General features: G+C 38.9%; 2 protein-coding genes, 1 non-coding gene and 2 pseudogenes across 4 annotated transcripts; 2 read left to right on the top strand and 3 right to left on the bottom strand.

Moving 5' to 3' along the window:
* Positions 1-7838: 7838 nt before the first annotated feature.
* On the top strand, positions 7839-18859 carry EIF4G2 (eukaryotic translation initiation factor 4 gamma 2). 2 transcript variants are annotated; one of them, XM_036220921.1, is made up of 22 exons: positions 7839-8083; positions 9474-9600; positions 9684-9749; positions 10379-10519; positions 11061-11163; positions 11812-11943; positions 12028-12094; positions 12182-12333; positions 12681-12791; positions 12972-13055; positions 13148-13246; positions 13495-13636; positions 13731-13891; positions 14246-14359; positions 14966-15091; positions 15223-15327; positions 15424-15639; positions 15726-15984; positions 16268-16472; positions 16614-16825; positions 16913-17034; positions 18027-18859. In XM_036220921.1, the coding sequence occupies exons 8-22, from the start codon at positions 12250-12252 to the stop codon at positions 18090-18092; spliced, it is 2106 nt and encodes a 701-aa protein (XP_036076814.1). In that variant the 5' UTR covers positions 7839-8083; positions 9474-9600; positions 9684-9749; positions 10379-10519; positions 11061-11163; positions 11812-11943; positions 12028-12094; positions 12182-12249; the 3' UTR covers positions 18093-18859. The 2 variants fall into 2 exon arrangements, with proteins under 2 accessions (XP_036076814.1, XP_036076815.1); XM_036220922.1 differs by lacking the exon at positions 14246-14359 and having other exon boundaries at positions 7852-8083.
* On the top strand, positions 14413-14555 carry LOC118603328. Its single transcript, XR_004951200.1, has one exon. It is a non-coding gene; the product is annotated as a small nucleolar RNA SNORD97 (small nucleolar RNA).
* Positions 18860-36399: 17540 nt separating the features above from the next.
* CTR9 (CTR9 homolog, Paf1/RNA polymerase II complex component) lies at positions 36400-62370 on the bottom strand. The gene is made up of 25 exons (XM_036221048.1): positions 62145-62370; positions 60845-60943; positions 58624-58863; positions 58026-58143; positions 57472-57561; positions 54622-54770; positions 53590-53697; positions 49699-49806; positions 49363-49599; positions 49048-49137; positions 48779-48907; positions 48487-48670; positions 47135-47223; positions 46448-46633; positions 46277-46364; positions 45953-46101; positions 44275-44391; positions 43972-44117; positions 42732-42803; positions 42083-42218; positions 41774-41920; positions 41199-41356; positions 40057-40153; positions 39707-39819; positions 36400-37479 (listed from the first exon to the last, which is right to left on the bottom strand). Exons 1-25 carry the CDS (start codon positions 62187-62189, stop codon positions 37053-37055), a joined length of 3522 nt encoding a protein of 1173 aa, XP_036076941.1. The 5' UTR covers positions 62190-62370; the 3' UTR covers positions 36400-37052.
* LOC118603725 lies at positions 52329-52447 on the bottom strand (annotated as a pseudogene).
* A 6111-nt stretch (positions 62371-68481) lies between the features above and the next one.
* On the bottom strand, positions 68482-69032 carry LOC107512130 (annotated as a pseudogene).
* Positions 69033-71912: the final 2880 nt, after the last annotated feature.

The raw sequence follows: 71912 nt of genomic DNA, 5'->3' as shown, positions 1-71912 counted from the left end.
ATACCTTACCTCAATTCTGAACATTCTATATTCTATTAATAAATGAAGTAGAAAGTAGAAAAAAAAAACACTGGAATAAAAGTTTTAAAAAAACAGATACACACAAATCAGCTTCTCCAAACCTGTTTCCTCATCTGTGAAATGGAAATAAGAATATTACTCCTGCATACAAAAGCATTCTTTAAAGTGCAAACTTGAGGACTTTGCAAATTATTATTAATATATATGACCTATGCTCTAGACATGTGTACTTTTTGCCCTTAAAAACGTGATTACTTTGTTTATTGTGCTTAAGTATCTCTATTTCAGTTCAGTAATTTTGATTTTCAAGAACACCGATTCTTTAACTACATTGTTTTAGCACACTTTTTGATCACATTTGGTTGTAAAATATGTTGTAAATAAGTATTGTTACTAATAAAAATTATATAAATTACCAAAGTTTACAAATGATTTTATTTTAGAGTGGATGCAATATTATCCCTATAGTAATATTCTTTGTAATTTGCATTCATATGTGCTTTATTACTTTGGAAAGAAAGGAATACTAGGAATTGCGCATAATTCTGAGATGCTGTCATCTAAATTGCTGTCAGTAATCTTAATCATCTTTCAGGAGTGTTTGTTGCAGATGAACATCACCCATTCTCTAACTTTAGTTTTTTTTTTTAATTTTGAAATACAATGAACTGAAAGCATCAGTTGTTCTTCTCTACTTAAGACTTAAGTGCATCTGTAGCCTATATAGTAGAGAAAATTTTGCCCTGAAATGGGCCTCCCACTTCCAGCTTGCAAGTTAAAAATCCAAAGGTATAAGTGGTCTCCATATTGATGAAGTCCAACGAGATCACCTCGGTCATGCTACTGTCTAGCCATTTAAGAACTTTAAAAACTAAACACTATGTTTGATCTAAAAAAAAATAAAATGGCTAAGGGAAAAATACTTATTTATTTCAATCTAGTAGCCTACAAGATGCACCATAAATAATCATATGTCCTGGTTTGCCTGGTATAGTCCTGGTTTATACCTGTTGTTCTAATATAATTATTAATAGCACCCTCTCTCACCCAAAGCATAAAGTGCTTACAATTGTTTATCAATGTATACCCAACTTCTGTACACAGCGTGCATTAGGTACTCACTAAATATTTGTTAAATGAATGAATAGTGATCCAAATAAAGAGACTGGCCCATTAAATAGAGTTCTAAGAATTCAGTTCTGCACTAAGATCCTATGAGCACTGTAGTGAGCTGAATGATGGTTGCAAAAAAAGATATGTCCCTGTCCTAATCCCTGAAACCTGCGAATATTACCTTGTATGTCAAAAGATATAATTAAGGATCTTGAGAGGAGTTTGTCTGGAATTATCTGAGTGCAATCATGTGTATCCTCATAAGAGAGAGTCAGAGGGAGTTTTGTGACACACACACAGAGAAGGCAACGTCAAGACAGAGCAGAGAGAGATGCAGCTACAAGCCAAGAAATACCACCAGCCACCGAAAGCTGGAAGAGGCAAGGGATAGGTTCTTCTTTAGAGCCTCAGTAGGGAGTACATCCCTGCCAACACCTTGATTTTGAACTTTAGACGCCCCCATAACTGAGAAAATTAATTTTGTTTTAAGTTACTCACTTTGAGACTATTTGTTATGGCAGCTACATAAAACCAATGGAAGCACCTTACACACGGCATGCAAAAGTGATTTTAAAAGAAAAAAGGAATAGCCCCATATTGTTACTTATGTCGCCATAGGCGGAAGCTTGGCACGCTTGGAAAAGTATGAGATTCTGCCACACACTAACTGAATTACATTGGAAAAGCCACCTAAATTTCAATTTCCTTCTCTGTAAAATGGGGGAAATGACACTTCCCTACTTACCCCCAAATGATTTTTACTGAGACTCACATGAGTTCAATAAATATTTGTTGATGCATACTATATGCCAGGAACTATTCTAAGCACTATATCTTAGGGATATAACAGTGAACCTGGCAGATAAATTTTTTGCTATCACTGAGCGTACATTCTAATACGATAAGCAGACAACAGGCAAGAGAATGCAAAAAAAAAAAAATTATTTCAAATAGTGCTAAAGATTACGAAAAAAAAAAAATATGTGGAGTGATATAATAGAGTGCCCGGAAAAGGAGACATTACATAGGGTGATCATGGAATGTTTTTTAAAGAGATGACCATAATCTCATAAAGCTGAAGTCTCAATTATGAAAAAGAGACAGCTATGTAAAAAAACTGGAATAAGAACTTTTCAGGTAGTGGAACTTGAAAAAGTTCCTTTGTACATCTGAGGAATATAAAGCTTTGCTTGAACTTGATATGTTTGAAAAATAGAAAAAAAGGCAGTGGGACGAAAGTATAGAAGTCAAGGAAGAACGTGGTAGGAGATGAGGTCGAAGTAATATTTAAGAGCTGGAACATGTAAGGCCATGTAGGCTACAATAAGAAGTGTGGATTTTATTGTGGATATCATGTATATCCATGATCAAAGGGTTTTTAACATGGGAATGATGTTATCTGATTTACATTTTTAAAAGATGACTGGCTTCTGGGTAGAGAATGTATTGGAGAGCTAGAGATGAAGTTGAGAGACCAGTTAGGAAGCTATTGCAGTAATCCAAGCTAGAGATAATGCTACTTAGATTAAAGTGATATCAATGTAGATCAGGAGAAGTGGACCGACTCAAGATATATTTTGGAGATAGAGCCAATAGAACTTCTAATGGATTGGATATGGGAAATGAGAGACAGAGGGGAATTAAGAATGATTCATAAATTTTGGCCTTAGCAACTGGCTGATGGTGAATAATGGAGGAAAAACTATTCTGAACATGTTAAATTTGAAATGTCTATTACATATCGAAGGGGAAATTTCAGTAGGCAATTTGATATATATCTATAACTTGCAGGAGGGGAGGGATGAATCAGAAATGAAGAAAGGAATTTGAAAATTATCATTGTAAGTTTTTTTTTTTAAGTCATAGGACAGATGAATTACCTAGAAAGTATTCCGAAGAAAAAGAAGAAAATCTAGCATAAATCCTTGGGTATTTCAATATTTAAGGTCAACCACAGAAGGAGAAGCGAGCAAAGACAGCTGAATTGAGAAAGGAGCCAGTCAGGTTGGAGGAAATCATGAAAATGTAAAGTCATGAAAGCCAAGAAAAAAATGAATGAATAAATGTCAACGAGTAATATGCACAAATATTTTCTCAGCTCCTGCTATGTGCAAAGAACTCTACTAGAAACGCAAGAGAAGTGTTCCCAATCTTAAGGACCTCATGATTTTGGAAGGGAGATAAAAAATAAGCCCCCCAAAATAATACAGTACATAGCCTTCTAACTGATCTCCCTATCTCCAGGTTTTTCTTCCAATCCATTTGACACAAGCCAAAAGGTTAATTTTCCTAAAAATAATACACTGATCAATTAAAATTATCAGCTTTAAACTAAAATTCATCAGAATTCTGATCAGCTCAAGAACTTTCTCTGTCCTTAGAGTCAGGTGTCAGTCCCGAATCAGCATTCTGGCATTCAAGGAAGATCATAGCCTCATCTTCTACTATTCCCTTTCTGAAACCTTATAACATTTTCTTGATTGTTCAGTTTAGCATTGTTTCTATCCTTCCCTGCCCTTGTAATTGGGGTGTGTATCTTTTCTTTATCTAGATTGTGAGCACCTTAAAAACAGATTAAGCCCAAACTCCTTGTCTAACCATTAGTACATTAACTCATTAGCTTTGTTTCTGCCAAGTATCTGACAAAGACTACCAAATTTTAGTCATATGATATAGAACAATGATGTTATAATGGAGCAAATTTTGAGTACCATAGAGCTAGATTGTGGATAACCAGAAATGGAGGGTGGTACACTTAGGAACAGGGAAGTAGTCTGAAACCAGATTACTTACCTTACCTTAGTAAGGGTCTTACTAAGGAGATCAGTTGTTATTCTGTTAGGGAAGACCTACTAAGGTTTTTGAGCAGGACACTCATGTACTCTTATCTGTATTTCAGGAATAAATCGGTAGAGGGGATAAATAATGGCCTCAAAATTGCAGGCAATACAGCACTAGTGGGAGTGAATCCTTTGAGGCAGCAATACCAGCCTAACTGGCTCTAAGAGAAAAGATTGGGTGTCTGGGAGTGGTGAAAAATAAGACCAACAGAAGAGGTAGGATAGGGCCAGAGTATGAAGGGCTTGAAAACTAGGCAAAAGCATGTGAATAAGATCCCTGGGTTCTAAAGCCTATGTCCCTATTTGGGGAAAGTCTCTTATCTTTTCTAGAACCCAATTTCCTTTACCTAGGCTTTTCTTCAGCTGTAAATGTTATTTTGTCATTTTCTATAATATTCTGACCTGCTACAGATTTCTCAAACCTTGACTGCACATTAGAATCACTTAGAGAGCTTTAAAATTTGTTAATACTTAGATTCCACTCTGAGAGATTCGGATTTATCTGGACTTGGATGTAGCCTGGGCACTGAGAGTTTTAAAAAGTCCCAGGTGATTCCACTGCGCAGCCAAGGTTGAGATCAACTGATATAGAAAATGGTGAAGCACTAAGATTCTTTGGCTTGATATATATGTTATGGGGGAAAAGTGTTTTAAGGAAGACTAATATGAGTAACCAGAGTAGAGAAAAAAGGCTACAAGAGAAAACTGGAATTTTTCAATAATCCAGGAAAAAAATTTACTAAGGCCTAGGTTAGCATGCATGCTATGACATTGTAGGATAGAAAATGTAGGAAGATTATTTAGAGGGAAATAACATCAGGACTCAGTAACTGAGTGAATATTAAACCTGCTCAAAAGGAAAGAGATAACGAAGTGTCAGATTTCTAGTACAGAAGAGTGGGATCCTTAGCAAACTAAAGTGCTTGTGAAACAGTTGGTTAATTAATATTACTGACAATATGGTAACCGACATTATGTAATTACTGTCAGGGACTATGCTATGCGCTTTATATACATTATTTAATCTTTAGTGTTATTCCTATTTTACAAATCCAGGAAGAAGAGAGATCAGTTAAATAACTTGCCCAAAGTTATATAGTAAGTGGTAGAGGGGATATTTAAACTAATTGACTGATCCATTTTCTTATAATAGGAAGATGATCAGTTACATACTGAATGTGTTGAATTTGAATAACTCAAAAAAGCAATATGGCTATAGAGGTTGGACAGGAACACAAATGAGTGAATCAAGTCAGACAACTATGGTGAAATGACGAGAAAACATCTAGATGAGGCAATCACTCCTCAGCTATACTTCAATGTTGCCCTGTTGGAATTTCAGGCCCCATAGTGCCATTTTAAAAAATTTTTCATGATTCATGAAAACATGAAAATCTGCATTTGTAAAATTTCAATGTCAACAAATTCAAATGTTTAAAATTACTGTGTGGCCCAAACTAAATATGGCTTCAAGTTTTCATCTCTGATCAATAGGCTGTTAGAAATTCAGAATAAGTGAGATATCTAGGCTGGAAATGTATAATTAGGGAATCCTTAAGTGCTGAGGACTGCAGATGCTCCAGGAGTTACATATGTTAGAATAATAATCAGCATTTGACATAGTTAAAATAATGCAAAAATATATGAGTTAACAAGTCAGTCAGGCCTCTAAGAGGTTTTCAATCTTAGAGAAAACTGACATAAAATGGAAGTGTTAAAACTAGCAGATTGAAGTGGGTGTATTTAAAATTCAATTTTCTATAAACTAAAAGCTAAATTCCAGACGACGACTTGAATTTTCATATATCCATGATGTGATGGAAACATTTCAAAACTGTGACTATCTCTCCCACTGATTGAAAGGTAATTAAAAGACTATGTTTTATACATATTTTCACTTTTCTACCTTGAGTTACTTTATCCCAGCCCAGTTTATCACATACACTCAACTCCTCCAAAGCCCATAGCGGAGGCGTTCACAATTAGCAAAAAAAAATTTTTAAGTAAAATCTTTTTAAATTATTGAGTTTCAAGTTCTTCAATTTTAAAAGATCATCCAGGTTTTAGAGCTCAGTAAACATTCTCTTTGAAGTCTAGACTAGAAGTGTTTTTGAACACTATTTTTTTTTTCAGATTAATCTGTTATCAGTCATGAATAATATAAACCACTTATGTAAAAATAAAACATATAAGAAAGCATTTTTGCAAACTGTAAAGCCCTACAGATTATAAAGAAATAGTATTCTGGTGTTATTTTGAAGCTAGAAGGGTCCTGAAATTACGAAGTGAAACATTTGTATTTGAAACACAATTTGTACCTTTCCACTTTTCCCAAAAATGTTTCCTTTTTTTCACATGTAGCTAATTCCAAGAGTAAGAATCTTTTACAGTTGTGAACGATAAAGTTCAAGTGAAACTAACTTAACAGTAATAATTGTAGTAATGTAATAAGGGGGAATGATCAGCCTAATATATGGCAGAGATCTAAAGATGCTGCAATTGTGTTACAAACTTTCAGAGCCAGGCTTACACCCTTTCCATGATCAGGTTTAAATGTCCCAGGAAAAACTATGCAACTCTTGAAAATTGTATTAAGGACTAGGTGCTTTCAACACTAAGAGCTGTTTTGGCATGTCAACATAAGTTTGGGTCTTTGAAAATCCTGTCCTTTTTTGAACAAGATCTTTAAAAGTCATGTATGTTACACGCACACGCACACTTTTTTGCTTTTGATTACACATTGTTTCAAAAAACTACCTGTTCAAAATGAAGACGCAGAAATTAGTATTGGTTATTTAGTATATGGAAATATGACTCCATTTTTGGATAGCTAAAATGTCTCAAACAATGTAACACTTCATGTTGCGGTACTCTTTTAAAATACTACCGGAGAAATATAAAAGGTTCAACCTGCCGGCTTTGAAAAACCTAACCCTATTCGTTAGAGGACCTTAAATAAAATGGAAATACACAGCTGACAGTCTTCAACGTGCCTTTAAAAAAACCCAGAAAACAAAAAATCAAGAACTAAAAATTAAAATCCTCCAACGCTTGTGCTCCGCAAACACTGGGTATATATATTCTGGGTGTTCCTTCATGACCGGTGGCCGGACATTTCCTTGGGAAAAGCTGTTTTTGTGTGAGGTACTAAGCCCCAAACCCCTTCCTTTCTCATTCACTCTCTAAGGGGTGGAATAAATGGGGAGCTGAATGAAGCTTTCTTTACGCATTTGGGTGCACCGTCTTCTGAAACCTACTATTCGGGTTTCCCTACACTAAGGCGGCCGAAGCGGAGTACCTGGAGACCAACAGTGATTCCAGGCGCTGCACCCCGGGGGCGCCAGGCCTCAATCCTGCAGGCACGTCCCAGGGAAGCCCGGCCTGCGGGGGCAATCACCGCTTCATGAGGTCGCCAGGAAAATCAATGCTCTGACAGGCTACGGGCCAGAATCGGATAGCGTAAGGGAAGGGCAAGTTTTCTACGGCCACTCCCGGAGAGAAACCGAGGTAAAGGGGAAAGAGGGTTGTATAACTCCAGCATTGGGGTACGGACTTAGGGAACAAAGACAGGAGGAAGATGAGACAACCACACCAACGCAGACTCAGAAGGGCTCTCAGACTTTACGCAAGTGCCCTGCACCTCCACAGTGCTCAGTTCCCCTTACGCCACCAGCTCGGCCGGAGCGCCTTCGCGAATACGGCTTTGCGCACTGCGGCGGGGCTGCGCCGCAACCGAGCTTGGCCCTGTGGCTCCTCCCCGCCGCCCTGCGCGGATTGGTGGCGGGGAGCAGCCAGGCTGCTGATTGGGTGGTGAGGGATCCATTCGGGGCGGCTCTGGTGGGTTCGGCTGCCCCAGAGTGATAAGTTCGGCTTCTGACACGCCTTAGCGCTAGCAGCGAGTCGGAGCTCTATGGAGGTGGCGGCGAGTATCGGGTGGTGGCTGCAGCAGCGACTCCTCTGAACTGAGAGTTTCGAGCCGTTCCCGACTCCTTCCTCCCCCTTCCCTCCCCCTTTTTTGTTTTCCGTTCCCCTTCCCCTCCCTTCCCCGTCCCCGACGACCGGATCCTGAGGAGGCAGCTGCGGTGGCAGCTGCTGAGTTCTCGGTGAAGGTGAGTGGAGCCGCCGTCGCTGCCGTCGCCGCCAAGTAGAGCGCTCTAAAATGGCCGCCGTCCCCTGGCTGCCGCTTCGAGCGGCACAAAATGGCGGCTGCAGGCGGAGCCGGGCGGGGCGACCCTTTTTAGCGTTTCCTCCACGTTTCGGGCGCCTGGAAATTCTCCGCTTTTGTTCTTTCTCCTTGCCAATGGAGTAGAAGGAAACCGGCAGTTTTGGCGCACCCGGCCGTCATCGTGCTGTCGGTGGCCGTCCTTTGCGGAGCTGAGATCGGGGTGGGCCGAGGCTCGGGTGTGCTCGCACGGGGAGAGAGCGTGGCGAGGCCGCACGCGCCGCGGCGGGGAGGGACGCGGGCCGGCGGGAGGGCTCGGCCGTTGGCGCGGGACCAGCCGAGGCGCAGGAGTCCCGGAGACCGGCCTCCTGGCGGGGAGGAGGTGTGCGGAGCCTTGGTGTCGGCTGGGAGCGGCATGGCTGTTCTTCGGGGCGGGGAACGAGGGGCATCCCCGGCGGGCCCCTTCTTAGACGGGAGAGGGGAGAGGAAACGAGGACTGTGTCCTTTTGTCAGCTGGGAAGGGGACGGAGGGGTAGCTGTCAGTCCCTTGGGGATTTATGGGGTGGGAGGGGGCCCACTTGGAGGCGACGGGTGAGAAGGAGGCCGCCTTCCCGACTGGAGAACAAAGAGCCGGGAGCTAGGCCGGCGGGGGCGGCCTGCGCGCCTCCCCGCTTGCCCCCAGCGGCTTCGTGGTGAGGCTGTCGGGAGCACTTCCCTAACTCCAGCCTGGCTGGGAGGATTCCTCTGCTCTTTTGTTCCCAGGAAGGGAAATAATGGGGCGGAGGTTTTTTGCTGCCATGTTGTGGCCCTGGTCTTCCGCCTGCTTAGTGGACACCCTTGTCCCTTTCGGGCATCTTCCCGATACCCTCTGTGCAGAGGAGTTAAGAAAATAAGACAGTGAAGAAAACTGCTACACAGTCTGGTCATTCTTTATGTAGTCTGTCTAACTTGTCATTGAAGCATTAAACTACGAAGACATTTTCCACATAAGGTGCTCGTGTTGATAAGAGTTGGATTTTCTGTTATTGCTCTCTGTTCAGTTTTAAAGGATGTAAAATGTGAATTTTTCAAAGATTCGTTCTTAGCAGTTGAGATGTTATATTTCTGTGACGGCTCTTTGCATCCTTGAACACAAGGGAATTTTCAGGTGGCAAAACAAAACAATTTTATCGTTCATTTGTGTTTTGAGTACATCCTATTTTAGTCTTGAGAGATCTGCAATGCAGTCAAAGTTCAATCAACTGCCAAGCTACAATTGGAAATAGATTATAATTGAAGAAGGGCTTATAGATTTGTATGTTAGCAGTGTCTAATTTTGGTACTCTTTCTCATTCTAGGTTTTTCATTTCTCCCATCCCCTACCCTCCCCACCCCATCCATTAATATTATTCTTTTGAAGATTCTTCGTTGTCAAGCCGCCAAAGTGGAGAGTGCGATTGCAGAAGGGGGTGCTTCTCGTTTCAGGTATACATAGATTGATTTTTGGCAGTTTTTAGAAGAACCAATCACAAAACCAAAAAAAATCACTATGTTTTTCTTTTAATTAGTGCTTCTTCGGGCGGAGGAGGAAGTAGGGGTGCACCTCAGCACTATCCCAAGACTGCTGGCAACAGGTATTGTAAACATGTAAAAACTGAGTATCATAAGTAAAAGATTTATATGAGTAGTCTGTCATGTATAAGGGTATAGTTATGGCAGTAGACATTAGGAATCCTGACTTGGCATGGTTTCTGCTGCGTATCTAAATTTAGAATATCAGCTCTTGATTGTTCCTTAGCCAAGTCATCTATTGTGAGTCGAGGCTCCTGAACTGCTATTTTATTCTCTTTCTCATTGTGATATCTGAAATCAGTTGTTACTCATTAACTGGTAGCGTTGGAGCAGTATGGATGCAACACGGTCATGAGACATTAGAAAATGTTGGTTTCCAAGGTGGCTACCAGATCAGCAGCATTGGCATCACCTGAGAGTCTGTTAGAAATGTAAATCATTAAGCCCTACCCCCGACCCACTAAAGCAGAAACAGGGTGGCCCCAGCAATCTAAGAAGCCCTTCAGGTGATTCAGATACACACTGTTGTTTAAGAACCACTGGTTGTGAGTTTTTTAGTTGTAAGGAAAATTGAGAACCTTGACTTGTGAAATTTTTGTATTTAGAAGGATTTCTGATGAGCATGACATTCGATATGTGACTGGGTACTGCATTTTAAATTATATTAATCATAAATATTAATTTTTACTAGCGAGTTCCTGGGGAAAACCCCAGGGCAAAACGCTCAGAAATGGATTCCTGCACGAAGCACTAGACGAGATGACAACTCCGCAGCAAACAACTCCGCAAATGAAAAAGAACGACATGATGCAATCTTCAGGAAAGTAAGAGGGTAAGTACATAGGTCCGTTTCGTCCTTGTTTAACTAAAAAGAGGGGAGAAGAGTGGGTTGGCTGTATTTCTTGTATGTATGTGCTATATTACTCAGAAGGTAATGTTTATGCCCAAATTAATGTATTTAATGAAGCCAGTATTGACATTTTTAAACTGAAGAGCAGCACTTGAGTGTTTAGTGGCTTAGAGTTGCCTTCAGCCTCTTGTGCTGATGTTTCCATACGTAGTGCGTAACCCAGTGAAGCACAGAACATAATGGTCTCTACTTCTCTATCTATCCTTGAATAAGGAGGCTCTTGCTTTCTGGGTTTTGAAGATGTGTATAAGGTTTCTTTTCAGACAGCTAGGGACCCCCAGTTAGATATAGATTTAATCTATAAACAGACTTACTCAACGTCTCCTTTGGTTAGAAGGGTAAGAAGAAATGTCTTACTTTCAAAGGGAAATGGCGGAAGAAAAATTAATAGAATTTAAAAATTAATTTTTAACTTAATTCTTTGTGTGCTCGCTGACACAAAGTGTGATTTCTTTTTCCTCAGCATACTAAATAAGCTTACTCCTGAAAAGTTTGACAAGCTATGCCTTGAGCTCCTCAATGTGGGTGTAGAGTCTAAACTCATCCTTAAAGGGGTCATACTGCTGGTAAGTTCAATATTGGCTTAACTGGAAGGGAACGTAAAGTATTTAACACTTGCATATTTGGTATATTTATACTTACATTATAGCTTAAAACTCTGAGGTGTAAGGTAAATGTATTTTTGAATATCCACGGTGATATAAAGATCCACTAACTTTGGCATCAGATTTAAGAGCTGAATTTTAAATCATTCATCATATGTATGCTAGGGGAGTTAACAGGCTGATAAGCAGGCCCTTGAGTTTTGTTTTTCCTTCTATGGAAAACATTTTTGTCTTGGAAGTGAATTGTATGATAGTTGATAAAAGATTCCAGCATCTCCTTATAGTTTTGATTTTCGGCATATTTTCACCTCCTGAGGGGGGAGGGTGTAACTAATATGAGATCTTTATAACTGGATTTTTTTAGTGCTCTGTAATAGCTAACATGGAAAAGTACGTGTATTTTTCCAGGCTGTGTGCTAAGCACTACATTTTAGTTCACACAGTAGTAAACTTTACAAAAGAAGTTGTTTTTATTCCTAAATTATAGAAGAGACATAGAGAATTGGTCAGTAAGAAATTGAGATTTAAGATCAAGACTGCAAAGAAGGTATTAAGTTATAAAGGGGTCTTTAAATTGTCAGTTTAGTGTTCTTAACAACTTTTCTGTAGATTGTGGACAAAGCCCTAGAAGAGCCGAAGTATAGCTCACTGTATGCTCAACTATGTCTGCGATTGGCAGAAGATGCACCAAACTTTGATGGCCCAGCAGCAGAGGGTCAACCGGGACAGAAGCAAAGCACAGTAAGTGGTAGTGTTTGTTTTGCCTATTTTAAAGTTGATTTGAAATTTTTCATTAATAAAATTTGTCAAATTTGTTTCATATAGACATTCAGACGCCTCCTAATTTCCAAATTACAAGATGAATTTGAAAACCGAACCAGAAATGTTGATGGTAAGAATTTATATCTGATACTAAGTAGTACTGAGTATTTTCAACTTAATTCTGAATGCTGACTTTATTCTTTCATATTTTTTCCAGTCTATGATAAGCGTGAAAATCCCCTCCTCCCCGAGGAGGAGGAACAGAGAGCCATTGCTAAGATCAAGATGTTGGGGAACATCAAATTCATTGGAGAACTTGGAAAGCTTGATCTTATTCATGAATCTATCCTTCATAAGTGCATCAAAACAGTAAGTATGACTGGGAATTTAGGCTTAGATTAACCACTGGACACATTATTTGATGGAAATTAGTCAGTCATTGCTTTTACCATCTGAGAACGTTAGGCTAGGTATGTTAGGTGGCCAGCAAAACTTAAGTGTTCTGAGTGTAAGTCACTCAGTGTAGAAAGGTATCAGAGTAGGACTGATTACCTGCCTGTGTTAAGTTGCTTAATTTAGAGGGATTTCTTGAGCACAGAACAAATACAGAGTACCATGTTAGATACTATAACTATATGAGTCAATGCAAACATAAGGGAAAGTACTATATTTAAAGTAAGATATTGTCAACACCTGGCATTTATTTCTTTTGGTAGCTTTTGGAAAAGAAGAAGAGAGTCCAACTCAAAGATATGGGAGAGGATTTGGAGTGCCTCTGTCAGATAATGAGGACAGTGGGACCTAGATTAGACCATGAACGAGCCAAGGTATGTGTATTGCTGACAATGATAGGGTAGTTTGTCTTAATTTTATTCAAATCAGATGGTTTATTTTTGTGATACTGTAGGAGATTGCTGTATTTAGTTATTAACCTTGGTTATAATCTAGAAGCCTTAAATAGTATACATTTGCCATAGCACTTTTTATGTATTTTTCTCATTTATTAGTCCTTAATGGATCAGTACTTTGCCCGAATGTGTTCCTTGATGTTAAGTAAGGAATTGCCAGCCAGGATTCGTTTCCTGCTGCAGGTAAACTGGTTTCTTTAATTATGGTGGAGAGCTTACTTTTTCTGTTTAGAAATATTAAAATGAAACTTACTAAAACTTTTTTTAAATTAAAGGATACCGTAGAGTTGCGAGAACACCATTGGGTTCCTCGCAAGGCTTTTCTTGACAATGGACCAAAGACGATCAATCAAATCCGTCAAGATGCAGTAAAAGTAAGATTTTTTTCTATCAAGTGGGTTTTAAAATTACAGTTTCACAAGGACCTTCTTAAAAAGTGAGACGATCTTGTCTTACCTGGAGGAGCTTATTAGTGTTTTTAGTATCTTATATGATATGCCATGTTGGGAAGAAGTTTTCTTAAGCCCTCTGAAAGTTTAGAAGTTTTTCCTCAACATAAGAATCTTAGTTTTAACATAAAATAATGTCCAGAAACAACTGTTTATTCACTTTATTTCTAAAGGATCTGGGAGTGTTTATTCCAGCTCCTATGGCTCAAGGGATGAGAAGTGACTTCTTTCTGGAGGGACCGTTCATGCCACCCAGGATGAAAATGGATAGGGACCCACTTGGAGGACTTGCCGATATGTTTGGACAAATGCCAGGTGATTTTTTTGAACAAAACAGTGGTTTGGTTGTGTTAAAACAGCAGTGTAACATAGTAGAAATGTAAAGAGTTGTCCATGTATGTATTTTAAGGTAGCGGAATTGGTACTGGTCCAGGAGTTATCCAGGATAGATTTTCACCCACCATGGGGCGTCATCGTTCAAATCAACTCTTCAATGGCCATGGGGGACACATAATGCCTCCCACACAATCGCAGTTTGGAGAGATGGGAGGCAAGTTTATGAAAAGCCAGGTAAGAAAATATTTAAGAATGTTGAGGCAACAAATATTAAATCCTGTAATATGTGGTTTAGTTTTGCTTTTTACAAATGCAAATACTTCCAGGGTTGTGTGTTTTTCTAAATCGGATTTACAACTGCTGACAGTTATTGTAAACTGTGAAATGCTTATCCTTAAGATTAGTAAAATCACAACACTTTATTTGACAGTTAGGTTAGATTTTTATTCTTCCCTGTTTCATCTTTTGCTTTCTCTGGGCAAATTCAATTAAGCTTTCTTTATGGCTTGGCTCATCCCTTTGGTACTTTATTACCATAATTTGTGGACCCCTTTTTATCTAGACTTTCTTTCTCCCTTTCTGAAATAGGGGCTAAGCCAGCTCTACCATAACCAGAGTCAGGGACTCTTATCCCAGCTGCAAGGACAGTCGAAGGATATGCCACCTCGGTTTTCTAAGAAAGGACAGCTTAATGCAGATGAGGTACATTTGCCTATGTTATTTAATATACAACAGTTTGTCGATTCAGAACTCTATTGCCCGATGATTATAAAAAGACGCGTTATTAAGAGGACTTAATGCTGGAGTTCTTTACCTTCTTTCTCTCTTTTCTGTACTCCTTTTTCTTTCTTTGGATGTCCAGCGTCCTATGAGCGAAGATTATGAGATATGAGGGCAAGCCTCTTGATTAAAAGTCTAGGGAGAGCAAGGAAAATGGTTGTCAAGATTTTTATTGTGATTTCTCTGTAAATAGAATTATTTAACTAAGACTAAAGCAAGACGTTTTTTAATCTCTAAATTTTCCCTTTGTGTTTAGTGATGCTAATCCTAGGAGAATTCTCATACAAATACAAGATTTATAACAGTATCTTATTCTTGTGCGGATTAGGTCTTTAGTTTTCGTGCCAGAAATTAAACCTGTTAGCATGGCGTACCTTTTTGGTTAATAGTGAAATTTAAATACTCGTACTAGATTCTGTCATGTTTTTAGGTACTGAATTAGTCTCAGGATTTTGGAATCTTGCATTTAATATCTTAGCTAACTGCATTTTAACTTGGATATCTGTTTTGATTTGTTTTCCATTTTAGATTAGCCTGAGGCCTGCTCAGTCGTTCCTAATGAATAAAAATCAAGTGCCAAAGCTTCAGCCTCAGATAACTATGATTCCTCCTAGTGCGCAACCACCACGCACTCAGACACCACCTCTGGGACAGGTAAGGACCCAGAATGTGACAACTTTTCCTGTTGTTCCAATACTTTCTGAAGATATCTAAAGATTTTTTTTTTTATATTTTCCTCTAAATTCATAGGCTCCTTAAAATTCATACCTGTTAATGTTTTTTAGACACCTCAGCTTGGTCTCAAAACTAACCCACCACTTATTCAGGAAAAGCCTGCCAAGACCAGTAAAAAGCCACCCCCATCAAAGGAAGAACTACTCAAACTAACTGTAAGTTTCAGATAATCTCATAGTCTAGTTCGTGGAGTATATTTTAGTTTAAAAAAAAAAAAAAAAAAACAAGACATTCGATTGTGTTCTTTTCAGGAAACTGTTGTGACTGAATATCTCAATAGTGGGAATGCAAATGAAGCTGTCAACGGTGTGCGAGAAATGAGGGCTCCTAAACACTTTCTTCCTGAGATGTTAAGCAAAGTAATCATCTTGTCACTAGACAGAAGTGATGAAGATAAAGAAAAAGCAAGTTCTTTGATCAGTTTACTCAAACAGGAAGGGATAGCCACAAGTGACAACTTCATGCAGGTAGAACACTTTACTGATGCTGTGAGAACGCTTTCCATTCAAATTTGAAAACTAGTGAACTGACTATGTTACCTGTTCCTTTCAAGGCTTTCCTGAATGTACTGGACCAGTGCCCCAAACTAGAGGTCGACATCCCCTTGGTGAAATCATATTTAGCACAGTTTGCAGCTCGTGCCATCATTTCAGAGCTGGTGAGCATTTCAGAACTAGCTCAACCACTGGAAAGTGGCACCCATTTTCCTCTCTTCTTACTTTGTCTTCAGCAATTAGCTAAATTACAAGATCGAGAATGGTTAACAGAACTTTTTCAACAAAGCAAGGTCAATATGCAGAAAATGCTCCCAGGTAAGAGAATAATGGGGTTTTTTGTTTGTTTTTTTAATGCTAAGTCTAGATTTCTTGGTACTTTGAGTGGATTTATATAGGTCAGACAGTGTTGTCATCCTGACAAGCTAATGATAAGCATTTATAAAGACTACATTTTATAAAAAGTTAGAATTTCTAACTACTTTTATTTGCGCCAGATGTTGAGAGTTTCCTTTGCTGGGTTAGTTCTTTATTCTTTTACATGCACGTTGTACATTGGGGAACTCACTGCCTGATGATGCAAATGGTTTTGTCTCTTCAGAAATTGATCAGAATAAGGATCGCATGTTGGAGATTTTGGAAGGAAAGGGACTGAGTTTCTTATTCCCACTCCTCAAATTGGAGAAGGAACTGTTGAAGCAAATAAAGTTGGATCCATCCCCTCAAACCATATATAAATGGATTAAAGATAACATCTCTCCCAAACTTCATGTAGATAAAGGATTTGTGAACATCTTAATGACTAGGTAAGGTAAAGTTCTACATGTAGTATAGAGCTAAGATATTTTCCTAGGGTGAATAAAAGCCTGCAAGGCAAGAGACTTAAAAATTGTCTTTTTCTTGTAGCATATTCAATTTTACGTTCTAATAGATCTTTCTTTCTGCAGCTTCTTACAGTATATTTCTAGTGAAGTAAACCCACCCAGTGATGAAACAGATTCTTCCTCTGCTCCTTCCAAAGAACAGTTAGAGCAGGAAAAACAACTGCTTCTTTCTTTCAAGCCAGTAATGCAGAAATTCCTTCACGATCATGTTGATCTACAAGTCAGTGCCCTATATGCTCTTCAGGTGCACTGCTACAACAGCAACTTCCCAAAAGGTGAGAGGACCAGTCTCAGAAAAATAACAAGTGTATGGTAATTCTTAAACAGCACACTAAATAATGGGATTATGTTTTGTCTTTTAGGCATGTTACTCCGCTTTTTTGTTCACTTCTATGACATGGAAATTATTGAAGAAGAAGCTTTCTTAGCTTGGAAAGAAGATATAACCCAAGAGTTTCCGGGGAAAGGCAAGGCTTTGTTCCAGGTAAATCTCTTGCTAGAGAAATTTGGTCTGCTTTTTCCAATTTGCTTGGTATTAACTTTAACGAAGAGCCTTTAAAATGGGAAATACAAGCAAAATAGTTGCAGTAGTTCATACATATTTAGCATTCTTCACTGTTGTATGCTATGGTAAAGTAGGTAGTTGCAGCAAAATGAGATAAAGCTATGAAATGAAAGGCTTTAGTCCTAGTGGTGTAGGATAGACTGGAGGTGGCTAATATTTTTAGAAGTTAAGCCACTTAACAAAGATTAGATCATCATGCAATTTTTTTTGGATTTAACTTTTTAAAAATGTCAGTAAAGCAGTTGCTTCTCATTTCTCATTCCTTGATTTTCTGTCTTGCTGAGTGGAATTCTTGACCTAGGGGGTTCTAAAATCACAGTGTACATTCATCACTTGAAGAATAGTTTATAAAGCAGGTTCTGGGCCCTATCCCAGAGATTCCAATTTAGTAGGTCTGTGTTAAATGATCCTGGTGATTATCATACTAGTTTTCCAGGGAACCAGGCTTTGAGAAACACAAGTCTACAATATCTTAATTATTCATGAGGGTCATCTTTGCAGCATTAACCTTAGCCCTGTTCTTGGGAAATCTGATTTAGTAAATCTGGGTTGGACCTAGAAATCTTTCTTCCCTTCCCCAGCATGGCTTAACATTTTTAGGTTTGGAGACGCCACTATCACATACTAAAATGATCCTGGAATGTAATTGGAGCAGTGTCAAAGAATGACATCTGAGCTAACTGGCCATAAACAGCTTGTATGTTATCCTAAATCTATATAGTAAACATTTAATATAACTTTAAAACTAATATATCCACACTATATTTGCAATCTCTCCTGCACAATGTTTGTAATTATAGAAAGTATAGTACTACATGAAACTTTTGTCTTTGAGTGAGTCACTAGTTCGGTCCTGAGTCTGCTTTAAGTTTTTCTTCCTCTTGAGTACTGTGTATTTTGTTAATTTGCAGGTGAATCAGTGGCTAACCTGGCTAGAAACTGCTGAAGAAGAAGAATCAGAGGAAGAAGCTGACTAAAGAACCAGCCAAAGCCTTAAATTGTGCAAAACATACTGTTGCTATGATGTAACTGCATTTGACCTAACCACTGCGAAAATTCATTCCGCTGTAATGTTTTCACAATATTTAAAGCAGAAGCACGTCAGTTAGGATTTTCTTCTGCATAAGGTTTTTTTGTAGTGTAATGTCTTAATCATAGTCTACCATCAAATATTTTAGGAGTATCTTTAATGTTTAGATAGTATATTAGCAGCATGCAATACTTACATCATAAGTTCTCAAGCAGAAGGCAGTCTATTGCAAGGACCTTCTTTGCTGCCAGTTACCATAGGCTGTTTTAAGTTAGAAAACTGAATAGCAACACTGAATACTGTAGAAATGCACTTTGCTCAGTAATACTTGAGTTGTTGCAATATTTGATTATCCATTTGGTTGTTACAGAAAAATTCTTAACTGTAATTGATGGTTGTTGCCGTAATAGTATATTGCCTGTATTTCTACCTCTAGTAATGGGCTTTATGTGCTAGATTTTAATATCCTTGAGCCTGGGCAAGTGCACAAGTCTTTTTAAAAGAAACATGGTTTACTTGCACAAAACTGATCAGTTTTGAGAGATCGTTAATGCCCTTGAAGTGGTTTTTGTGGGTGTGAAACAAATGGTGAGAATTTGAATTGGTCCCTCTTATTATAGTATTGAAATTAAGTCTACTTAATTTATCAAGTCATGTTCATGCCCTGATTTTATATACTTGTATCTATCAATAAACATTGTGATACTTGATATAGTTGTGTCTAAGTTAGCATCCACCAATTTATGAAGAAACAAAAGCTCTCAGTTCAAAGACTGGGGAACTTGAAATTCTTAATCTAGCTCCTTTTTCATGAGACAAAATTCCTCCTTAGGTCAGGTTACCAGAAGGATACAAACAATTCCTATAATCAAAAACAGTGCTCAGATCACAAGTCTCATGAATTTGGAAGGATACTGCTAAAGCATACATAGCAAATAGCAATAAACTTGGCGACATTAACCTTTCATAGTGAAATAACATGGTTACCTCTGAGAAACTAACCACACGTGGCCAAGAGCACAGCTGTTCATCCTGCAGGCATTCTCAGTAGCTGCTGCTGGAGTCTTGGTTGCTTACATAGCACCTAAGAGTAACCTGTACTTGGTTTGGGGGGAGCCTCTCAGCAGACAGTAATAAACCATATTGCTGAACCTGACAGACCCTTTGATGTTTTTGATATTCTACCTGCTGTTTCTCCAAGAAGGGTGGTGAGTAGAACCGATAATGGTGTCCTGTTCAAATCAGAAGTTGGTTCTTCCTGTATTCTAGTAGGCTCTTTACTGAAGTTCTAAAGTAGGAAATGATTTATAGCTCTTGGTGGATATTATGAGTATAATAAAATAAAGCAGAGACTGCTGTAAACTAGATAAAAGAACTTTAAGAGACTGATTTTACTAGGCTATAGAAATAATGAGCTATAAATTGCATTATTCCTGGTTTGCTACCCAACCTTCCCTACTTGGGGGGGGGGGAGGGGGACTGATTTTTTAACCTGGCAAATGAGTCATGTGGTTAGAGAAGTAGATCTTTGTTTCAGCTTACAGCCAGAGTTCCTCCAGTTCAGCTAGGGAATTCTTAGACCTTAAGTTTTAGAACTGACGTGCAGTGTTTGTCATTGATTGGAAGTCAAGCTTCATCTACTCCAGTGCTTCAAGGACAACTCATACCCCATCTTGTTCCATATTGTGGAATGCTTGTATATACTCAGTGTGGATGTCCTTATGTGAACAACTGCTTTTATCTGAGTACAAATAGGTGGTGGCTTAAGAACTGTATCTGTACTGTCCTTTTGAATTTATTCACTTTGACAGTTCATTTCTTTCCGTTCTCAAACAGGCTATACTCAACTCACCAAAGCTTTCTCAAAGTCACCAATAACCAGCTATATCCAGTAGGTTCTCATTGTTGTGACAGTAAAATTAGTCTTGAGACTGTTCACTTCCCGGGACACTGAATTTCCTTTCTACTAGCTGGCTATTCTCAATTTCCAATTGCAGATGCCTGATCTCAAAATAAAAATAAAAAGTTGCTTGACTCAATCCCTACATCTAGTCTATAAGTCATGCTGACTCCCTTAAAAACAAATTGGACAACTCACTTCTGTCACTCACTTCTAGACCACAATAGTCTTTAACTGGATTCTCTGTTTAGCCCCTACTCTACTTTCAGTCTCAGGAGCCAGAGGAAGAGGAATCCTTTTAAAACAAAATGCTTGTTACAAAATCCACCAATGGCCTACCACCTAGTTAGATTTTTAAGTCAAAATATTTGGTCTACACAGCCATACATCTGATTTAGTCTCCCCTGTTCCCTGTCCTTATTCCACACTGACCTAATATCCTGTATCACTCTTGCTCATTCTGCTCCCACCACACTGGCCTTGAGGTTCCTGGGATATGTCTAGCCTTGGAGAATTTCTGTTCCTAGTTACTCTCAGATAACTAATTGAATGACTGGCTAGCTGCTTCATCAGGTTTTGGCTCAAATGTCATGTTCATTAGTAAGGTTTCCACTGTCTAGATCCTATTTAAAATGTAACCCCGAACACATACTCCCCATCTGTCTTTCCTTATTTAGGTATCTCCATGTCTACCGCTACTATATGACCTACTGCATATTTACATCTGACTCCCTCCAGAATGTGAAGAGATTGAAAATTTTGACTTTTGTTCACTGCTGTATCCCCAGCACTTAGAACAGTGCCTAGCACACAGTAAACTGAAATATTTGTTGAACCAAATTAAATTAATAAAATCCTACATGGCAGGATCTGGACATAGAAGAAAAATAAACGAATGCTAGAGAGACGTAGGATTCATCCCTACCACTTATTACCGGTGTGATCTGAGGCAAGATATATCATTTCTCTTGAGTATTGATTTCCTTTGAAAACGGGGCTAATGATTAAGGATGACCATGAGAACTGAATAAGATGATACGTGAGTTACTAGTAGAGAGCCTCACACATAGTAGTCCTTCAATACATGTGAATTCAAATCTCCATAGCTTTTCCAAGACTTCTCCCATAAGAACTGCTTCCGTTCTGAGCTTCCAATCACCAGCTGAATTTAATGGGCATTTCTCTCTATCTTATTTGACCTATCAAAGCAACAGTTGACTACTCTCTTTTTTACTTTCTTTTCCTCTCAGGCCTTTCTCCTCAGTCTCTTCTTAAGGCTCTCTCCTAGTCTAGCTTATGAATGTTATACTTTCCTCCCTTCACTGTCACTTAACTCTATAGCTCTAATGACCACCTACGTGCCGATGATTATATCTTAAAACCATATCTCTTTCCAGAATGTCAAGCTTGCACATCCCACCAGCTTGCACATTTACCTGAATGTGCCATAAGCACTTCAAACTGAATGTGTCCATCACTAAACTCCCCCAAGCCAATGTTACCTCCTCTCCTGGCTCTGATACCTCTATCCAAACCAAAAACATGAGTCATCCTTGACCCCCCTACATAAATTTATTCACTTGCATATTCAAAAGTGAGCACCTCATCACTGCCAGCCTTGTGCTAGGGGCTGGGACACAATATAAATAAGATGCCGTCTTCCCCCAAAGGAGCCCACTGTACAACAAGGAAGAGAGGAGCAGATTATGTGGGAATGGGGCAGGTGAGGGGCCACACTGAAGTGTGAGCAAGCTGTCACCTGAACTAAGAGGAGGAAACATCCTGGACAATCTGAGATTTCAAGGAAGAGTTGCTTTCCCCACAAAATTCAAGGGAGAGCTTTTCAGGCAGAGGCAAGGAACCCAACTCTGCTTTTTCCTGGCTCCACGAAGCTCACATCTCCCATATACTCTATATCAGAAGGACAGAGTGCCTCTAACACTTCTGAATGGGAGGACATCCTCCTTCTGCTGGAAGTGGCTGTGCAGAGCAGTTTCAGATATTAGCTATGCAGTGTGGCCAGCAGGACAGAGACTTACAAAGTCTCTTTTCCACTTATCTCACTAGCTTTAGAGACAGCCTTCCAAGGAGTGTCCTCCAAGAAAAGCCAGAGGTCTAGCCAAGGAGATGCCTGAACATGGAGCAGAAAGGAGCCGAAACAGGACACCGAAGTCACATGGGCTGCCCAGACCCACAGACTTGTCCTCCCACCCTGCCTCACCGGGAGTTATTCCAAAAGGATGGGAGAGAGCAAAGCCACCCATCAGTACACTGTCTTTCTAGCGCCCTCTGCTGGGCACCCAGGGAGAAGACTGCCCCCTTGGCAGGATACAAGGGTACTTTCTTTGTCTAGTATATCTCATGGGAAACAGGACTAAGACCTATTAGACATGCTCATCAATAGGAGAAAGGGAAAGTTAGAATTTTGGCCTCAACTTGGTCCCCCTGTCCACTGTAGATAATGCAAAGATGTGATTGATAAGCCAGTGAACCTCTGAGGACTGCTCAGTTCAGCCTGGGACACGCAGAGTCACAGACCAGAATCGCAGCTTCCCCATTACTTAGTTCCATGAGCTTAGGTCAACTGTTTCACCTCTCTGGGCTTCATTTGCCTTATCTGTGAAGTAATTCTTGGTTTGCCTATCTCTTAGGATTGTTGCAAGGAGCCAGACAGACAGGTAATGAAAATGATGTTGACAGGTGTGGGACTGTGCTACAGGTCTATTCATCTCATAAATATTTACTGAGTACCGACTATGTGCCAGGCACTGTGCCAGTGCAAGGGATGCAACAATGTATGAGACAAAGGCTTCTTATGGAACAAATATTCTGGGTGACAGGAGAGAGATAGTAAATAAACAAATAGAGAGTATTAGGTAGTAAAAAATGCTACACGTAGATAAATAAAACAGAATGAGAGATAGAGACTGATGTGAATGCTACTTCGAATAGAGTATTCAGGCGATGGCCTGATGAGGAAGTGACCTCTGAGTGAAGATCTAAATAAAGTGAGGAAGTAAACTAGGTAGGTAACTGGAGAAAGAGGTTCTGGGCGGAGAGGAAGCAAAGCCAAAGACCCTGAGATAGGAATGCACGTGGAGTGTCCGAAGAACCATCAGGAGCCAGAGTGGCTGAGCAGAGAGTAGGGGCCTAAGGCTGGAGAGCGACAGAGATGACAGGTAAAACTAGTCGGACATCGTAAGGCCTTTGGCTTTTATTCTAAGTAGAATGGACTGTCTTTGGAGGATTACTATTATTAATAATATTAATTATTCATTAATACTATACAGAGCTTTGCTATGGCATATTGTTATGATTATTCTAGCTATCATCTCTTAAGCATTTAGTATATGGCATTCTGGACTAGGTATATTAATCATCTCATTTAATCTTCTAACCCACCTTAAGGTAAGTACTTTATCAGAGTAAGCACCTTGCCCAAGATCTTTCCTTTATTCAACAAGTTAGTAGGAACATCTTCCACATGTTCTTTCAGAGTGCTAGGATACTTAGCTTTAAGTCATGGGATTGTGATTCGGACCTTGTACTGCATCTCAAGAACCAGCACTTATCACCACTATGCCAAACTGCATGTTGAGGGGACAAAAAGAAAAGGAAAGCAAGCAAAGCAAGCAAAGCAGGCAGGAAGGCAGGAAGGCAGGAAGGCAGGCAGGAAGGCAGGCAGGAAGGCAGGCAGGAAGGCAGGCAGGCAGGAAGGCAGGAAGGCAGGAAGGCAGGAAGGCAGGAAGGAAGGAAGGAAGGAAGGAAGGAAGGAAGGGATTCATCCCAGAGGCAGTGAGCTCCTCCTTCCTGGGAATGTGTACCCTGGGCTGGGTGACCACATGAAGGTGCAGGCACCTCTGAGGGTGGGCCACAGGACTTGAGGTGAGGAACAATCAGCCACCAGATCCCCTTGTCATAGGTCCAAAAAGATACGTTGAAGTCGTAACTCCAGCTACCTGTGAACGTGACCTTACTGGGAAATTAAGTCTTTGCAGGTGTAATCAAGTTAAAATGATAAGGTCACTAGGGTAGAACTCTGATCCAATATCATGGTGTCTTTAAAGAAGAGATGAGACACATCCAGACATACAGGCAGAATACTGGATGACGACAGAGGCAGAGACCACAGTGATGTCTCTACAAGCCAAGGAACGCCAAGGATTACCAGCAATACCAGAAGCCAAGAGAAAGGCATGGGACAGACTCTCCCCTAGAGCAGAGGTCCTCAACTTCTAGGCCATGGACCAGTACTTGTCTGTGGCCTGTTAGGAACCAGGCCACACAGCAGGACATGAGCAGTGGGCGAGTAAGCAAAGCTTTATCTGTATTTGCAGCCACTCCCCAGTGCTAGCATCACCACCTCAGCTCCACCTCAGATCATCGAGCATTAGATTCTCATAAGAGCACCGGTCCCTGGTGCCAAAAAGGTCCAGGGTCGCTATCCTAGAGCCTTTAAAGGCTGACATCTTGATCTTGGACATCTAGCATCCAGAACCGTAAGAGAATACATTTCTGTTTTTTTTTAAGCCACCCAAATGTCATACTGTTATCGCAGCTCTAGAAAACTAACTAACCCCATCCAGGGCCGCCATACTGCCTTCCAGGCTTTCCTCTTCTTATCTCCTGCCCAGAACCCTATAGCTGCACTACTCAGTGGGGTGCAAAAGGTGAGGCATTTTGGATGAATGAACGAACCAGTAAGTGAATGAATGAGTGGTGGAGCTTCATTTAGTTCTGAGAAAAATGAGCTCTTTGAAGAAAATTACTGCACCAATAATCCATTTTAGCAATAAAAAATTAGAAAAATAAGTCCATAAAAGATATAGTTAATCACATTAAAATGTTCATTATTTGTAACAGCATGAATTTCTAAGCATGATATCAAGGACAGTTCCAGATTTTGTAGGGCCTGAAGTTTACATAATTTGAGGGCCTCTTTTAATAAAAAGGATACAAAGTACAAATGCAAAATTAGGTACAGAGCCTTGGAAGAGGCCCGAGCACACTGGGGATCCTGAAGCATAAGCTTCTTTCACTTCATGGAAAATTCACCTTTGCATGAAAAATAAAATCCAGAAACTATAAAGGAAAATGTTAATGGATTTATCCATTAATCTATTTGGCTCAAAACAAACAGGACAAACTAAGAAAAATATTTGCCATACACATAATAAAGGGTTAACCACAAAATGCTCTTAACAATCCATAGGAAAAAAGGCTAATTTTTTTTTAACCAAAGTGCATGTCCAGCCCATGACATGCATTATTGCATTTGATTCTCAGAACAGTCCTGGGATGCAGACATTGTTATTTGAATTTAAATAGTAGGAAATTGGGGCTATAGGAGATGAAGCCCGCATTTAGATAAAGCCATCGTTCAGAGTCATATAGTTTCTCACCGGAAAAGCTAAGATTTAGAGTCTAAAGAACTGTAAAGCTCATGTTTCCCATGAGACATGGTCAAAATTGGAGCTAATTTCCAAAGGTAGGAAAAATGAAAGAAAGCATGGCAACTCATACCACAGATATTCATGCAGGTTTTCATCCCCAAATTACCCCCCGAAGAAGGAGTGGCCTGACATTTTAGCTCTAACAATTTATACCCAATTACATGAGGCCCTCTCAATTACTTTCTTCTTTTGCACAGCAATGTACTGTTTGGGGACGGCGCGTGAACCTGACATGGTCCAACCAATGCTAGTTCTCAATGTTTATGAAACTGTCGTGATGTGGTTGGTGTAAAAAAGCCAAACCAAACCAAACAAAAAAAGCTCAAAGAAATTTAACACAGATTTAACTATTATTCCTGGAAACATGACCACACACAATCTAATGAGTTAGCAAAAGTTATAAACAAACATTTTAAGGATCGCTTTAAAAACTGTACACTAAATGGAGATGGAAAATATCTACTTACTGGACAAATGGAAAGGCCAAATATCCTGATGGGATGCAGGTGAGCCCTTGTGGTTCCCGGTAACGCTGCCAGCAGAACAGAGTCTCAGACCTGGATCGCCAACAATGCCCTGGAAGGGAAGGGAATAGTCGCTCGAAAACCATGTTAGATGATGTGAAAAGTGGCTTGAGACCAAGACCCCAGCCAAAGATTTTGTGATGAATTTGAATAAACTTATTTTGTGAAATGTGAATGGAAAAAAACACTAGATCACAATCAATGTTTTATTTTATACAACATGAGATTTTAAATGTGTTTGTAATGAAATTAATAAATTAAATATTACTAGCAGACACTAAAATATTTTGCTTACATCCCAAAAGTTTATAAATTTAAGTTAATTAAAAAACCTTTTGGGCAGTGAGAGAAATTGTGCAGTGTGAATGGGTTTTCGATCACATATATTCAGGCCACCTTATATTTGGGCATAGAAGATATTTGTGGCTCAAAACACAATTGTTGCTTTATCTTTGGAAATGTTGAGCAGAGAATATTAAGTCACCAGTGTAAAGTGGGCACTTCGTTGCTTAAATACATTGCTTTGAAAAAGCAACATTAATCACACATGCCATAAAAAGACAAGGTTGCATCCATATGCCTTATGCTGTAGCGCTACAATGTGGCAGGGACCTGGAGGAGGGGTGCCCTAGCTTCCTGTTCCGGGAGTAATGTCGCTCCTGTCATTCTTATGCCCCCTCCCCTGAGCTCCTGAGAAAAGATGCGTGCATAATCGAAGCTGCAGGAGATAGTACCCATCCGTGGCCCCACTCTATGTAGCGGAGCTTGTTACCCATCTTCTCATCATGCCTCACTCCCACCTCAGCTTACCAGAAGCCCGAGGCCCTCTGGTCATCCACCCTGGACCCCCACCCCATAATATCTCCATACTTCTCCAAATCTGTCACAATTCCCCACCCCCTGCATTCTCCAATCTTTCTTCCACACTATTTGAGTCCCACAGTCTATCACCAGCAAATGTCTCTGTATCTCAATCTCACCTATTACCTTCTTACTCTGAAGGAAATTGGCTGTCTCCTGATGCCATCACTTCCCCTGCTATCTTTCCTCTTGTGCCGACGGCCTTGGTGTGGCCAGCGTTCGCCTTGCTTACCACCCATGCTTTCTATACACTTCTGTCCTTCTTTCTTCCAAGGACCCAGATGCTCTGACATTTGTGCCACCAGACCCTACTACCTCTCTGATATGTTCACTTTCCTGATCTTCAATAACTACTTCACATCTTCTTCTCCCTCTAAGCCTCCTCTGACTTTTCCCCCACCCGCTTTCCCAACTCTTTATACCTCATCCCTAGCTGATGAAATTGCTTGGTCAGGCCTTTCAGCATCATCAAAAAAATTATGGGTGTTCCCCCAGCAAGGCTGTGTATACAACGATATACAACTTTGGTATTCAAAGTGTCGTCTTTGGGCTAGTACCCCCTGGGAGCTTATTAGAAATGCAAAATATCAGTCTCACTCCACTCCAGACCCACTGGATCAGAATCCCTAGGTTCTTCATTAGCCTATTAAAGTTGGACAAGCCCTGATACACAATCTAGTGCAGGCTCCTTTGCTGGCCATCGAGGATTGTAGTTTGTCCCCAGCCACAATCATCTGGGACTCAGCTTCTATCTCACTGAGAAGAAATTCTACCCATACCCCCCGTATCTTATACCAACTTGCCAACAATTGCCTCAACGTATGACTCCCTTCTTTTTACTATGGATGAAAGGTCCCAGTTCTTTCCAATGTCCAAACTCTCTTCCCATTCTCAGACTCCATTTCCTAGGTCCAAAACAAACAAACAAACAAACAAACAAAAAAACCAAAAACCAAAAAACTGTAAGGCATTTGTTGTCCCCACTGCAGGAAACAAGGGGCCATTGGCCAGAGCACAATGGCCATGGGGAGCACACTGCCAGCTCATATGACAATTGAGAGCTTCAAAATTATCTTGCATATATAGTCTGTGGACAAGATCAGCTGTTTGCAATCTGAGTTTCCAGTAGGAAGAGTCCCTGAGTCTTCCCAAGAGTCAGAAGGACAGAAACCTGATTTCTGTGATTTCTGTAAACCATGGGAAAGGATGCATGGTTCCAATGCCAGAAAGTTCATACTAGACCAGGAGAGGGCTACAGACTGAAAGATGTTAATTCCCATTAAGGTATTAATGCCCATTAAACCAGTCCCAGCATTGGCTCTCACATAATCGATCATGGCCAAGGAATATGATAATACTCCCTTCTCCTACCTCAATGGCCCAAGAATGCTCCCCTACATTGCTTCAGCTGCTACTTCAAGCTAGAAGCAGCAGGAGGAGAGATAAAGTGAGTATCTGCACATAGGCACAGGCACACACATGTGGGCCAGGACAATCTAGTAGCAGGCTGAGACAGGAAATGAAGTCTCCACTTCTTTCCAGTAAAGGAAATTAGAACACTAGCTCCCATTGGAGAAATCAAAGCAGCATTGTTTCAAAGAACAAAACAGTTCAGGAGAGAACAAAGGTTTTGGCATTGATCCCTCTTTGGAGAAGATGCTATCACAGACACTCCACCCAACTCAGATGAACCCAGCCTGTCTGGAACTAAAGACCAACTTGCAATTTCATTTATTAAGATCGTGCTCAAGGCTACTGATCCATCTGTACTTTGACTAACACTCAGTGCCTTTATAGTTGTTAAAATGAGAACAAACTCTGGCAAGTAAGAAGAATGGTTTCTAAGAAACAGCAACCTAACAACTTCCAGTGGAGAGTCTGGCAGCACATCTGCCGATAGCCACCATGTCTGTGACTCATGTCTGGACTCAGGTTCTCCTGGACTCCGACCAAATGTCTGCCATTGACAGCCCAAGTGTAAACATCGCTCCAACAAAATGAATTCTTTAAAACACGTTGTAAGGGAGAAGGATGGAGCTACCAGAGACCCCAGTGTAGAGAGTTCAATCTTTTCCCACAACCTCCATTTTTAGATAAGAAATTCACTTTTAAGAACAAAATATAAATTAGCACCCACTTCTTACCAAGTTTTATGCTTGATCCTTGGAAAACAGATGAAAAAGATATAATCTGCCTCCTTGAGCTCACTGTCTTGTGGGGACATACGAATAGATCATTTCGATCAATAGTCTGGAGTCACTTAGGGCAGAAATAAGGAGCCTAACACACTTCACTTTCTATAGGAGGACATGACAATAACCAATGTTCAAATTATGACCCAGAATCATCAAAAGAGGGTTAAATGCTTTACTCAGAAGTATCATATGTGGGAATGGAGAGGGGTGCGGCTGAGAAAGGGTACATAGGAAGCCTCTGGGAGGGGTATAGATGTTTTATTATAAATTTCCATATTTTATTACATTAAATATTCTTCTGTATGCATGACAAAAAGAGTGAAAGAACTCTGACAATACTGAATCTTCTGATTGAACTCTACCTTCCTTTTCCCAACCCCCTAGACGTCCAGGACAGGACATTTCCTTATTGTTAAATCAGTTCGAAACACTCTTTACTGTAATTTGTCACCAAAAGTATCCTAACTACAACATGACTATAGAATGTAGCATTTTTCTACCTTATTTGGTTATCAAGTTCTTTTTTTAAGGATATCTTTTGGGACTACTGTTTCATGGAAAACACTCTGGGGAACACATAGATTAGAGATTTATTTAGGAGACAGAATTGACGAGAATTTAGTGACTTCTGGATAAGACACCTAAACATCCGGCCTTGCTGTCTTGCACCTGATGAGTGTTCTCTTCACTACTTAGCTGTAGATGCACGAACGAATACAGATTTGCCCGCCCCCCCCCCCCCCGATGCCACAGTGGTAGCAATCTAAAACCATTCATCTATGTCAAGGAAAATGCATTAAACAGTTGACATATTTTCTAGAACTTAATATTTTCAGAACGAAAAATGTTACAATTATATTTTTGCTGTAGTAAGCAGGATAAAGAAAAGCAAAAAGCCAGAGCAAGCATATATATTTTATAAGCAAAAAAATATAACTTATCAGTATCTTTGAAAAATTAGACCTGAAAAGGCAGACATGGTTTTCCAGTTCTTGAAACAGAGAGGCCTCGAGTTACTAATGCAGTTGTGGCAGATTAGACAGTCTGTTTAAAATTCTCTGCAATGGAGACAACAGATCAAAACCACAAGTCATGCAGCAGAAGCAGGTGCAGTGGAGAGAATGGCCTCCAGCTGCACTGGGAACCAAAGTCTCGTTCCCCAACACACACGTGGAACCAAAGGACCAGGACATAACCAGAACTTGAACACCAGAAGCCTTTCAGAAGTGAAGGGTCTATTGTCCAGGAAGATTGAGTGCTGCCGCCCCTACCATAAATGGCCAAGTTCCAAGGTCTTTCAGTTAAAACTTGCCCCACCAGTGCTTCTGCATACCTACCCACCCCACACCACTACCCCCAGCCCTCACCCAATCGCTTAAAAACCTTTAGCCCAGTCCTGTGAGCAAGATGGATTTGAGGCTCTATTAGGTCTCCCAACTTCTCGGTTGGCACCTTCTAGATCAATAAACATTTCCTTACTCTAAATAAATAAAATTTAAAAATAAAATAATTAAATTAAATTAAAAAATTAAATTCTCTGCAGTGATCTTGTAATGTATAGCTTAAAAGGATCTCAAACAACCTTAAGTTATAGATAGGGTACTGAGGCTGAAAAGTGAAGTATTTCGTCACGTCAACATGTCAGAGCTGGGCTAGAGGTCAGGGCCTACTGCCAGGGCCTGATACCACGTGAGACTGATGACAGGCTGCAGTCTGTGGATTTGCTCCACCTAAATCAGAAGACATGCTGAGATTTAGATGACTTGATCTGCTGTAGCACATACCTTGTCCTGTTTTCCTGATGGACATGGCAAGCATCACGACTGACCTCTACTGCTCTAACACACCCAAACGACTACCATCAAAGACAACTTTTAGGAACAAGGTACACTGGTCTATGCTCCAAAATCTAGCTTTAGGAATCCATATTAATCTCCTTTAAAAGGGCTTTTTTGTGTGTGTCTCTATTAGCTACTTACTCTCCCAGGGAAGTCGTTCATTAGTGGAATGAAAACAAGGAATACTTTAAAAGCTCCAAGAAAGTCATATTTCCTGGAGATCAAAAATATTTTTCTCAAGGGAAATGAGAAAGAAGCAAAAATTCTTAAAAGAAGGACTTATGAAAGAGGAACCCACCCAGTTCCCACTTGGTCTGAATGAGGATCAGTGAGCCCTACGAATACCACCAGGCATTCACATTGATTCTCTCCTAGGGAGGACTTTCCTGAAAACCTACATAATTCTCATCACTGAGCCTTCCTTCATAATCCTTACAATAATCCTATGAGTTGAGCATATAGTCGTCCACTATAACGGAATAGTTGCCCACTTCAAAGCCTCATGTTATAAAAATAATAATTTCGATGGAGAAAGTGATTTAATTACAGAGACAGAATAACAAAGTGGTTTTTCTTGCCTAAATTTAAGCAAAATTTACTTTAAAATGTAATAGCTCTAATTGTGATTGTGGTACTTGGTCTAGTTCTGAATTAACATCAAAGCCAATACTATTCACATTCCCTAATTGTGACAGATCCAGCTGAGGCTTTCAAAACCTACAATATAGGAGAAATGACTTGTTTTAGATGAGCAAAGTGGCCTAACTAGGGAAGCAACTTGTCCAAGGTTACATGGCTTATCAGCACCACAAATTAAGACTCTATCCCGGGACTCCTGGATCTCAGAATCTCTTAACCAAATACACCTTGCTGCCTTCTGCGGCTGAAACACCCACTCCCCTAAGAAGTGGAAAGCTGAGGTTCCAGCTCAAAATGGCAGCAAAGAAGAACCTGAACTCAGCTCCCCCCTGTTATGGGTGGAAAATTTTCCAGTAAGCCAGCATTAAGGATTTACTCTGTTTTTGTAATCTACTTGCTTGTTCGATGTTAACCAGGGTGTAGTAATCTGCTCAAAGATATGCTAATGGCCAACTTCTGCTTCTGTAATCTTCTTACTTATTCTAGGCTATATAAACTGCCTCTAATGGAAGCTCCGGGCTGATCTCTTCTAACCCTGTGTGATAGAGAGTCAGTCACTGGCCGGCTAATAAAGACTCACAATTCATCTCAATTGGCTCCGTGGGTCTTGGATTTGATTGCACCACAACACTCCCAACCCACCAACCCACCCATGACGCACCGAATCTACAGCCATGTGGAACAATTTCCCCTGGTTGGGGGAACACATTAAAAACCAGCAGGATGACTCCCTCACATTTGTAAATGAGAAAAAAACACATCGAAGCGGGTAGGAAAGGCTGAGAGGCAAGCTCAGGGTAAACCCATCCCCTAGCGCAGCAACCCACAGTCACGGGGGAACCCAAAACCCAGAGCTCTTCCCTGAGGAGTGAAGAGTGTCTACCCCACATTGGGCACCCCAACTTTTAAGACCTGCACTCAAGAGATGGGCCCCCAAAACATCCAACTGTGAAAACCAAAAAGGCTGGTGTCCAGAAGACCTGCAGGGCTGTGGGGAACAGAGACGCGGCTCTCAACAGACCTGCGTGCGGACGCACTCACCTCAGGGCCCAGCGCAGAGGCTGCCTTGCAGAAGTGCCTGAACTTTAGGTGAAAGAGGCTCATTTGCTAATTATACAACGTCAGACTAAGGGCAGGGGCCTGTTTGCTGGGGTGCGCTCTGGGGGCGGAAGCTGGTGGGTGTGTCTTTGTGTACTCCCTCTGCCTCGCTAAGGCCTGTAGGCACCATCTTTACGTTCCAGCTAGTGGCTGCCATCTTCCTGCTCTCTGCCTTGCTGAAGCTGCAGGTGTTGTAGCCACCAGCCCCCGAAAGACACACAGACCACCAGAACTCAGTGAGTTATAGGAAGACGCACTCCTTATTCAGCCAGCTGGGTCTGCCAGGGGTACGCAGACCCCAAATTAAGCAGCCCCGAAATGTAGAGGTACAGGGTTTTTAAGCCCAAAATCCCATCCTTCATTCTGTCTAAACACAAAGGTCTATTTATCTTCTATTCATTACCTGTCGACCCACAGGTTGGGTGTGCAAGCAAGGGTACGGAAGTAGAAAGCTTGTTTAGAATATTATGTTCCTATAATTAAAGGCCTATGTGCCCATAGCGATAGTCAAACAGTAATTTCCAGTAAGAGTCCATTTTTCAGCCACCACACAGGCACCATCTTTTTTCCTTTTTTCTGTTTCTTTTTGCTTATTTTGGTGGACGCCATTTTCGCACATCCCCAGTGGCTTACTCCTACACGGCATCATTCTCTCTCTCTCTCTCTCTCTCTCTCTCTCTCTCTCTCTCTCTCTCTCTCTCTCCCTGTTATGGGTGGACAATTTTCCAGTAAGCCAGTATTAAATATTTACTTCTGATTCTGTTAACCAGGGTGTGGTGATCTGCTCAGGGATGTGCTAGTGGCTATATAAACTGCCTCTTCTGAGAGCTCGGGGCTGATCTCTTCTAACCATGTGCCGTAGAGAGTCAGTCGCCAGCCGGCTAATAAAGGCTCACAATTCATCTCAAAGGCTCACAATTCATCTCAATTGGCTCCGTGGGTCTTGGATTTGATTGCACCACAACAACTAACTCTCTCTCTCTCTCTCTCTCTCTCTCTCTCTCTCTCTCTCTCTCTCTCTTTTTCTCTCCCTCCTCCTCCCTCTCCCCCTCCACTCATTTTGACCAGTTTTTGTGGTTATAGCCCTTGATTCCCAGGCTCTGGAAGCCAGAGGGGCTTGTGTTCCTGGGTCCCATGGAACTGTAACAATTGGAGAGACAGTCTTAGCAGGCTACCGCCCTCAGGGCACTGCAAGAACAGCAGGCTGAAACTTACTCCCTGTGAAAGAGGGCTGTTTATCTAGGAGCTTTGGCCTGAGGGGAATGGTTCTGGTTTTGCACACATCTAGGGAATCTGTGGAACCGCCCTCAGGGAACAGAGGCTGACAGACGCAATCTCTACATTCTTCCTCTAACTTGATCCAACAGTATTTCACATAGCTGTCACTCTCAGGGCACAGCACAAGGTAACAGACCCAAGGACTCAGTCTTTCTGTAAAGAGGGCTATTAGTTTATCATAGGTGTTGCTTGAGGGCCTGCCTTCCAATATATATCAATTTCTTTATCCATTCATCCATCGCTGGACATTTAGGTTGTTTCCATGTCTTGGCTGTTGTGAATAATGCTGCAGTGGACAAAAGGATGCGGCTATCTTTTTGAATTAGTGTTTCCATTTTTCTTCTGATAGATATCCAGAAGTGGGATTGCTGGCCCATAAGGTAGTTCCGTTTTTAATGTTTTGAGGAACCTCCATACTGTTTTCCATTTTTCTAATTATGTATGGTGACAAATGTTAACTAGACTGAATGTGATCATTTTGTAATATATATATATAAATATTAATTCACTGAGTCATATCCCTGAAATTAATCTTATATGTCAATTATACCTAAAAAAAAAAAAAAGGCCGATCCTGACATGCAGGCTCTGAGTTCCAAGGGCAGTCAGTGGCAGCAGAGCAAAGGCAACAAGGCAGTCAGATTTCCTTTGTCAGAGGTGTAAGGTAAACGCGGGACACGCCGAGAGAAGTTTTAAAAGCAAGCCTTTATTGGGAGAGCGCTGCCGGGCAAGGTTCACTGGTCCTGAGGAAAGGGGCCAGAGAAGTCGCGCCCTGGGATACCCTGGGACCGAGGGCGTAGTTTTTATAGGGTTATATGGGGGTAGGGTATAAAATGAGAATGTCAGTTAAGCATCCGGATTAGGGTGGTGGCGGATTAGGGCGGTGGCACCAGGGCTTTAGGGTGGGGCCCTTGTCCTATTCAGACGTCAAGCTGGGAAGCCTCCAGGCAGGCCCTCACCAACCTAACCAGACTCACGGAACCCTTCCTCAGTGGGGCAGTCTCCATATCTGTCATTTCTGTCATCTCTAGCCTCCAACCGTGGCCAGAAGGAAGCTGTGCAAAAGAAACTGAAGTGGCTTTTGACACGGGCAACATGGCTGGGGGAGAATATTGTTGTTTTGCTAACCTGAGGACACCCCTGGGAGAAATATCAATAGTAAGGTGGAACAGCCTCCAAAGTTACAAAAGCAGATGTGCAGTCAAAAGTACCTTTGTAGCCAAAACCTGGAGCAGGTAGTATTAGACAAATTGCTATCATTAGGTTAAATCCCTCTGTAAATCTCTCTCCAAGGGATCATCTACCGATGAACTTTTGTTCAGTTACTTACTGCTTGAGGTTAAGTGAGGCATCAGTTGGGAAACGCTTTTTAAATTTTTGTCACTTGGTTATTAACTAATTCACCTCAAGTTATATGTGACATTGGAAAATGCAGGGAGAGTTTGAACCTCTTTCAATAGCTGCATGAACTTCTGAATTTCAAGTTCTTCACCTTTCAAAGCCTTCCCTCCCTTAGTTATTCCAGTTCCTATAGCTGCACATGCAACTCCCACTACCTATAACACCCTCTTTACTTCTCCACTTGGCCTGTCCTTTGAGTCATCTCAGGCCTCCAGTCCTTCAGGAAACCTTGCCTTGACTTTGTCCTCCCTTGTGCTCCCACAACCTATGCAAACATCACCCCATTTTTCACACTATAGGGACAATGAACTTATCTTCATCACCAGGTTTTTCAGGACAAGAAAGATATTTTATTTCTGCATTCTCAACATGTAAGTAATGCATTTAATACTTACTCGTTGACTATATTCATTACAGCTCTTTTATAAACTGTATAGTGCTACATAAAAAGTGCTCTTGAATTGACTAAATTATTGAATAGAAAACTCATACTAGTACCTTAGTTTTCTTGTATCTTAAAAAAAAAACTACAAATCTACAAAGAATTATAAAAGTTTTAGGCAAACAACCATTGCCTTAATTCAGGTTCTGTAATGGCTGAAAAATGACTGCTAGAAATTTATTACTTGCAGGAAAATTACTGCTTCTCTGTGTTCATGGGAACATGGCTATGTCCATGGGAACATAGGCTGTCACCTATAGGAACATAACATTCTAACAATAAACTTTCTGCTTCTGCACCCCAACTTATACACCTGACCTGTGAGTTGACAGGTAGTGAATAGAAGACAGACCTTTGTGTTTAGACAGAATGAAGAATGGGATTTTGGGCTTAAAAACCCTGTACCTCTACATTTCGGGGCTGCTTAATTTGGGGTCTGTGTACCCCTGGCAGACCCAGCTAGCTGAATAAAGAGTGTGTTTCCTATAACTCACTGAGTTCTGGTGGTCTGTGTGTCTTTCGGGAGCTGGCGGCTACAATATTTCTTCCAAATATTTGTCTAGTTTATGCTGAATTTTTATATACAAATGTACTGAGCCAAAAAATAATGACACAGAGTCACCCATAAAAGTTGGTAAAAGAATTTTATTATGTGGCTTAGGTAGTCTTTGCATTCTACTAACAGAAAAGCATTTTCCACATCTTATTCAACCTAACAAATTATATATTTGTGATGTTATCTATATGGCCGCAGTATTACACTACTGAAGAAAACCTTCCTTTTGTTTGTACTTTGGTGAAATTATACAGTAGATAACCATTCCTCCAGAAAATAGAATTATTCTCAATCTAAGTTTAAAATAGAATAAAGAAGGTAATGCCAAGTTTCTTGCACCACTTGGTAAAAGATCGCAATAAAAACCAAAACAGTATGCTGCTTAACACACAAAGAAGATGAGACGTCTGCCAGCTTCAGTCAAACCTTTGTAGGAATGATTCAGCATCTGGGTTTATTTTTACTGCAGTTTTCACATATGATAGGTGGAATTGTACCATAATGAAGAATGGTCACATTCTTCATTTGCACAAGAGACTCAAATGTTGGACTCTAGCAAAGGAAATGTCTCTTGGGGCTTAGTAATATACAAACGGATAGAAAAAAAATTGCCTTAGGAAAAATTTCACAATTGTTTGACTAAACATCTGAAACAATTTTATCACAGCTTTCATATATTAAAAAAGTTTCTCCAGAGATGAAGCTTATTTATGAAATAAAACCTAGTCACTATCATCTGACCCATGTTCTGAGCCCCGATCCGAGGCCTCATTGTTGGATCCCTCTGGTTCCGATTCATTTCCAGAGCCTCGGCCAAAACCCTCATTATCGGATCCTCTCTCCGAATCTCGATCTGACTCGGCACTTGGAGAAGCCGGGCGAGAGTCAATCTCAGAACCTCCCGAGCGGCTTCTCCCAGACTGCAGAGATTCGTTGTCAGACTGTTCGGAACCCGAGGGCCTTCTCTTTCTGGATGGCTGGTCACTGTCTGAATCCTCATCTGACCGCTGTCGTCGGGGCCTCCGGGGACTGCCAGCCTCGCTGCCAGACTTAATCTGGTTCTCATCTGAGTCGCTCTCTGAAGAGGAGTGTTTCTTCCGCCGTTCACCCTCGTCTGAGTCGCTGTTGCTGTTGCTGTTGCGTGGATGTCTGGCAAAAAGACAAACCCTGGTTAGGTACCAGGATTTTGGCCAATGGGGAACTTGACAAGTAGAGAATGTGCTTTTAAAAAATAAGGGCACTTAATGTTCTACTTCTTGATCTGAACAGTGTTTATATAAATGTTCATTTTGTAATATTTGTTTTGTGTACTTTTTTTTTATAAAAGTGATATGTTTCACAATAAAAAGATTAAGAAGGAAAAAACAATACGGTACTTTATCTGACAACATAAACAATGAAGGATGATTCTTACTAGGTTTTATCAGACAACTTTTCATCATAATGAAGCATTTCTCAATTTAATTTATAAGCTTATTAAAAAAAGGGATATTTTTATTTTTATAAACAAATTCACAGCAGCAGAGGTAAAACCCAGGATCTCATCTGGCTGTAGAGACTTTGAAGAATTAACCCTCCCCCAAGGCTAGACTTCCTGCCCTTATTACCATCTATGCTATCAGTATCTGAAGGGCAAGGCCGCCATTTCTTCCCCAGGATCTGCTACTACACTGTCCTCCCCCATGACCAGATTTAGTCAAGACAGGAAGTTTGAGTTCAAAGAGTTCTGTGGCTTGTTTACTTTTGCTCTGAGTACCCCCTCTACTTATCAGTTGTTAGGTTAAAGGGACAGGGACTTGTGCTTATGCTTGGAATGCTGGTGGCACCCAGGGAGTCTTGGTTTCCTGATGGCTCTGGAGGAAAGAACATTCCTTTAACCACTGGGATAGCTCCTTACCCCGCCCTCTCACCCCTACAGCTTTGGAGAGGACAAAATACTTCTCTGGTATATTCCTTAGTTTTGGTTTCTGTGGTAGATATTTCAAGAGAGGAATACTGAATCCTACATTGGTTCAGTCTAAGAAGGGTGAGGGAGGTGAATCTATTACTCTCTTCAGAAACCTACACACACATGTAGTTCAGATCACTGAGAGAATATGTAAAGAAACTAAGAAGATGCTATATATTCATTCTGCATATACACTAAAAGCCAGTAGGCCCCCTGGGATCCAATTCACTCCATTCCATCTGGCCAAATAAGCAAACACTTCACCACGGTCAGAGCAAAGTTTAACTGATGCAAGTGGCTCAAATCGACTTGGCCTTGACCTCAAGTGTAGGTTTGGCAGCAGCTCAGCCTCTCACACTGGACCTTTCTGGCTATAAGTTTTAACAGTGCTCATTCTAAAACCATACATTTCATTGCTCTGATCACACATGCCACTAACCAATGGACTAGGGCAATGCTTGGGTAAGGGTGAAACAGCACTTTAGGGAAAAGCAACCCAAATTTGTGTCATTCAGTCTTCGGGGTAAAGGGGAACTGCAAATCTTTACAGATGGCTCCCAACAGATCTCTACTCTATGAGACGAGCCTACCACCAGTACCCTTAGCCCCTCAGTGTGCTAACCTCCCACCTCTAACCAACCAGAACTACATATTCTAGTACTCAACTCAAACAGCCTCTCCTTTACAAAAAATATCACTTACAGCTCCCCCAAAAAGCCCAACTCCAGATTAGGTATGGTCCCTGGAGAACAACAACAACAACAAAATGCAAAACCTAAGGACTAACGCTTAACCCGCAATAACGTGGTTCTTGGTTTATCTGTGATTCTCCACTGCCTCTAAAGCATAAATTCCTTGGGAGCATGGTCCATGTCTTTTTTCCCTGTATCGCCAGCACTTACACGCTATCCCATACAGTGGATGTTCAAATGTCTGATGAATGAATGAATTAAACGATGGCCATCAGAACATGGTGTAGTATAGTATTACGAGTCCTGGACTAGGAATCCAAATTGTGTGTGTGGGGGGGGAGAGGTTGGTACCTCAGGCTTGAGGGGCAAGTTTAGGACAAGTAAAATCAAATATGACTCCACCTGGTGGGTCCTGAGCTAAAGGAGAGCACTGGACAAGCAGTCGAGGATAAGCCCTTTGCAAAGCAGGCAGAGCTGAGTCACCACTGCTCAACGTGGGAGGAAGTGGTCAAGCAAGTCCCTATCTCCAAAGGACCAGGATCAGGCTACTCATCATACTTTTAGCCAGCCAATGGTAGTGTAGCAAAATGACACACTTAGGAGAGTTTCATGCAGGAAATTTAAAAATAGGTTTTCTTCAAACACTAGACCACTATTCCAAATGTCCGAAGACAGTGTCTCTGGAGGAACTCTATTATCTTTCATTGGAAGAATATACCAAGGGGAAATTTCCTACCCTTCATCAGCAATCTTAAGTTTATCCTCATCTGAAGAATCATCACTCGATGATATTATGGCTTTGGATTTTATTTTTCCCTTCATTGAAGGAGGCAGACGTTCTGGCTTGGGCTAAAGAAAGATGACCAAATATAATAGATTAGTCAAGGCTCTCACATTAGGGCACCTTGTTAAATGCGATTTGCACTATAATGATACAATCAAATGGCAACCAATAAACTTCAAAAACCAGCATTTGTGCTTGAAGAAATGGCAAGGAAAGAATGTATTCTAGTGTACTGCAATCTTTCATGCCTACAAAAAAGACTGTATGTAGGGGGACAGAAAACCACAGTATCATAAACTTACAGCCTTCTTCTTCTCTGCTCTTGGTGTACGGCGCTTTTTTGGTCTTGGGCCATTTTCTGTTTCATCATCATCAGATCCTTCTTCTCCCTTTGTAGGTCTTAAGTAGTGAACACCAAGAAAAAGTTTGTCAAGATTCACTCATGTCTATAAGTCCACAACAACTCTGCCATCTCAATTCTGAATACCTTTCTATATGAGTGCCTAACCATACTGTACAGTCTTCAAGCGGGGGACCATAATTTATTTTTGCTGCACACATGGACCAGGAGTCTGTGAAAACCATGTATTTATGCAATGTCTGTGGACTAATTTAGTCACTGTTGAGCTCTCTTATTAATCTAAAATTAAGTCTGAATCTTGCATTTGGTGAAGTGATAATGGATGTGAAAAAGACCCAGATCCCAGAGCTCAACATCTTTCCCCTCCTCCTTCGTCTGTCCCAACTACTCATTCCGGGCCTGCTAATGTTCTATCACAGCTTCAACTCCATAGTTCTGTGTGTGAATGAATTCACAGCTTCTTTCCCAAGTATATCAGCCAAGGGTTGGGAAGAATAGATCTAGGTAAGATAGCCGACAGGAGGTTCCTGGACAGGGAAGCACAATGAGAAGAAGGGGACAGCTTAGGGGCACGTCCAGGTGAGAGATAGGCAGGGCACCTCGTAACAGCAGATGGTACTGGGAGGATCGAAAGGCCCCTCTTTTACATTAATTCACATTTAAAATACCCAGCAAAGCCATTAAGTGGACATCACTATTACCATTTTACAGAGAGGAAACTGAGGCTCAGTGACTTATTCTAAGATTGCAGATGGATGGGTAGTGTGAACACACCGGGTTCTCATTCTAAATTGTATAGGTCTTCCAATAAATATTATAATTTTTTAAGACATAAGAAAGCCGGTTAATATGACTAAATCATAGCTCTCAGAAGGAAAACTGTGGAGATGTGTGGAGATTCCAAATACTCAAGAGGATTTTATAGTGGGGTCTATCTTAAGATTAAAGTAGGACCTAAGGTATGAAAAGGCTTTACTGTCTAGGAAAGTCAAATGTTTGCAAATTCTAAACATAAGAAAGTTCCAGAATTTGAAAAGTATTTTTGCCACCTTTATAAGGTTATTTAAAACACATTAATAATACCTTCTCCTCTTTTTCTTCTTTCTGTCACCACCCTCCTCTTCTTCACCTTCTTGTTCACTACCACTTCCCTTTCTTCTCTTCTTCTTTTTGGATATTGGCAGGTCTTCATCGGTGTCATCGTTGACAAATTCATCAAACTCTCCTCCCTTCTTAGAACGCTGAAATCCAAACAAGACTACGATCAGTTCTTTCCTGGCTAATGGAATGTGGCTGAAATTCTAAGGTGCAGAATGAGGCCCTAGCCTATCAGTCATTTGACAAATGAAGGATCTTTTACCAACTCACATGGAAGAGGGGCTTGGTGAGGCCCAGATTTTAATGACTTCTAATTGGGAGAAATTTCTCAAATGGGAAAAATCATCAACTGCTTAGGTCACTACAAGGTAAAAATTTGTATGGGGCCAACATTGGGAAGCATTTCTAAATACCAACTGCCAATTAAAGCATTCCATCTTGGAAAGCTGTTTTTTAGCTAAGTACTAAGTATGGAGTGAATATAATCATTTTTATCTTCACTTCTGAAAGTCAAAAGACAGGAACTGGGACCAGCAGCGTTAGTGGGAGTCACGTCTTACCCGTCCACCACCACCACCTCTTTTCTTTTCTTTTGTTGCTTCAGTTTCTCCAGTAAACATAAGAATATTTTTGGTCTTCTCTACATACTGGGCCCGCTGTTCTAAAAGTTTCTTTTGCTCTTCCTTTTCTCTGAGTCGTTTCTCTTCCTATAAAAAAAAAAGGGTAGGGAAAAAAACCTCATCATAATGTTCCTATGATGAAATAAATCATGGCCACCATAAGAAGGACTTCATTTTTACCATACAAAGTATGTAATACACATGCATGTAATTCTTTAACTCTAGTATAAGTGAAAACACAATAAATACCTGTTCTTTAAGAAGTTTCTGCCTTAACAGTTCTTTTTCTTGCTCTTGTTTAGCCCGCAACTCTCTCTCTTCTTCATCCTGTTTGCGTGCTCGGGCCACATGGTACTGGGCCTGGCTCAGTAAGTCAGAGCATTGTCTAAAACATTTCAGATTTTGAGACGCATGAATGTAGCTAGTGTACTTTTTGTTCAAAAACTCAGAGCATCTGTTTTCCTTACACAAGTTAAAACGTCTGAAGCAGGATCATTAGCTGCTATCTATGGGACGTCTTAGCAAAATTAACTAACTTTGTTTCTCATAAGCCAATGCCGTCAACTATGTTGTTTCCCAATTATAAATGCTTGCCCAAAGCACAGCTAAAAAAGTTTCCAACATTATCTTCAAATGTGATTCAAATAGTCAGGAATCATATCTTGATCCTGGTGACAGCTGATGTATTTTCCCACACAACTTAAGTACTAAATAAATTTTGACATATTACCTGAAAGGACACTTAGGAAAGAACCTTGGTCCAGGTTAGGGAGTCCCAGAGAGGAGCGTGAAGGCTGACCCTTGGAAGGCCAGGAACCTGTTCACTACTGTGTCACTCTCCCAGCCCACATCAATATCACTGCCTCACCCAAAGTCACCTTCCATAAACAGTAATTACCTGGCTTCTGTAGCAGCAAGGGCCAAATCGAATCTCATTTTATCTCCAACTTTACTCAAGTAACTGAAGTATCTAAATGGAACGAGAAAATAAAATACTTTACTTAAGAAAATTCTAATAAAATAGGCCCTTTATATTTTTAATCTGTTGTACAAAATTAGTCTGAGAAAAGGCTTATATATTGACTGACTTACATGCACGTATTTAATACATGAAGGGCTATCATCTCAATAGGAAAATTATATATGCAACTCACTTAAAAAAAGACTCTCATCAATATGCCACTCAATCTGTTTAATAAAAAACAAGTTCATTAAGAAAAGCCAAGTTACATTTAATGTTATCAGTAAATTAACAAATAACCAAAAATAAGTTCAAGCAATAAATATTTACTAAACACTAAATTTACTAAATCTGTCAACATGACAGTTAGGAGGTTTAGGTCATGAAAGTACACAATCTACCAAGCAAGGCAAGAAATGCTTAAACAAGAATTTAAATAAGGTTGGACAAAACCTAAAGAGATGTCAAGTTTTAATTTTACCATACACTGAATTACCAAATAAATACTATAAAGTTATATCAATTTGAGCTGAGTTGAATAAACCTATTCATTATTTAAGAGGAAAGGCCTTAATCATAGCTCAAGGAAAATTAATATGCCAACATAAATGGAATCTAAAAGTTTCAAGTGTGTAAAATGCTGGTCATATTATTGTCAAGTTAATGAAAAGTCTAGGGCAAGCTTGCAAAGCCAGCCAGCCAATTTGAGCGACCAACTACATGATCCAAATTTGACAGCATCCTAGCTATGGTTTGGTGCCACCTGGTGGCAGCTGTCTGCTTTGAATCCTCCCCCGCCCCCTTTTTTAAATTTTTAGTTTTAGATTTGACATTCAATATTATTTTATATTAGTTTCAAGTGTGCAGCATAGTGGTTAGACATTTGAATAATTTATAAAGTGATTCCATTTATTAGTCTACTACCAACCTGGCACTATACATAGTTATTATATTAGGGACTGTATGTTGTACTTCACATCCCCGTGACTATTCACCAATTTGTACTTCTCAACAAACTCTCCCTTTTCACCCAGGCCTCCTACCCACCCTCTCAAATAGATTCCCTTTTGAGATTTTTTCCTATAGATTCCAGAGGGAAGTGATTTTCAGCACCTTTTGAAACACATGGGTCTAAAAAAAAAATGCATTTCAAAGGTTGTTTCTATAAAATCTTTACCTATGTGCAAGTTCCAGTTCTTTCACAGCATTGAGTACTTCCTTCAGATTACTCTTTTCATCTTTCAGGACAGAGGTAGCTAATCTTTGCAGGACCAAGGCTACGTTAAACATTAGAACTGTATCACTGGGTGCCACATGTCTAGCCTATAAATAAAACCAAAGCAAATATTTCATATGATCTAATGACAGGAAAAGGATTTTAGTCAAAGAGAGCATAAGGTATGTGAACATGCTTAAAACAGAATAAAAAATACATAATAGAGTAGAGAATTGAATGAGAATAATAATGAGTTCTTTTTACCTTCAACAAAGTCTGTTTGCATTCCTGCAACTTGCCACACTTGAAGAGGGCTCGCGCCAGATAGAGCACAACTTCAGTGTTCTGGTGCTTATAGAACTTCCGGAGACAGTTTTCGTACTATGATAGAAGGAAAAGTTAATTAAAACACAAAGATTAAATGATATCATTCCGTAATAAAATTTCAAGTGATTTTAAGGCATATGAAAATGTATTTTATATCCTGAATGGTTAATTTCAAAAAAAAAAAAAAAAAATCTGAGAACAATTTCTGACATTCACCAGGATACATTTTCACAAAATAAAAATCTCATCATGAGAAAAAATACTTTTTCTTCCCCCTCCCCACTTCCACCCCTGATCTATGGATGTTGCTGTCTCCCTGGTGTACCCAGGGTATGGTCCATGGCTCCACCTGGGGCGCACGCAAACCCCAGGACCTTCTGCATGTAAAGCGGACGTGCTAACCACTACACTATGGAACCACCACAAAAAAATGAATATTTGAAATAGTTTTTCCATTTGAAATCTGGACCAATACTGAAAAGATAAGAAGACTTTTTTCATATCTTTAGCAATACTATCTAAAATTAGCTTATTGACAACTGTTAGATGTCATACATCTAGCTCCTTTGGGTTCGACTCTACCACTTTTCTTTAGGATTGGTGGAACCCACAGGCAATGAGTGTGAGAGGTCTTGTACTTCCAGTTGTTAACTTTTTGGTAAAATCAGTATTATAGCAATACCAGTGTTAATTTTAACATGAACATGTCACTTGTTGGCCATGGAACATAACTTGTCATAGGTAAGATCTTTTTCAGGGAAGATGGTTAGGGGGTTTCCCCCTGAATATCCCATATATTAGTTCGCATTTTAAAAGGCAACATTACCATTCCGCAGATCAGAAAGGCCAAAAACATAACTTCTGAGACTTTCATATACAATCTGGGTTCTCTCAATCCTTATGACTAGGGCCTTTCCAACATTCTGAATTTAGTAATAACCCCCTTCTTAGAAAAAAGGTTAACCACTTCCCAGAGCCTGGACTACCCTTGTCGTCTTCCTTCATTAAGAAGCTTGTTTTTCTGACCCTAATAATTCCCAGAGAGTCCAAAAGCCTTTTAATTTTAAAATAGGAGCAATATGACTTTTTTACTTCAAGTTTAAGCATTCAACAAATATAAAAAGCATAACGAAATTCTATAATCATGAATACATCCCTGTGGAATTTTTTCCTTTACTTTTAAAAATGTCATTTAACCTTTCTGAAACTCAGTTCTCCCATCTGAAACCTAAGAGGATAAAATAAGCAAACAGATATTAAATCCCACCTATCTTCTGTGCACTACTGATACACTTGGCAAGTTAGTGCCAAGTACTTTTCATACTGTATCCTCACAAAATTCTGAGATTAAGCTACAATTATCCTCATTTTATAGGTAGGGAAATTGGCTCAGAGAGGGTGTCCTTTGCCCAAGGCATGCAATTAGAAGTAGAACCAGGACTCATATCTCTGTCTGGATACCACAGACTGGCCTTAACATTACATACAACGATAAACCTCTGAATAGACACGGTATCATAAAACATAGCATGCAGCACAATGACAGAGCCAGAATGGTTAAGAAAACATCTGCTCAACAACGATCACATTATAAAAATATTTTAAAAGATTTTACCATCTGAACAGCACTAATATATTGCTTCTGTTCCACATAGATGTGTGCTAGGTTCAACCACACATCACTGATATCTGCTGTTGCTTCTCTTACTTGGGCAAATACATCACGAGCTTCACGGAAATATCCTTTGTGGGCCAAAACAGCTCCTAAAGTTAGAAAAAAGTTCATGGTTAAGAATTTTCTAATTGTAGCCAGAAAAACTAAAAGTCCTATTTTAAAATAGCTACCATCATTACATTTAGAGAAAAATTCTGATCTACAAACATTTCTCCAAAACCATTAATTACACAAATCATTATGGTTATTCAAGAGTTATAGTACCTATGCCATTTGCGGCATACAGATTCTTTGCATCATTTCTGAGTACTTGCTTATAGATGGCCAAAGCACGATCTTGATGACGCTTTTCCTAAAAAAAGCAAAAAGCAAAAAAAATTCAAACGAGAATGAAATGAGTATCAGTTTTATTTTAAAGAGACAAAAAGAAATTACCTTTTCTCGGTCTCGGGTGGGCTGATGTAAAGTTTGGAGCCAGACGTTGCCAAGTGCCAGCATAGAATAAGTGTCACTCTGTGTAGATGGCTGTTTTAATATCCTCTCAAATTTCTTCTGGCCTGGACCCCATTCTTGTTTCGCCAAATGAAGATTACCAATCAAAGACCAAGCATCTGGATGGTCCTGAAATACACATATAAAAAGAAGCAAAACTTGTAATTTGGATTCAGAAAGATCAATCATCTTTCCACAATAGCTAATTACTGAAGAGGTTTATAAGCTACATTTACGATAGTGTTTTTCAGACTAAGAGTTGAGATAGATTAGTGAGTTGTAAAATCAATTTGGCATGTAGTTATCAGGATAAGAAATAGAATGAAAATATGGTAAAAATATCAGTGTAATTTACAGGGCAAGAGCACATAATCATTTGCAAAACTTTCATTTAAGTTGCTTACATACACACTTGTGCATAGTAGGCTATGATTTGAAATCCGTTTCTTACTGTGGGTCTTAATCAAAAAGTTTAGGTTAATTCAATATGCTTTAATATCTTTAATAAGTAAATGAAAACAGGGAGATGCCAAGATATTAGAAACACAACAGCTATTAAGAGGAAAAATATTTACTTGGGGAAAAAGATGAGATAATTATTTTTCATACCTAAGAGTTTATATTACCAACCTGATTGATCTGAAGAGCTTCCTTAAACCAATCCGAAGCCTCATAAAAGTTTCCTTTATCTCTAGCCATGGCTCCTAGGCGCAGATAGCCTGAAAATATACATTTAATTAAAAATTTTTGTTTAAAACATTAGCTATAAAGAATCATAACTTTAAAGTCATACTGCTGAAATAATTATTTTTGTTGTTGTTGTTGTTAATACAGTCATACAATGAACAGTAAAGTTCCACAGGTGAAAAAATATCAAGCATCAATATAATTAATAACGTAACAAGTTAAAGCAACTCTGTCGCCAACAAGTCTTACTATCTGACCAAGTAGACATCTCTTCCACTCCATTCCCAATGCTAGAATCCTGGTCCAAGTTCTTATTTCAAACTAAGTTATTTAAAAAGCTTGGAGCTGTTCTCTTTCCAATTCCTCTCTAATACACGGCACTGTCAAGTTTTTTCTTAAAAAGCTGCTTGTCATATGGAAAAATTTGAAAGCATGGACTACTAAGGAATATGTTAGAAAAACTGGGCTCTACCTGTGGCTCTTCCATTTAATAAAAAGTGCCACACAATTTTATGTTATTTTCTCTATAAAATGTCACTCTACTCAAGAAACCAACCATGGCCTACTATTACCTACCAAATCAATTCAAATTCAGTCTGGCATTCAACTAAAATCTTATTTTAAATCATGCTAGCATCTGTAACAGCATGGCAGGGGCCAAGTTAATAGTTCCCGATTTGACCAGAGTCTAAACATCATAGCTCTAGGTTCTTTTAAGGGAAGTATAGTATATAAATTATTTTTAATTAAAAATTTCCGTCTATAGCCATGCCAACCTGAACATGTCTGATCTCAGAACCTAGCAGGGTCGGGCCTGGTTAGTACTTGGATGGGAGACCACCTAGGAAGAACAGATGCTGTAGGTGTTAAAAAAATAATAATAATGAAATAAAAAAATAAAAATAAAATTTCCCTAATTTTACAATGTTTAGGTTATATAATTCAAGGTAGGACATTTTTAGTAATGATTATTTCAAGGAAAAACACTGCTCTTTCTCACTATTATATTAAAAAATGTTTATAGGATATCAAGGCAGAACCATCATAAAAGTAAATCCATTACCAAATATGCAAAGAGTTGTTAAGAGTCTGATAAAGGAAGCCAACCCACTGAAAATGGCCTCATCTATAAAATATGGTCCAACTGACTTTTTGTTGTTTTAGTTTCTAATATAAATTTAAGTAAAGCTGCATCTTATTTTTTTACTATCGATTCCAAGAAAGATTTTTTTTTCAGGCTAAATTTTTGCTGTTGTGGGAATTTAAATACATTTTAAAAAGTTTAAAATTCTTACAGTCAACATAATTAGGGTGTTCCCGTAAGATGTTTTTATATAGTTTTTCTGCTTCATGGAATTCACACATTGCCTCATACAGCCTGGCTAAATTGTATGATGTTGTAACAGAAATGGCATTATAATAATGTTCATCATGCTCAGCTTCTGCCTTTGCACGGTCCAATGATGCCAAAAAATATTTCTGAGAAAGAAAAGAAAATTACATTTTTAAAATACTTAGTCGATCTATCTAAAAAAGTATGCATTCAACTTGATAGTATAAAAGAAGGGAATGTTTCTATTTTCCTACCTTTGCCTCCCCTAGATTTCCAAGTCTAAAATGGAGGGCACCCACATTATTCAAAATCTCTGGGGGAACATCGGCCTGCACTTTCTCCTGAAGGATGCGAGTCGCTGTTCCATAGGCTGAAAGTGCACCCTAAATTTTCGAGGTGGACAGAATAAGGTGTAAGTGAAAATAAGAGAGACACACATTATACCAGCCTTACCAAAACAGCAGCAACAACAATAACAAAAAACCACTAGGTGGGAGATGAAAGAAAAACATTGCAAAAATACCTGTATATCAGTCTGTTCTAAGATTTGTGCCAATTCAATCCAAGCTTCAACGTCATCAGGATACTGTTCTGTGACCTTCTTCAAATGGCCCTGGGAAACAGAGATCATAAAGCTAAAATGTCCACCACAGGCTGTCAGAGTAAAAAGTGGTGGCCGCTCCACTCTGTTTAATAAATTACCTATTCTTTCAACCAGAGCTAGCTCAGCTAACAAAACTGCTCCCATCATATCTTTACTAGCAATAACAAAAAATGAGGAATGAGAGTCATGGGATAGATAGATAACAGAAAATAGCTAAGATTTTAAAAAATGTACCTTGGCAATATCTCGTTTTTCCTGATCTTCTGAGGCAGCATACAGAGAGCCAAGAATTTTCATAGTTTCATAATTATTTGGATAAGCTTTCAAAACTTTCTCAAAGCACTGAGATGCATTTTCTTTGTCACCTCGATAAATATACATTTGTCCCAAACCAAAAAATGGCAGCACAAAAGAGGATGAGGCAAACTGTGTGGCTTGATAATAGTACTGGAAAGCTTGGTCATAATCTTCCTAAAAAAATGAAAATAAACAAGACCAACAGTATGTATAGTTTTTAAAAACTATAAAACAAGGAGATTAGATATTTAGAGAGGTGTAAAGTTATCTTACCTGAACATGGAATGATCTAGCCAACTGGTAGCAACTTTCTGCTTGCATAGCCTCCACTTCTGTATTATGGAATGCATGGAGAGCCAAATGCTGAACTTTACTATAGTCCTGGACGATGAAGATCCAAAAATCAATTGAGCAAACTCAAAACAACTCTAACAGTCTCAACCATAAGGCTTCTTTAAAAATGTTAATTGAATTAACAACAGCACTGTATCTACAATTACTAATAATTTTTCTCATTTCCCTTGCACATAAATTCAGGGGAGATGGGAACCAACATTTTCCTAGTAGTTAACATTTGCCCATTACATTTATTACTTCATTTAATCCCTACAACAATCCTTTGTGGTATATCAGCCCTGTTTTTGTAATGAGAAAACCTAAGAGAGGTTAAGTCCCTTATTAATTGTAGTGGGAGCAGTTACAATTATTGAGAATTACTATATGTTAAGTACTATGCTAGGTATGATGCTTATATTAGTTCCAAGCTTAATCAAAACCCTACAAAAAGTGTCATTGTTACCTTTTTATTGATAGGGAAATGAAGGCTTAAAGAGATAAAGTGTGTTGGAAAACCTAGAATCTATTTTTTGTTTGTTTGTTGTTGACTGCAAGGAAATGTTGTATCACATGAGAATACCAAGTGCCAGAGCTGGATTTGAATTCAGGTCTGCTTGAATGCAGGGGCCTTGACCTTCCCATTAGACCTGACTTTCATTTGGATTACCCAGCTAAACTCCTTCGAGTCTCAAAAAGTCAGAGTTTATATATTGGAAGTAGGAGATGACGTTCCAGTTTTAATAGGAATGCATTTCTTTCATTTGATTAAAAATCTGGTCTGAAGTACAGCTTTTGTTTGGCCAATGGCCAATTTTGACTTTTTTTTTCACATTAAGAATAATAATGTGATTGAAGTCTTTAATAGTAATTGTTTCTCATTAGATAAGTATTTAATGTGCATATTACATTTAATCCTAACTACTAAGCCTCAAATTGTATAAAGCAATTATTACTGTTTTGCAAGCAAGGAAATTAAAGTTGAGGGAAATTAGCTTATTTCCCCAAAGTCTATAACTATATAATGGTGATGCTTGAATTTGAATTACATCATTCAAACTCCACACTTTTAACTACATTACACAATCTTTTAGTTAAATTTATATATTGTTCAACTGTTATGAGGGTAAGGGTTAAATGTTCAGTTTGTCTTGTTACGGAATCTAATTTTCCTATTTTTATTACTCCATGACTCATGACACCCTTTTAGGGAATAAAATAGTTTTATTTGAAATTTAATATATACTATTTTAAAGAGTAGATTCTATTTTAAAATCCTCATTCATATCTTTTTTAGTACAACTGAGACTTCTCTTAGATTTTTTTCCCCTCAAATTTTTGTTCTTAATCCACTCTACATCCTGGCTGCTTTTTTTTCCAATCAAAAAACCAACCTCAATTCTCAGCTCTTTCTAGAGGTCTGTGTTAATTGTTCCAGGAGTCAGAACAGCTCCCATCTCAAAACTCACTTGACCGCTCAATTACTGACATGTCTGGGATGTTAATTAATAATACCGTTTCTTCCCAGCTAAATTATTCTGCTGCTGTAGGGGATGTAATGCAGAATGGTGGACAGAAAATTAAAAGACTGGATCTCAATTTTACTATATCTAGCTGATTGGATTTCAGCAAGTGATGTTACTTAACTTTGCCAAGCCTCAATTTTATCTGTAGAAATGGAAACAGAAATAGCCTGCCAACCTCCCCAGGGCTGCTACAATAACAAGTTGAGAAAATGTATGTAAACATGCTCTTAAAGACATATATTCAATGCAAGATGAACCAAACTAACATATGTAACTGTTTTATCTTAAACAGTAACACTTCATTTGCTTATGAGATACATTTCCATCTTCTAAATAGTTGCCTTTTAGTACCATAACAGTTACGGCATAAAGCTTAATTAATAATTCATTATGAAAGGGGAGTATGGTTCTATAACAAGAGGGAGTAAAGCATGATGGTTAATAGCTGTGTGACCTTGGGATATGAACTCTGCCTCAATTATTTATCCACCAAATGGGTATAATACTGCCTACATCATAGGATTGTTATGAATGTTATAAACATTCATGGAATGCACATTTGACAGTATTTGGCATTTAGAGCATTGATTGAATGCATATTAACAGCAACAATAACAGTAACATGGTATCTATTATTAATAAAGATTGATGGGGTTTTGTAAACTTTTACTTAAACTGCTAAATAACTAGTTAAAGTTCTTGGTACAATTTAGTACCTGGTTTTGCTATGGTAAATTATAGTTTCATGCTTATTGTATAACCTTGCCAATGAAATCTTAGATTTAGTACTCAATAAATCTAAAACACCATTGTTTCTACAGAATTTGTGGCAACTTTAAAAATTACATCATAATCAATATGATGTAAAATTTCAAATGACTCCTTGTTGCCTACACAAGTTAAGTCCAAATTCTTTACATTACACAAGTGCCCCACCATCTGGATCCATGTATCCCCTACCATGAGCCCACCATATGCTAAACTTAAACTACTAAGACGGGTTCATAGATCTGTGACTTTCCCCTTTCTTTTTTCTTTTTCTTTTTTTTTAAGCACCTGATCTTCCTGGGTGGTCTCCCATCCAAGTACTATCCAGGCCTGACCCTGCTTAGCTTCCAAGATCAGACGGGATAGGGCTTATTCAGGGTGGTGTGGCCATATACAAGATCTGTGACTTTCCCCTTTCAACTACTATTTGACTTCCACCTAAAAACCTAGTTAAAGAGCTTTTTCTTCTTGGTGAAAATCCTTTTAACCACACAGTCATTTCCTCTTTTATTTCTCTACCACAGCAGTGTAGAGACCTTTATTTTTACATTTACATTTGTTTGTTTACATGTCTGTTTTCGAAGAAATGGAATCCCTTGAGTGCAGATATCATGTTTTATTGACCTCTGCATCCCTACCAGTGTTGGGTACAGTATAGAGTCAATATATGTTAAATGAATAAATGAGTAAGTGGAAAAATGTATCCACCCCCTGACGACTAACCCTCAGATAAAACTCTAATTTGAAAAAAACTCTTGCCATTTTCAAATTGTTTTCCCAAAAGTATCAACTATAATACAGAAAAATAAAAAATCAGGATTTAAAAGCAGAGCACCTCATACCTTCTTGCCTAGTCTGGTATAGTGACTATGGAAAACAGTATGAAGGTTCCTTAAAAAAATTAGAACTAGAACTACCATATGACTCAGCAACCCCATCCTGGGTATTTATCTGAAGAAATCCAAAACACTAATTTGAAAATATATATGCATCTCTACGTTCACTGCAGCATTACTTATATAGTCAAGATATGAAAGTAACCTATATGTTCATCAACAGAAAAATGGATAAAGAAGATGTGGCACAAATATACAATGGAATATTACTAAGCCATAAAAAAGAATGATATCTTACCAGTTGCAACAACATGAGTGGACCTAGAGGGTATTATGTTGAGTGAAATAAGTCATACACAGTAAATACCATATTTCATTTATATGTGAAATCTAAGAAACAGAAGAAATAAACAAACAAAACACAAACAAACTCACAGATATGGAGAACAAATTGATGGTTGCCAGATGGGAGGGGGGTTGGGAGGCTGGGTAAAAAAGGTTAAGGGATTAAGAAGTACAAACTAGTAGTTATAAAATAGTCACAGGGATGTAAAGTACAGCATAGGGAATATAGTCAATAATACTATAATAACTATGTAGGGTATTAGTTGGGTACTAGACTTATGGGGCAGTTACTTGTAAGTTATATAATCGCAAAATTTTAAAAAATTAGGTAAAGAACTTTAATAAATGACTTCTACCTTTTTGAAGAAAAAGTGATTTGCCAAGTGGTTCAATACCATAGGGTTGCTAGGATCAATAGTATAGGCTCTGGAAAGAAGCTGGACACCATTTTTGATGGAATCGGCCTAAAATAAAAACAATGATGGCAGGATTGAGTGAAAACATTACTTCATTAGCACTTTTTCAGTTTTCTTTATAGTCTGAAGAAATAAAGTTATGTAAATCTAAGTTCAGATACCAAAATATAGCTTTTGTTTTAGTTGACCTTCACCAAAGATAAAACATTTCAAACAGTGAATTAAATTGTTAGAATTTAGTTTTCTTAAACTTAATTGTAGAAGTACCTCCATTGGAAATCCTGTCTAGACAATTATACATAAGAGAAAGCATGATGGGGAGCTTCCTTCTCAATACAGGATAGAACTTCCCCAAGAGAAAGTCTTTTATCCTTTCCCTTTCTTCTTTCCTTATAAGGCTGATGTAATAATGAGATGCCTAGAGATGGAAGAGCTATCTTGCAACTATAAGGTGACAGCCTTGAAAGGTCAACTATTAAGGGAGGATAGAAAGATATAACACTCTGGGTTTCACGATACTGAAGCGTCAAATCCAAGACAACCTAGTTTAGCAAACAATAAGAACCCTAATGTTTAAGTCACTCTAGTGGTTTTTTTTTGTTGTTACTTGCCACTGAAAGCATTCCAAACTGATATACAGTCTATGGTCCCTTATTTAAGATTCTACAATCCAAAAACCTCTAAAAAACAAGTTTTTTGGAGCAAGCTCATTTGGGGGTAAAACTTAACCTGAACTGTGAGGCTATCCTATTTGTGTGAATGGTCACTCATTTCGCCATAGAAATATAAGTTTTTATTTGGGATCATGTCCTAATAACTTGGATGTTCTATATTATACAGTGCAGGCATCATATTACATTTCTATAATCTGAAATCTCAATATGTAAAACGCTCTGGTCTCAAGAATTTTAGATAAGGGACCATGGGCCTGACAAATCAGATAGGAAATAGATAATTTTTTCACTCACATACCTCTTTATTGTTGAGTTCTAGAACAGCCAGTCCAACCAATGCTCCCACACATTTGGAATTGAGTTCCAGGGCTCTGCTGAATGCCAGACGAGCTTTCTCTAGTTTGTTAAGTTTTACAAAGCAATGGCCCATACCTAAACGAACTTCCGCTAAAAAAATAAAATGAGGTTATTCAATCTGTCACACTAGAGCATCTTCAGGGTTCGAATTTTTTAAAATGATTAAACATTCTCTATTTATGAGTTGCAAGGTCCCAAAATTGACTTTAGTGTAACTACACTATAAAACCTTTTGGTATATCACAAAGTTGGTTTCACTAGAGGTTAGATCATTCCTCTCCCCGCCCGTGACCCTCACTCCCTCACCATGGATACCTTTCTCACCGTAGAACAGAACACCTATAATACTGGTATCTTTCGTGTCTTCCAACACTCTTAGCTATACTTAATCTTCAATATCTAATTTTTGAAGAGCAGGTTGTAAATAGAGAATAAAAAGGCTTTATTAAGGCCTTAAATACTGTGACTGACTACATGCACATACTGTTATCCCTTGAGAGTTATGCTTATACACGCTACTCAATTTCAAGGCCATGCCAAAACACAATCGTGTTGCTATCTAAGGCCAATCTCTCCTCTGGTCACTAGATCCCACCCCTTCTCATCTACGTAAGCAGCAATTCCCAATCTTTTTGGCACCAGAGATCAGTGCTCCTATGAGAATATAATGCCTGATGATCTGAGGTGAAGCTGAGGCACTGATGCTAGCGCTGGGGAGCAGCTGCAAATACAGATGAAGCTTTGCTCATTGACCCACCACTAACCTCTGCTGTGTGGCCCAGTTCCTAACAGGCCACAGACTGTTAGCGGTCTGTGGCCCAGGGTTTGGGTATCCCTGCATTTAAGGACATTGCTCCACAACTCTCCCCTATTTTTCTTGCATTATCAAATTTTCCCACTCTACTAGATCATTCTTATCTATACATATTCTCCCATGTTAAAAAATCCTGATTCTATTTCCCTTTCTAGCTGTCAACCCATTCTTATTCTTCCCTTAACAATAAATTCCTCGAGAGATGTCTACATTTGCTGCCTCCAATTCTTTTCCTTCCATTTTCTCTTGAATCCACTCCAAAGAGGATTTCACCTCCATCAATACAGTAAAACTACTTTTATAAAGGTCACTAATGATTTGTATGCTGCTAAATCCAATGATCAACTCTAAGTCCCTATTTTATTTGTCCTAACAACAGAATTTGACCCTCTTATGGAAACATTTTACTTTTGATTTCAAGGACACTATACTTACTCTTTTCCTCCTCTTTTTCTGGCTGCTCCTTCTCGGGCTCCTTTGCTGATTCTTCCTCATTTCCATAACCTCTAAATGTCAGAGTATCTGAGAGCCCCATCCTTGCACCTCTTGTCTATCTACACTCATTCCCTTGGTGACTGCACAGTTTCATGAGTTTATATGCTATCTACAGGTCAATGACTTCCAAATTAATACTCTGGCCTCTCCACTTGCATGGATAAAAGGCACTTAAAATTTTTCATGTCTAAAACTAGTTCCTCTTGAACTATCTTCCAAATGTACTACAATGTAACTCCACTCTTCCATTGCTTATGTGAAGAGATTTCTTGAACTCTTCCTTTGTCACACACAATACTATATCAGCTCTCTCTTCAAAATGCACTTAGAATCTGACCTCTTGTACCTCCACTATTACCACCCTAGTGCAAACCACAGTCATCCCTGACCTGCATGAATGCACAGCCTCCTACCTCAGCGGTCCCCAGTTCTCAGATTGTGGACCGTACTAGTCTGTGGCCTGTTAGGAATTGGGCCACACAGCAGGAGATGAGCAGTAGGCCAGTGAGTGAAACTCCGTTTATATTTGCAGCCGCGCCCCAGCACTAGCATCACTGCCTCAGCTCCACCTCAGATCATCAGGCATTCGATTCTCACAGGAGTACCAGTTCCTCATGCCAAAAAAGTTGGGGACCGCTATATCTACCTGATTTCTCTATTTCTTTCCTTGCCCATGCCCCATTCTAGTTTCAACCTGGAAGTTCAAATGATCCTTTTAAATATGTCACATCATGTCACTCCTCTGCCTGAAGCCCTCCAATGACTTCTTATGTCTCTCAGCATAAAAGCTGAAGTCCTTATAATAACAACCCAAGACACCCTACATGATTGCTCCCTAATTATATTTTTGACCCCACTTCTTACTAGTTTTCCTCATTCTCTCTCCATTCCAGACACACTGGCTTCCTCACTGTTCCTCAAACTTGCCAGGCCTACTCTTTCCTCAGGACCTTTGTATGTCCTATTCCCTCTCTTTGGGAATAATCTTCTCCCATATATCTGTACACCTCAGTTTTTTTAGGTCTCTACTCGAATGTTACCATTTCAGTGATGTATATCCCTGGTCAACCTTTCCAAGCTCCCCACCACACTCCTCATACTCCTTTTCTATTTGTTTCCTTAGCCCTTATCAATATCTTACATAGTATATATTTTACTCATTTTATCTTTCTGACTGCAAAATAAATTAAAGACTTTGGTCTGTTTGGCTTATTATCTGGGTCTAGAACAATGTCTGGCACATAGCTAGTAGTCAATAAAATTGGCTAAAATAACAAAATTTTGGAAAGAAAAGTAGCATAGGGCAAAAAGATTACAATACAATCTACTATTCGGCTTTTGAATCAAATATTTTATTAAAATCTCAATTCTGTCATTTCAACAATGCTACAGTATCTTTTCACAATTTCGATACGCAACTGCCAAATCTTCAATATTTTATGTTGTATCATACATAGCTTAGACTTAAAGTTTTTCTCTTACCTGGACATCCTGGGTTAGTACGCAATGCTTTCTTATAGTAAGCAAGAGCTCCTCTGTAATCCTTCTTATTGAATGAAATGCAAGCTTTACCTGTTTTTAAAAACAAACACGCATTGATTAAAGAACACAAGTCTCATATGCTTTACACTGACTCACCTAAATCAAATACATCTCTAAGTAAGAAATACTTGAAAATAGTGAAAGTGATTTCATATTAAAACTTGTTTTCCATAAGGGAAACCTATAAATAGAACAATCCTGTCTTTATGTTAAATATTATAAAACAATAATTAAAATAGCTCAGAATTATCCAAATTGAGATTGTTTATTGACTCTTTAGAAGTGGATAACAAATTATTCTTAACTGGTATATACTTTATTTCTGTAATTTCCAAGAGAAACAATGATCTATTTCAGATAATTTCCTTTTTAATAATATAAAGCTCTTCTACTTTGCTCTCAAGCCCATTAGTAAGGAGTTATTACAAAGCTATATATTCCAAGTATATGCTGAAAAATATAGATCCCTAAGATGATTGCCAAAAATGACTTACCAAGAAGGGCTGGGATATTATTTGGAGACTGATTGAGTACAAAATGAAACTGTGCATCAGCCTGATCCATTTTGTCACCTTCAAGTAGGCAGAAACAAGCTCTTCCCAACAAATGGTTCTGAAAAAGTAAGGCCTAAACTTAGACTTGACTATACCAAGGACTAGCCTCAATTTAACATGAAAATAGAACGCTAAAATAAAAACCATTTTGAAAGAAGGTTCAGCATCATAAAAATTCCTATATCAACTATAATGTGTTTAAACTCGTAATAAGCAATTCTTAATTATAAACTGAGAAATTATCCTGAAATACAACAAGTCATTGCCAGGTACAATGACAAAAAGAAAAGTTCGAACTTCTTAAAATATGCTTAAAATTCATCAGGAGATGCTGAAATTACTGACTCAACCTGTGGACAGGTTTTTATATGCTAGGTTATTTCAACAGTAAAAGGACCTAAGAAATTCCAGTTTTAACAAGGAACCCTTCTTCATTTTGACTGTGTCGACCATGTTAAGAAAAAAATCTTTCAAAAAAAATCTTTGCCTATCATACACATTTTCCCTCATATATTCAAAGAAATATGACTTACTTTACCTGATCATACATAATAATTTTGTCAGCCATTGTATACAACAGGGTTGCCTGTGTAATAAGATCTTTCTTATTGTCCTTATTCTTTTCCTTCCGAGCCTGTTGTACATAGTAAGCCGCCAATGTATCCAAGCAAGTCATCTGGTCTTTTTCATGGTCTCTATAGTCCAAATTGCCATCTATACGTGCTGCTTCCAACAACTTTACAAACTCTTCTGTTTTTCCTTGCTTGTAGTATTCCAGCTATAAGGTAAAAGCATCAAATTAGAATTACTAAGGCATATGTCCATGCAAAAAGTTGTACACAAATCTTTACAGCGGCTTTATTTTTGAAATAGTCAAAATTGAAACAACCCAATTGTTGATCCACAAGTGAATGGACAAACAAGCTGTGGTTAATCTGTACAATGGCTACTGTTCAGTAGTGGAAAAAGAAAAAGAACTGTTGATACATGTTGCAACATGGATAAATCTCAAAATAATTACGCTGAGTAAAAGAAGACAGACCAAAAAGAGAATATACTGTATGATTCCATTTATATAAAATTCTAGAAAATGCAAACTAATCTTTAGCAACAAAAATCAGATCAGAGGTTACCTGGGCACCAAGGGTACCAGGGGAGAGTTCAGAGGAAAGTTTCGGGGGCGGGGGGGGGGGGGAGGGGGGGTGATGAATATATTCATTATCATGATTGTGGTGATGATTTCACAAGTGTGTATACATATGCTAATATTTCTCAAATGGTATACAAGAAATATATGCAGTTTATTATAGGTGAATTTCATCTAATAAAACTATTAAAAATTATAATTACTACAAATGTTTCCAACTTACTTCTCACCTAGCAATAGTTGATTTCAAACTAAATCAGAGCCCAAAAGAAAAAGCAATATAAAGAATTCTAAACAGAAAACTTGGGTTCTGATTCTAGATCTATCAAAAATTTTCTATGACTTTGGGCTTGTTGAATAACTTCCCAGGCATGTTTCATTTATTAATAATAAAAGGTATATCAATCATTCATTAACCACCTACTATGGGTCACATATTATGCCAGGAGCTTCATATTCATTATCTCTAATCTGTACACCTACCCTTAAAGTGTACTGCCTATATTTTAAATGAGAAAACAGGTTCAGAGGATAAACCATTTGTCTAAGGCCATAAAGATAGTAGGCAGCCAAGGTGGAATTTAAATTAAGGCCTCTCTAATCCCAAAGCCTACACTCTTTTCTCTGTAACAACTTAATGCCCACAATATTTCACCAATTTATTTTACCAGAGGTGCCATGCTAATCCTCCAATACTCCAATTTTTGTGTAAATGCTGTTAAACATTCATACTAAAAAAAATTGAAGTTACCTTCAAAAAATGTGTGGCAAACATGAATGGCTAGTTCTCTACAGATTAAGAAAATTTAGCACTTCAAGTTTGGAAGACACTACTTGTCACTGGACTTACTGTAAATCCTTATCTAAGAAACTCTTAAGAGTTAGGCTTGAGCACTGAATACACGCCCAATTCCTGACCTACTTCTCTGACCCTTCATGATAATATTAGGAGCCTCCTATGTATCTTTACATAAAAGTGACCTGTGGCACACTTGCTTAGGAATAATGATTATAGCATTTACTATATTGTATCACTACCATCATTTCCTATAATGTTCCCATAAAAAAGAAACATTATGCAGCCAGTGCTGGGTACGGTGGAGGGTGTAAGAATTTTAGGCTCTCTGAAGTGATTCTTCTGAGACTCTCCAGTAGTATTTATGTTATAGAGGGACCAAACAGGAAAAAAAGCTTAAGCCATTCATCCAAAAGGCTTTTTGTGAGTTAGCCTGGAACCTAATCACCTTCTTGAGTATTTTATGGGAAACAATGTTAAGTAGCAATGTTTATATCCCAGCATCTTGCCTTTTCTCAGCTTATCCATAAATATTGTTAGTCTTTAATGAGTAATCAATCTCTAAATAATCAAATACTTAATACATATACTATTTAATTTAAATGAATTTTGTCTTTAGCAAGATACACTAATTTACCACTGGTAAGCACATCTTTTAGGAAACTAGCCTTTTTTGTTTCATAAATGGTAATGAAATTGACTTCCACACACTGTATAATTAATTTATATGCATACAAGCTGACTATTACTGTATCTGAAAACAGAAACCACATATTTTTCTCAGTCATAAAAAATATTTGTTGCATGAATACTGACCGCCAAAGCAATCCATATGTGCAGTTGTGTGTGTTCCTGTTTCAAAATACTGATAACTTCATCTCCCTCCGGTAACTGATCGAAGTCAAGTTCAATGACCTAAAACACAAAATACAGGTTTTTAATTCTATTTTTTAAATTCACATTTCTTCTTTGCTGCTTTTCTTGAATATCCATCAATATGGATATATGTATAATTTGTGTTCACTTTCAAAAGGGCGGAGCGAGTATATGTTAAAACTTTAAGGAGCTCATGACAAGTAGGTTATATGGTAATATTTTTAAAAAAGCATAGAGAAGCAAACAAATCCTGCTACTTGTATTCAAATCACTAGAACTATAAAATACTAGAAAAGCTTTGTTTACTCAAAAATAACTAAACAGAATTTTGTTTAACATATATTGTAGGTAAAGTACAGACAGATACTCCAGAGACTTGGATGCTATAGTCTGACAATCCTAGAGGCAATGCAAAGTTGCATGCCACTGTACACATTAGCCATGAAGGCAGCATTTGTGTGTTGCATACACTCTTGAACGTGGGCACAAAAATAGCAGGAAAATGTTCTGGAATTAGATAGTGGTGATGATTAACACAACTTTGTGAAAATTACCAAAACGACTGAATTTTATAGTAAGTGAATTATATCTCAAGCAAATGAATAAAGAATATGAGATCTCCAATAAGACAACATCAAAGCTGAAGGTTTACTCAGACAAGCCATAGGCCACCCATGAAGAAGGAGGCATCGGGAAGCGAGAGTGGGTTAACTCTATCAGCACACAGAACGGGTATACCTTGGGGTGGGGGGGTCTCTATTTCGCGGATGGAGCTTGTGTGCCCAACATGGTGCACCATGACAGACTCGAATTTCTAAGGGAGAAAGGGCTACATCCTATATATTCTCAGGGAAAGATACTTGGTTTGAGCAGCAGAGAGATCACGGTGACATCAGCGTCCACCTCCGCGATCTGTGAGGTGCTTTACAGTTTATCGAGCACTCTCACCCCCCTGCTTCCGTGAATTAGGAAAAGAGCAGAGTACTGTCAAATACAAACAAGGTAGAGAGGAACTTTCAAGAACTCCTCGAGTAGCCCCCAGGCTGCAGAAACGCAATGTTCCCAACCTGGGAGGGCGCAGGGGCTGGGAAAGAAGGTCATTAGAGCTTCCGCCAGAGATTTCGATCTGGGCTCCTGGGGGAGAGGGTGCTTTCTCTTTGGAAACAAAGCAGAGAGAAAGTGGGAAGAGGTGATCGTCCAAGTTCACGGCCCCAAACCCTCCCCCACACTCGACACTTACCTCGTCAGTGTCCCGGAGGGGAATCTCTATGGAGCCCCGCGACATAATGAGATCAAATGGTGAGCAGGTGTCTCGCCCTGCCGCTTCGCAACCAGTACTCCTGGCTTCTGGCTCGTCCAGAGACTAGCGGCGGCTCGGGCTCTGGTGGTGACTGCCGCCCCGCGGCGCCGCCGGAGCTCGGGTTTCTCCTTCCCTTCAGACGCTTAAACAACGAGCAACAGAAAGCTCCCAGCCACTTCCGGCAGCTCCGCCCCCTGCCCCGGAAACAGTCCTCTAGGGAGGGCCTATTGGAACGCGGGCTCGCAAGGTTTCGTTAACACAGATGGCTGTCCACTGGCCAGCGGCTTCTGAATCTGAACCCCTCACTGGAGCAGGCCAAGAGATACACGCCCAAGGTGGAGCCACTCGGTCCCACGGTGGGCGGGGAGACTAATGAGGCACGGTTTCGTGGGCAGGCCACTGACTGGCAGGAGACCTCTAGCCAATGCTATCGGGCTTCTCCTCTTAGACCTGGACTGGCCTCTGTGGGGTGTGCGTGGCCAACCTTGTTTTTCTCTCCAGATTGCTGTGAATATTTCAGCCATTCATTCTCAGCCCAGTCATTGGTTCCCCGTTGAACAGTTATTATGCGCGAGTCATGCCTGTGCTACCTTTGTGATCAGTTTAAATATAAATGTTACATTGAATTCTGTAATCATTGTGATAGTTCGTGTATTTTGTGGGTTTTTTTGTTCTTTGAAGCATATGAGATTTGTGATTTTAATAAAATTGTTGAAGAATTTGATTAAACTTGTAATCAATGTTTTGATTAAATTATAGAAATCGATTAAATGTTTTAATTACCGTTTTCATTAAATTATAGAATATGATTAAATTAGCCTGTGATCAATGTTTTGATTAGATCAGAGAAGAATCTGATTAAATAAATTCGTAAACAATTCAGTTTTACCTCTCAAATGTCTCTCAGATGTGTCTTCTCTTCATCTCTACCACCTCCATTCTAGCCTTAATGGTTATCATCACTTTCCTATCTGTATTACTGCAGTAGCCTCCTGGTTTACCAATACTTCATCCACTCTGCCCTCAAACTCCAATCCAGCTTCACTGTGTTACCCACTTATCTTAAAAATACTTGTTTGATGTTTGCTTTTCCCCTCAAAACCTTTAAGTGGAAATTTTGTTAAATTTATTATTTTGGTTAGTTGCTAACTATTTCAATGTTTGGAGTTGTGCTGTCCAATGAAAACATAATGCTAGCTACATAGGAAATTTAAAATTTTCTAGTAGACACACTTAAAAAAGTAAAAAAGTAAATGTAATTAATTTTAGTAGTATAGTTTATTTAACCCAATGTGTCCCAAAATATTTCAACTTGTAATCAATATAAAATTGAAATAATTTACATGTTTTTCATACTACCTCTTAGAAATCCAGTATGTACTTTACTTATATACTTAATTCAGTTTAATTTTAATTGGAAATACCGGATCTGTATTTAGATTTCATAAAATTTACAGTCAAAGAGATTCACATACTTGAGTTTTTCCAAACCACTTAAAAGTTTTTCATAACTGAATCAATTACAAGTTTTAAATTTTGAATTAATAAACATAGAATTTAAAATTCAATTCCTCAGTTGTATTAACCATATTTCAAGCGCTCAGTAGCTACATGTGCTTAATGGATACTGGTTTGGACAGCACAGCACAGTATTTCCAGGAAATACATTTTAAGGTTTATAAAGTGAGCATTAAATAAAAATATACATAGTGATGTTATTCTCCATGTCCAAAACCTCTCTAGCCTTAAAGATCTTAGCAATACATTTGAATTAGTCTTTTAGTTACTGGCAACCAAAGCCATCCTAACTGACAATGAAGAACACTATGATCGAATAATATAACTCAATTTAGATTAGGATTTGGAGGAAGTGACATATAAGTAACAATTGGGATGATGGGTAATATTTGGCTAGGTAAAGGCTATAGGGGGGCATGTACCAGACAGAGGGGACAGCATGCTGAGAAAAAACTTTGTGAACCTGAAAGAAGGCCATGTGGCTGGAGCACACAAAAAAGGGGAAACTGCATGAGTTGAGGCTGAAAACAAAAGAAATAGATCTGAGGCTGAAAACATAAGAAGTAGCCAGATCATGCCCAGATTTATCTATGTGTAGTGAAACCAGCACCTTCCCCTGCTTCCAATATGAGTATAAGTAAACGTACACAGCACATCCCACAGTAAGAAAACACAAAACACTTTGCACCCTGAGGTAAACCAGAAAAGAAGTGTCATACCACCTATAGTCTCCAAAGTGAATGAAACTTTCAGCATGTTACTGGCATCCTAACAAAAACAATTTCATCATTGACTTTTATAATGATGACTTTGTAAGTATGAATATATTCAATTATTTGGAAAAACATGGTAATATGACAAAATCGCTCTTTTTCTATCATGAACCAATTAACTATAAACATTGTAACTTTGGGAGGTGTGTGTTTTATGAACCAGTTCTTCCGAAGCCTGAACTCACTTGTAAGCTCTTACAAGTGTTTTTCTAAGGAAAGTTGTTTTCTTTTTAATGCCTTTGTCTCTGAGGCTTCTTTTGATATAGAATATATTAAGGAGTTTAGATTTTATCTTAAGTGTAATGTAACTGAGAAGTTTGAAATAATGTGTATATATCAATGAGGATGTGTGTGTGAAAGAAAGAGTTGGTTTTGTGTTTTCAAAAGATTTTCTGGGTACATTGCAGACAATGTATTGGAGAATGAAAGAAAGTGGGGAGATGATTTAGGAAAGAATTGTCCAGGTGACACATGATAAATAGCTAGGAATAGATTTAAGGTGAGGTGAAGTGATATATATATATATATGTGTATATATATAAAATATTAATATATTCAATATTAATAGAATATTAATATGTTGATAGGACTTCCTAGAACTAGGAAGTCCTAGGACTTCCTAATGCTTTGGATATAGGGGTTATTAAAAAAGTAGTGTCAAGGTGTAGTGTCCAGGTTTCTGGCATGAACAATCGGGGAATGAAGAGTCATTTTCAAAATGGAAGTGATTAACAGAGTCGTACATCTGGGCAAGGATAAATCACTAGTTGGATATACAGACCTGGAGCTCAGAAGACAAATTCTGAGCTGGAGAAATAAGTCTGAAAGCTGAAATTTAAAACTATAAATGAAATTTAAAACTATTGAATGAGATAATCTACAGAGAGAATGTAGGATGACAAAAGAAGGGCTTAGGACCAATCTCTGAGGAATTCTAGCATTTGGCAGCCATACAGGGAAGAGGGTCAGCAAGGAATGAGAGGAACAGTTGGAGAAAAAAATCAACCAGCAACAACTGGACCTTAAACTGCAACTCTTGACACTAGCAGTGTTGTGAGTGACGCCTGCAGTCCTGGCAGGATGTCTGGTGCTTGGGGCAACAAGGTCACACTACAGGGAGGGCGAACACGCCTTACCAATTCTGGGACTTCTTGCTCTAGGCACAAGGATAAGAAGAGGGAGTAGCTGATAACACGGTGGGTGGTGGCCTTGAGGCTGAATTTGGGAGTTGACTGTAATTACTAATCTAATTGTAACTAATAATAATAACAAAGCCAGCTTTGTGTGAGAGATAATAAAAAGCCATGGAGACAGGGCTTAGGAAGCTAGCATTGCCATTCATCCCCTCACCCTTATCCATGTTAGTTAATGCATTTCCAGACTCTGACTATTCTTCCTAAACGTTTCCGCAACGAGCAGCTACAGACAGCTTTTCGTTTTTTCCTAACCGTAGCAGATGCTGATTGAATTAGACATTTTTAAGTTGTATAACCCATTTTGAAGTGAGTACAAAGATTTTATTTCAGTTGGTATGATTGGTCAATGTCCATTCACAAAATACCATGCTCTAATGTTGGGCCTGAGTGCACCAGATCGAGGTAAAACAATTAGTGTATCTGGTTAGTGTGGGTTTTCTTGTGTACATATTCAAAATAGATAGCTAAGATTCTTCAGTTTTCTGTTGTTGATATTGTGGTCGGTTGTGGCATTGGTAAATAACTACATTTAGCCAGTTCAAAGAATTAGTTATTTTATATGTTGATAAAATATGTTAATTATAAAAAAAATACAAAATTTTGATCCTAACAAAGAATATTTGAGATCTTAGATATCTTTTAAATATCAGGCACAATGGAAAGTGTTTTTTAAGTAGTTTATATACGTTATTAAGAAAGAATAGGAAGTTATATTATTTTGCTAGAACCACCATAACAAAGTACTATAGACTGGGTGATACGAACAACAGAAATTTATTTTCTTACAGCTCTGGAGGCTGGAAGTTCAAGATCAAGGTGTCCACAAAGTTGGAGTTGAGGCCTCTCTCCTTGGCTGTCTTCTCTCTGTGTCTTCACATGGTCTTTCCTCTGTCTATGTTCTAATTTCCTCTACTTATAACGATACCAGTCATATTATGTTAGGGCCCCCTAATGACCTCATTTTAACCTAATTGCCTTTATTATGATCCTACCTCCAAATATAGTCACATTCTGAGGTATGAGGGGTTAGGACTACAATATATGAATTTTGGGAGGACACAATTCAGCCCTAATACAGGCTATTAATTGGATAAATCTTTGCAGGTGCATTTTTAAATTGTGTTTTCCCCTATCAATTATTAAAATAAGGCTCATTTCTGAAATTAGGATATAGGATTACTAGTAAAACATTTTAGGGTTATAATCTGACATTACATTTGTCTGGGCCATTGTTTTATAATCTATGTCATAGTTTCCTCTGGGTCTTTAATAACATTCATCTCTAAAACATAAGCTTGTCTTCAGGAATTTAAAACTATATAAAACACTTCTTTAGGTAAGAACTGGAGATGTAAAGGTTAACAGGCTTAATTTGATTGTCAGTAAAAGAAACTATGATAGAAATCTTAGTTCAGGCAAATTAGAAAAACCAGAAAATCCTCCTACTACAAACACCTAAATATGCTGGATTAAAAAATGAGAACAACATAGTAAATTTTCTTTTAACTGCATAGCTGAGAGATCTAATCATCTAAACAACAGGAATTTAAGTCTGTGCTAAGACTCCACAGATAGAGGTGGGTACAAGCAGGATGTTGTTTTCCATTACTTCAGGAACTTGAGTTTTAAGGTTCACACAGAGGCATAATTAGAGACTTTGGGCCCTTGCTGGAAGCCTGAAAAGACTACATTCTGAGTAAAAGTGTGTGGGACTAAAGAAAAAAAAAATCCCACCAATACAGATGACAATTTGGCCTCTGGTTATAAAAGTTGCATATGGGGGCCATAATGGTAATGGAGGCATACTGGGAGAGGAGTGGAAGAGTCCCCTTGATAATCTGCAGCCACTAGCCCATTTCTCAAGTAGGTTTGGTGTTTGATGTTATCCACTTGGTCTGGGAATTCCTAAGGCAAGAAATTAACATAGGAATTATCCCTAAGTGTGTAGTAGCTGTGGGATGCCTGGGCAAATTACTTAATCTTTTTGATTGATCCTTACTTCTCTTAATGGGATTAAATAAGAATAAATAATAGGTATTGAATGTTTACTTGTGTCAGCACTTTACATGCTGCAACTCATTTAATCTTCAGAATAGCCCTATGACATGGGTACGGTAATCTGTCAATGGTGTGAGACAATGGAGGTGGTCATATCTGTCTCCTGGGATTAAGTGAAATAAGATGAGGTGTAAAAATATGATAGATTAATGCTTACATGAGTACTTTGGAAACTGTGACTACATGCTCTATCTTTTGGGGTTTTCATGCAGAGAGGATATCAAGCAAAATCTTAACAGCATAAATAACATTCTTCGAAGTCCAATGACAAGTGAACACATCATAGCATTAAAACTTACCAATTCTTTGGCATCTATCTTGGGTCTCAGCTCCTCCAGGATGTCTTCCTTGTTAATATTCTTCAAGGATCTCTATCCTTCTTATTCTTCTTATTGTCTCCACAGTAGCTTGGTATTGAGTTTGGAAGAAGAGTATATATCACAATATATTTTTTAAAAATAATCTGAATGTAATCTTATCTCCCCTCAGAGTCTGATCTTTCTGAAGGTCAGAATACTTTTTGAATATTCCCCTCTCTCAGTATAAGAAAATTAGAATGTGCTCCTAAATCATAAATAGATCTCAATTTGCTTTATAAAAACCACAGTTAGAAGCACAGCAAAAGATACTGCTTCCAAAAGCAAACATACACGTGGAATTTTCATGTTATGCTTTGCTTTATAGAGATGAAACTCTCTGGTTAACTTTTATAGCATTTATTTGGTGCTGAATTTACTCCCGGGCCATAAGTTTTTGTTTCTTCAGTTTCTTCTGGGACACCTTTTTCTTCTGTGCAGCTTCCTCTTTTGGTTTAGGAACAACCTGCTCTTTTTTAGTGAGGATCATCTCAGTGCGGCAGGGAGAGCTCCTGTCTGGGTTTATCGCCCATGAGCTCTGTCAGTTTTGTGCCTCATCTTGGAAGATTTGTTCGCCTGGATGTGCTCTACTGGGAGAATCTACATCTAACCCTTAAGTTCAGCATTACTCTCTGCATTTTTAAGCACGTGCAGCAAAAAGTCAGTACTCTTTTTGGGCCACTGACCCTGCGTCCGGTCCTGCTGTTTGTCCTTGGCACACCTACCAACTCCGCCATTGTAACGACAGAATTGCACACATTACTTCTGTAATGTGACATCTTTCAGATGCTTGGTGGCGTTTCAGATATGCATAGCCTTGATGGCCTGTGCAGTTTCATGAGTGTTCTTAAAGCAAACGTGATGATTTAAGCTTCTTGATTTGCATGATTTTGTGGGGTTTTCAGGGTCAAGAGAATAGAGAACCATTTTCAGAGGTCACCATGGGCCACTTACGGGAAGAGCTTAAATAAATATTTTGAAAATACTTTCAGAACCTTGAAGAGTAAAGATTGTTTTCACATTCCTTCCCAAAAATTGTGAGAAGCATTTCAAATTCAAGAAAAGATGGATTGTTTTGACTGAATTATCACAGGTTTTGTATATTAAAAGATCTTTGTTTATAAAATGAGTTTAAAACTGTTTAAAAGTACTTTTACCTGATTCTTTGCGTATCTTTATGTATGTTATAAACACATCACTGTGTTCTGGGACTTGATAGGGCAGTGAAACAATTAATGTGCACTACAGTGAGAATTCGTTTTACTTGTCCCTGGGTGACTTTGTCCCTAAAGATGTATGTGATAATGGTTTCAGAATTTTTTCCCCAACTATCCTATTCACTTACCCCACTCTATGAGTATGGAAAATAAACTTGACCTGTAGTTTATGATTGGACAAGTTAATGGCTTACATAGTGTAACCAAACTTTGCCAGTAGATTAGTGCTTTTTGTCAAGGTCAGATCTTGCTGACATATTTACCCCAATTGCAGATGACTCTTGCCTGTGATGCCTGTTTACAAAGGCAATTATTTAAAAAAAAAAAAAAAACAGAAGAAGAAGAAGAAGAAGAAGAAGAAGAGGAGGAGGAGGAGGAGGAGGAGGAGGAGAGGGAGGGAGGGAGGGAGGGAGGGAGGGAGGGAGGGAGGGAGGAAGGAAGGAAGAAAGAAAGAAAGAAAGAAAGAAAGAAAGAAAGAAAGAAAGAAAGAAAGGCATTGGGATCAACATTTTAGCAGTATTTCCACTTTAAAATAATTTTATTTTATGAAAGGGAGAACTTTACAAGTTTTGAAGAGAGTTTCCATTTTTGTGTTTCAGACTGTCCCTCATAGCAATGCTTTTCAAACTTTTTAGTGTAACAAACATCAGCTGGAGAACTAGTTAAAACTCAGATTTCTCGGCCTTACCCCCAGTTTCTGATTCCTTAGGTGTGGGTCAGGTTGAAGAATTTGCCTTTTTAACAAGATACTTCTGGTCTGGAGATCATACTTTGAGGACCACTCCTCAGAGAACCTAAAATCAGACCTCTGAGTGGAAAGTTTAATTTCTTCAGTATTTACACTGTGTCAGGCACTGTGCAAGACATTTTTCATAGATTATGTCTAATTCAGATAAAAACCTTACGAGTTAAAAATGATTATTCCCATGTTATAGATCAAGGAACTGAGGCTCAGAAAGTTAAGTTAGACAAGATCACACAGCTAGTAAGCTGCCAAGTCAGAATTTAAACCTTGTTTTTGTCTCCATATGCATGCTACTTCTGTTAAAATATGTTTTTTTATCTAGTTTAAAGTTCTTCTAGTCCCAGTGCCTTCCTCAGGCAGGAATGATTTCACTAACATCTCTGAACCGCGGTTCTTCAGCTTCTGCTCAAACCTGTCAGAGAGGGGCGCTCACCACTTCATGAAGGAAGTCTGTTGGGACCAACTATCTGGTTTCCCTAGGTGGGACTTTCAGTTTTAAAATCTGGACCCCGGGCAAACCAGGAATGATTTGTCACTCTAGGACGGCTCAACTCATTTTGAATACTTTATAATGAGTTCAGCTTCCTGTAATTTTCTATTTCTATTGTAGTTTTGTCTAATGGGGCCTTGTACATGACTGTCCTTCAGCTATTTGAAGATAATGATCATTCCACCAGTTTCCAGACTGTCTTTATTCCCCTTGACTTTTCTTCACATAACACAGTTTATATAGCACGTCCTATGTGTCAGGAACTCTTCTAACTGCTTTATGTTTAATAACGTGAGGTAGGTACTATTATTATCCCCATTTTGCAGATGAGTTAACTGAGGCATGGTTAAGTACCCTGCACAAGGTCTCGCAGTTAAGAGTCTAAGCCAGGATTTTGACACAGAGTCCACACTCTTAATCATTATACATTAACGCTTTCCATTCAGGCAATAAGGCTTTACTGAGCACCTACTATGTACTAAGTGAAAAGACACAGAAGACAGATTTGGCTTATACAGTCTAGTGGGAAGCACATGAGCAATATGTAAATAAATAAAAGAAATGAAATAATTACAAATTAGGATAAGCGCTAAGAAATAAATAATTGCTAAGAAAAAAAACATTGGTGAATCAGTTTGGGTCTAATGAGGAGACAGAAACCACACAGGAAGTTAAATAGAGGAAGTTTAATGTAAATAATTATTAACTGTGATAAAGATGTAAGGAAACTATTTGGTACCCTAAGGCTGAGGGAGTGTGCCTAAAGAAGGACAAACTTGGGAAGGATTCCTCTTTCACTGGAGAAGGTGTGTGGATTAGTCAGCTTGGGCTGCCGTAGACTGGGTGGTTTGGTTTACATAATAGAATTTATCTCTTACAGTCGCTGAGGCTGGGAAGACTAAGATGGGGTCAGCTGAGTAGATTCTCTGGCCAGGACTGCGTTCCTTGCTTGCAGACTGCCACCTCTGGCTGTGTTCTTACCTGGAAGAGGAAGAAGAAAACAAGCTTTCTGGTGTCTCTTCTGCTAAAGCATGAATCCCATAATGAGGACCTCACCCTCATGACCTCATCTAAATGCAATTACCTCCCAAAGGCCTCATCTCCAAATATCAACCCACTGGCAGTTAGGGCTTAACATTTGAATTTGGGGGTGGGAGGAGACAAAATTCAGTCCATAGCATTGTGAGTTAGCCACGAGATGGCAGAGAAGTTGGCTGATTTGGGCAGACTGGAGTGGTTTGGAGTCACCGAACGAGGAATAGCCCACCCTCTGGAATGCAAGTCATCACAGCACTTGATGATGTGGGTGGTCAGTAGCACAGGCTTAGGCAGGAGGCCTTGAAGCTTGTGGGCCA

Source organism: Rousettus aegyptiacus, unplaced genomic scaffold (assembly GCF_014176215.1).
Source record: "Rousettus aegyptiacus isolate mRouAeg1 unplaced genomic scaffold, mRouAeg1.p scaffold_m13_p_5, whole genome shotgun sequence".
Lineage (NCBI taxonomy): Eukaryota > Metazoa > Chordata > Mammalia > Chiroptera > Pteropodidae > Rousettus > Rousettus aegyptiacus.
Note: the sequence above shows the minus strand (reverse complement) of the source record. Positions and strands in the feature narration are given on the sequence as shown.

Excerpts from the sequence above, each read along its gene's own strand:
- EIF4G2 (XM_036220921.1), top strand. The coding sequence starts at position 12,250 with ATGTTGGGGAACATCAAATTCATTGGAGAACTTGGAAAGCTTGATCTT. Across the intron at positions 13,056-13,147 it reads GGATTCGTTTCCTGCTGCAG|GATACCGTAGAGTTGCGAGA; the intron begins GTAAACTGGTTT and ends TTTAAATTAAAG. Across the intron at positions 13,892-14,245 it reads GCAAGTTTATGAAAAGCCAG|GGGCTAAGCCAGCTCTACCA; the intron begins GTAAGAAAATAT and ends TTTCTGAAATAG.
- CTR9 (XM_036221048.1), bottom strand. The coding sequence starts at position 62,189 with ATGTCGCGGGGCTCCATAGAGATTCCCCTCCGGGACACTGACGAG. Across the intron at positions 58,864-60,844 it reads ACATATGGATTGCTTTGGCG|CTGGAATACTACAAGCAAGG; the intron begins GTCAGTATTCAT and ends TTTACCTTATAG. Across the intron at positions 58,144-58,623 it reads AAATTATTATGTATGATCAG|AACCATTTGTTGGGAAGAGC; the intron begins GTAAAGTAAGTC and ends TTACTTTTTCAG.